The 72,089-nt window shown below is 30.7% G+C and overlaps 7 protein-coding genes across 9 annotated transcripts; 3 read left to right on the forward strand and 4 right to left on the reverse strand.

Annotated features, from left to right (window-relative positions):
- Positions 1–13,537: 13,537 nt before the first annotated feature.
- On the forward strand, positions 13,538–16,702 carry LOC124922621 (kinesin-like protein KIN-10A). The gene is made up of 6 exons (XM_047463346.1): positions 13,538–14,304; positions 14,377–14,532; positions 14,622–14,729; positions 14,814–14,924; positions 14,997–16,283; positions 16,357–16,702. Exons 1-6 carry the CDS (start codon positions 13,690–13,692, stop codon positions 16,525–16,527), a joined length of 2,448 nt encoding a protein of 815 aa, XP_047319302.1. The 5' UTR covers positions 13,538–13,689; the 3' UTR covers positions 16,528–16,702.
- A 1,564-nt stretch (positions 16,703–18,266) lies between these two features.
- LOC124921779 (putative protein phosphatase 2C-like protein 44) lies at positions 18,267–19,417 on the forward strand. Of its 3 annotated transcripts, none has more exons than XM_047462482.1 (4): positions 18,267–18,402; positions 18,471–18,674; positions 18,741–19,046; positions 19,127–19,417. In XM_047462482.1, the coding sequence occupies exons 1-4, from the start codon at positions 18,370–18,372 to the stop codon at positions 19,271–19,273; spliced, it is 690 nt and encodes a 229-aa protein (XP_047318438.1). In that variant the 5' UTR covers positions 18,267–18,369; the 3' UTR covers positions 19,274–19,417. The 3 variants fall into 3 exon arrangements, with proteins under 3 accessions (XP_047318438.1, XP_047318440.1, XP_047318439.1); XM_047462484.1 differs by having other exon boundaries at positions 18,744–19,046; XM_047462483.1 differs by having other exon boundaries at positions 18,335–18,402; positions 18,474–18,674.
- Positions 19,418–19,528: 111 nt separating this feature from the next.
- LOC124926003 (PH, RCC1 and FYVE domains-containing protein 1-like) lies at positions 19,529–24,244 on the reverse strand. The gene is made up of 9 exons (XM_047466161.1): positions 24,112–24,244; positions 23,813–23,902; positions 23,629–23,715; positions 23,419–23,526; positions 21,075–23,193; positions 20,859–20,971; positions 20,751–20,808; positions 20,007–20,367; positions 19,529–19,736 (listed from the first exon to the last, which is right to left on the reverse strand). Exons 1-9 carry the CDS (start codon positions 24,217–24,219, stop codon positions 19,571–19,573), a joined length of 3,210 nt encoding a protein of 1,069 aa, XP_047322117.1. The 5' UTR covers positions 24,220–24,244; the 3' UTR covers positions 19,529–19,570.
- A 15,933-nt stretch (positions 24,245–40,177) lies between these two features.
- LOC124922624 (malate dehydrogenase) lies at positions 40,178–42,832 on the forward strand. The gene is made up of 7 exons (XM_047463349.1): positions 40,178–40,334; positions 40,785–40,943; positions 41,022–41,197; positions 41,685–41,962; positions 42,072–42,207; positions 42,326–42,437; positions 42,543–42,832. The coding sequence occupies exons 1-7, from the start codon at positions 40,292–40,294 to the stop codon at positions 42,635–42,637; spliced, it is 999 nt and encodes a 332-aa protein (XP_047319305.1). The 5' UTR covers positions 40,178–40,291; the 3' UTR covers positions 42,638–42,832.
- On the reverse strand, positions 42,724–44,489 carry LOC124922623 (low affinity inorganic phosphate transporter 1-like). Its single transcript, XM_047463348.1, has one exon. The coding sequence runs from the start codon at positions 44,417–44,419 to the stop codon at positions 42,809–42,811; it is 1,611 nt and encodes a 536-aa protein (XP_047319304.1). The 5' UTR covers positions 44,420–44,489; the 3' UTR covers positions 42,724–42,808.
- A 22,054-nt stretch (positions 44,490–66,543) lies between these two features.
- LOC124922142 (ethylene-responsive transcription factor ERF096-like) lies at positions 66,544–67,077 on the reverse strand. The gene has a single exon (XM_047462869.1). It carries the CDS (start codon positions 67,075–67,077, stop codon positions 66,742–66,744), a length of 336 nt encoding a protein of 111 aa, XP_047318825.1. The 3' UTR covers positions 66,544–66,741.
- A 3,195-nt stretch (positions 67,078–70,272) lies between these two features.
- Positions 70,273–70,722, reverse strand: LOC124926014 (2S sulfur-rich seed storage protein 2-like). The gene has a single exon (XM_047466172.1). It carries the CDS (start codon positions 70,720–70,722, stop codon positions 70,273–70,275), a length of 450 nt encoding a protein of 149 aa, XP_047322128.1.
- Positions 70,723–72,089: the final 1,367 nt, after the last annotated feature.

Genomic DNA, 72,089 nt, shown 5'->3' on the forward strand with positions numbered 1-72,089 from the left:
CCTATAGACGGTGTCCGGAATATAACTCCATATAAATACATATCGACGGTGGTTGCTCCGGAGAACCCTATCGACGGTGGTCAGGTAACTCCATATAACTATTGTGTTTTGATATTGTGTTTCTTTCATCATTATCTTCTACTCGGCGTAGTTATCTTCTAATCAATACAACTTTATATTGACATGGTTATATTGAGCTAAATATAAGGATATATTGAGCTCAATACATCCTCATATTGAGCTCAATACACGGATATATTGAGCTCAATACACGGATATATTGAGCTCAATACACCTTCATATTGAGCTCAATACACGGATATATTGAGCTCAATACACCTTTATATTGAGCTCAATACACAGATATATTGAGCTAAATACACTGTTATATTGAGGTCAATACACGGATATATTAAGCTTAATATTGAGCTCAATACACAGATATATTGAGTTCAACACACGGATATATTGAGCTCAATACACATATATATTGAGCTAAATACACAGTTATATTAAGCTCAATGCACTTTTATATTGAACTCAATACACAGATATATTAAATTCAATACACATTTATATTGAGCTCAATGCACATATATATTTAGCTCAATACACAGATATATTGAGTTCAATACACGGATATATTGAACTAAATACACAGATATATTGAGCTCAATACACTTTTTATTGATCCCAGTACATAAATATATTGAGCTCAATACACTTGATCATGAAATTTACTATCAATCAATGGAAAATGAATGGAGGTTATTCGGCATGACAAGTGAAGACATCGATCAAGATGAAATGGTGGGTTATCTTGACATGTTATTTTGTATTTATATGGATAAGTAATTGGTAGTTATATGTTTAAGTGATAGATATATAGAGTTTAAGTACTAGATATATGTAATGTAATTGGTAGATATATAAAAAATGAGTGGTAGATATATTGAATGTATTACTTAGTTATATGGAGCGTAATTGGTAGATATATGAAGCGTAAGTGGTAGATATATGGAGCGTATAACTTAGTTATATAGAACTTAAGTGGTAGATATATGATGCTTATCTTGAGTGTATTACTTAGTTATATTTTTTTGTTTGCGTGCAAATTTTTCTTCCGATTGGTAGACATCACCATTTTTACGTCGTTGTTTTCAACCTCATTCGAGGTAATAGGAAATATAAATACAAAGTGGATGTCATAGACAATCGGTGTCTCCCAAAAGGTATAAAATTTGAAGATAAATACGAAAAACTTAACCTCATTATCAAGCGGCTTGTCCACTTTCTTCGTTCAAAGGGGTGTACCATTGACAACATTCTCCCCACATTAAAGCCTGCATTGCTAAAATTGAAGTGGCATGATACTATAAACGCAACTGATTGTGGAACTTTTACCGTGAGGCACATGGAGACTTACAATGGCGAATTGAAAGATTGGAATTTATGGGCGAATCCAAAAGATGTCGTCAATAATATGCATTGGTTGAGGATTCATTACAGCACCAAATGGTTAAAATCCCCCCTAAACACCCACGTCAATGAACGAGCCATTTTGAATTTATACCTTCCAAGTTCTAGTTAAAATATTTAGAATGTTTATCCATTTGTTTATAATATTTAATTAATATTTAGAATGTTTATAACCATGTATTTATCCAATATAACCGTGTATTGAGCTCAATATAACGTTGAAATAAGTTCAATATAACGCTGAAATAAACTCAATATAATTACTATAACATAAACACGTGATAACATAACTACAATAATATGGTAAAAGAGAATTGAGTGGAGACTATTGTTTATGGTATCATAGTCGAATCATTTATTTGAGTAGAGATGATTGTTTGTGTGGTATAGTAGCTGGGTCATTGAATTGTTGCGCATCTGCTGGTTCATCCCACATTTTTACTATAATAAAATTTAACGAGGCAATTAGCTAAATATAACGAGGTAATACACTCAATATAACTAGACAATGAGCTCTATATAACGAGGCAATCAACTCAATATAACGAAACAACAAGCACAATATAACGAGTCAATTAACTAAATATAATGAAATAATACACTCAATGTAACTAGGCAATGAGTTCTATATAACGAGGCAATGAGCTCAATATAACGAAGCAACTAGCACATATAACGAGTCAATGAGGCAAAACTAACCTTTGCTGAATGTTTGAACTTGTTAATTACTTTTTCTACAATAGATAATTTCCGTTTTATGGGTGGCCTACCTCGAGCCCTCACTCTAACCGGAGAGTGGATCACTTTCTCGGTCGGAGCTTATTGTATAAGTTAGAATCGTTGTTTTCGGCAATCTTCTCTTTGAAAACTTCGAACTAAAAAAATGACAAAGGTGAACGCTCCATATAATTACTTATTACGCTTCATATATCTATCTACCTATTATGCTCCATATAACTACATATTATACTTCATATAACTACATTTTACGCTCAATATAACTACTTATTACGAAATATAACTACTAACATGCAAATGATAACTTACCTTCCAAAATATTGGTCGTCAACACCGTTGGTCTTCCTCTTTCGTGCGTTTAGGATCGTTACAACGTTGGTGTCGAGGTTTCCATCGAATAGAACAATGTTGGAAGGGGGCAGAAGAGGGACAATAGAGGGGATGTAGATATCGGTGGAAGAATCCATTAATGGTGATGTTAGGCGGCGAGAGAATAGACAACAAGAAGAGATTTGATATTGGAGAATACGTACGGCGATAATACAATAGGAGGCGAGGCGGGGGAAAGAATAGACGTTGAGGGGCTTTCTTGGCAAGACAGAGAACAACTGACGATAAGAAGAGATTTGAGTTGAGCACTTCTACGGCGAGACAGAGAAGAACTCACGCCGAGGACTAGGTTTTAAACAGGAGGGAGAAGAGTGAGTAATGAGAGAGAAACAATGTGGTTAGTGATTGATTGGGATTAAGTCTAAGGCAGGCGAAGAGTCGCGCATTAATGCTAGTGAGAGAAAGGGGCATGCTAAGAGTATTAATGCACGCTTGTTTGAATTTAATTTTTATTTTTCAATTGAAAATTTACAGCATGACAATACAACGTGTCAATGTCACAAAGTTTCTCTCTACGATCGGAGCCCCACTTCCGGCCTCTAAATCATTATTCATATATATAATGCTTAAAGTCAACAAACCACAATAATCCACTGTATATAATCCACGTCATCATGTATTTTCTCTCCCTTCTCTCATCTCTCATATTCTCTTTTTTTTAATTAAATTTTAAATTTTAAATACTATAAATATATTTTATTTTATATTTTTTTCTTTTCTAATTATTTTCTTCCTCATTAATTATATATATATATATATAATATTTTCTTCGTTAGCATAAATATTTTTTTGATTAATATAAAAATTAAATCATTGGTAATAAATATTAATTACAAAATATGTATATACATACACAAAATAATAAAATTATTAAAACAATCTACAGTGGTACTCTAGTGGTTAAAGTGTTCAAATTCCATGTTTAAGACTAATATATAGTGACACAATTTTTAAACAAATGATACGAGGCATCTGAAAGTGTGAGGTCGAAATTAGTGGTTGGTTTAGCAATTATTTGAAAATGTGAGGTTACGAGATGGAGATCGGATAGTGGGTGGTTTGTCGAGTGTGATGTCAGAATTATTGGTTGGTTTGGCAAAACATTTGAAAGTGTGAGGTCACGAGATGGAGGTCGGGTGGTGGGTAGTTTGTCAAGTGTGAAGTCAGAATTAGTGGTTTGTTTGGCGGACATTTGAAAGTGTGAGGTCACGAGATGGAGGTTGAGTGGTGGGTGATTTATCGAGTATAAGGTTAGAATTAGTTGTTGATTTGACGAGCATTTGAAAGTGTGAGGTCACGAGATGGAAGTTGGGTGGTGAGTGGTTTGTCGAGTGTGAGGTCGGAATTAGTTATTGGTTTGGCGAGCATTTAAAAGTGTGAGGCCATGAGGTGGAGGTCGGGTGGTGGGTGGTTTGTCTAGTGTGAGGTCAGAATTATTGGTTGGTTTGACGAGCATTTGAAAGTGTGAGGTTACGAGATTAAGTATGGAAACGAGTACCCTACCCGACGGGTAGTGAAGTACTCCTCCCCGAACCCGATTTTAATTTCACTACCCAACTCCGAACCCGACGGGTATCACTACTCTTATCCCCATCCCCGATTCATCGGGTACCCAATCCCCGACGGGTACCCCATTACTCGATTAAAAAACTTATAAGATTATAAATATTGAAGAAAAAAACACAACTTTTATAAACAATTTTAAAATAGTAATATCGAATTATTAAAAATATAAATAAAAACATTACTTGCCTACCTACATACTTATTTTTGTAAATCTTGAAGATAAATTAGTGTAGAGAAAAAAATAGAATGAAAAAAATAGAGATTAAATATGAAGAATGATGAGAGAGAAATAATATTTTGTTATTAAATAAAAATTGGAATTGAAGATTTATGCAGATAAATAATTTTGGGGAATATAAAAAATTTAATGTTGGAGTGTAGTGTATTTATGACAATGTTTAGAGTGAAGTGTGGATAAAATCAAATTAAATGTTGTATATGTAATGATAAAATATTTGAAAATTCAAACATTAAACTTTAATTAAAAGAATTAATTTTAATATTAATATAATCGAGTATTGAGTATCGGGTTTGGATTTCACACACTCCCCATCCCTGACCCCGTACCTGATCGGGTACCTTCTCCCCCTCCCCATGCCCGATCCTGGCCCTGAACCTGATTTAAAATATCTGAACCCGACTATCGGGTACCCATGGGTATCGGGCATACGGAGACCTATTGTCATCCCTACACGAGATGGAGGTCGGGTGGTGGGTGGTTTGTCGAGTGTGAGGTCAGAATTATTGGTTGGTTTTAGAGCATTTGAAAGTGTGAAGTCACGAGATAGAGGTCGCGTGGTGGGTGGTTTGTCGAGTGTGAGGTCGGAATTAGTTGTTAGTTTGGCGAGCATTTGAAAGTGTGAGGTCACGAGATGGAGGTCGGGTGGTGGGTGGTTTGTCGAGTGTGAGGTTGGAATTAGTGGTTAGTTTAGCGAGCATTTGAAAGTGTGAGGTCACGAGATGGAGGTCAGGTGGGTGGTGGGTGGTTTGTCGAGTGTGAGATCGGAATTAAGATTGGTGATTGAGTTTGACGAGAGATCAGAGATGTGTCATCAATTGAGGTCGACTAAGATTGTTGAGTGGTTTCTCGAGAGGATAAAAAAACACATAATAAAGTGTGAGTCATAAGATGATAGTCAATTGAGGGGTTAAGTGGGATGTCGAAAGGATAAAATATATGTTAGCATTAAGTTTGAGATTAATCTTAATTTTTACAAACTAAAACCAATTTTAAATTATTTAAATTTGAATAAATTAATTTATTTAAAATATTTATAAATAAATAATATTTTAAATATATTTTTATCCGAAATATATGGGATTCATGCTAGTTGTGATAATGAGTGCTATTTTATTTTAGTATTTTTCACCAAAATATTTGTTCGTTGAATTTTCTTAAATTTAATAATAATTATAGGTTCATTTTATTTGCTATCTTCATTTATCATTTATTCACTTCATTGATTAAAATACAATATATATATATATATATATATATATATATATATATATTTTAACATTATATATTATTTTTTAAAAAAATATCCAAAAAAAACTCTCTCCTTCAAAATTAATCAACCATTTTAAATAATTAAATTTGATCAAAATTTAAACCAATCAACATTATTTAACGAAAGTTTATTTAAATAAATGGTAACTGAACAAGCTAAGTAGTATATTGAAAGATTGACATAGATGTAAAAGACATGGGACAATTTGAATATATTATACAAATTTGAGAGTCAAATTGAGATTTTAGCCACGGTGATACTTTCTTTGTTATTAAATGCACCATTTCATTCAAACAAATTTAAAAGGGTGACATTATAATGGGAGAAAAACAATAACACATGGGATCATGATGATGGGAGAACCGGATGTAGAACAAATAATCATTATACATTAACCATCCAACTATAAAAAATAATGGTTAAACAAAACAACTTAAATCCATTGCCAATAAAACAAAAACAACTTCATGATAAAACTTTATCAACTTAAATCCGTTGCCAATAAAACAAAAACAACTTCATGATAAAACTTTATCAAAAAGTTCTTATAAATTGATGTCCACAACCATAATCCTAACACAAGGCATCTTGTTGTTATTAGAACTTCAAATGAGCCAAATTGTTCTAACTGGTTCGAGTTCACTCATTTAATATTTAACTCAATGATTTTCAAATTTTTTTTAACCAATCAATATATAATGTATTATTTTTATTTATATTAATGTCAAAATTAAAAAGCTAATTAAACTTTAAAACAAACCTAACATAATAATAATAATAATAATAATAATAATAATAATAATAATAATAATAATAATAATAATAATACAAGGAAAATCAATCTCATTAGGTAGAGGCTCATACCCAATTGAACAGGTAAACCCACTTTTTTTATGGTCCCAAATTTCTAAATTTAAAAAATATATATATATAAATATTAGTTAATTAATTAATAAATATATATATATATATATATATATATATATATTATAAATCAATTAATATATTTTCTCTCAATTATATTGATATATTTTTTTATATACTATTAGATTTTGTATAGATTAGATATTATAATTATATATTTAATTTTGTTAATTTATGATTAGTATCATTTTTATTTAACTTTGTGGCAAAATTTATTATTTTTGAATGGAACCTCTAATTCTCGGGGTCATCCTTGCATCGTCAAAGTTAAATCCTAAATCCATTTCGTGGTCATTTTTATCTATAATCATTTATTTAAATCAAACTTTATTAGTCCTATCTCTTTTAATCATCACAATTATCATACAAAGCCGTCTCCCTTCTCTTTTATACTCATAAAAAGCTCAACGCTCATGATCATCACAGATTATAGCAAGAGATAAAGGGAGAGCGGTCAAACAAAGAAGGAAACTATTTTTTTTTTCTGTTTACGATTTCATAGTTTCATTTTTTGTTTTGATATTAATATGTCAGTTTTAGTTTATGATTTCATAGTTCTGTTTTTTTGTTCTGATATTAATATGCCAGTTTTTGTTTTTACAATTTTATAGTTTTATTTAAAAATTGGTTTTGGATTGAGTTCGAACTCGAACTTAAAAATTTAATTTTAATTCAAGTTTTTTGAGTCAACTCGAACTTGTGGGTAAATTGTCAAATCGAGTTCGAGCTTAAATTTACAAATTCGTTTGATCTCAAGTTCGAGCCGAACCAATAGAAAGTGCATCGAGCTAGGCTCAAACTTAGGACGACTTAGCTTAATTTGGCTCATTCGCGTGTCGCATAAAAGATCTATGATACTTACCCTAATTAAATTGTGGGAAAAAAAAATTAGATACCAATATTTAAACAATTTAATAGTCGAGGTATTACTACAAATTTCTCTTACAATTTTAGGGGCTGATTCAAGTGTCTTTGATTTTGAAGGAGACATATGTCCAGATGGATTGAATTTGATTTTTAAAGTGGGGATATAGATATTGCCCATTTAGGCCGTAAACAGTTGAGAATTGGTTGGAATATTTAATGTCCACATGAATCATGATGATACCAAATTATTGCAATATCAGATAAGGTAATTAACCACTAAAGATAATAATTAAGTAATTAATTAATTACATTTTAGTTGAAGCATTTTTTTTTACCATAACTATTGAAGATGGATAATTGATGCAATAATTCTATTTCAATTTTATGTATAAGTTAAAATAATAGCTTATTATTACTGTATAATTATTACAGTTTGAATAATAATGACCTATTTGTTTAATGGTCTAAATAACTATCATATTTTATAAACAAGAGAGGGGATGATAGAATTCTATTATGTTGCATAAGAAAAAACATGTTGATTTTTTATAAGTTTTGTTACAGACATCAAATTGTATTTGAAGTATATTGAAAGCCTAACATCCCCAAGTTATAGATTTTCATTAAATCATACTGATCTTGCTTTATGGATAAGTTTCACACAAACATTTAAAGGTTCTATTATTACAAATTTGAATGTCATTTAGTACATGATAAGTACAATGCTTCAAGATACTATAACATATATCTTCAAAACCTCAAGTTGCATATATATTCACCAAACCTCTTGAAGGTTAATAATTTGAAGAACTCAAACACAAGCTTAACTTGTCAGATTTTCACCTTGAGAGATATATAAAGAATTAAGTTTAAATAATAGCTTATTATTACAATAAATAAATAAAATTGTACATGCAATAATATTATGAAACATACATATATATATATATATAGAGGGATGATACAAGAAGCGAATGTGGGGGAACGAATTGGGGAGCGAAGCCACCTGGCATGCCAGGTAGGTCAAATTTTAATTAATTTTATTTTCTTTTTCCACGTAGGATAATACCCCTCAATTCAAACTCCTCTCATTTCCTCTCAACCCTTTCTCTTTCTTCAATCTGAAAACGCTCAAAATTCTTTACACAACCATCTCTTCAAAATCTCACTCCGATTTTTGATCAATCTTCAATTTATCTCCTCCGCTAAAATCACTCTCATTTCTGATTAACAACCTTCTCTTCAATCTTCATTCTATCTCCGCTAAACTCACTACCATTTCCGCTCAAACCCACTCTCAAATCCGTTTAAACCCTAACCTAAGTATCCGCTCAAACTCTAACCCTAAATATCCGCTCAAATGGAATCCGATCAAACAATGACAGAGAAGAACAAAAACACTTTAGGTAAAAGGAAAAAGCCAGATAGAGATACAATGTTAACTTCAGATAGAGATGAAAGGTAAGTTATCATTTTGCACTATTTTCATTTACTGTGTCCCCTGTTCATTGTGGATCTATTGCAGCGTTAACTGTCTCCTCTTGTTTAATCTTCATTGAATCAGTTCTTTATTTTATGGTATATGATTAACTGTCGATATATCTATATCATTTTATGAAGTAGAGGTATTAGGAAATGGAGAAGATAATAGAGTTATGATTAAAGCAGTTGTTATGAAATAAGACAGGAAGAAAGACAGTTGATAAATATTAAGCTTAAATTGTTAATATTGTGTTGTCTTGTGAGTTAGACTATGTTGTCCTGTATGTTAGACTATGTTGTCCTGTGTGTTAGACTATGTTGTCCTGTGTTTTTAGTTATGTTGTCATGTGTTTTTAGTTATGTTGTCCTATGTTGATTACAGTACTAATGTCTTCTTTATTATTGTGCTGTGATATTTGGATGCAGATTTTTCTACCCATAGGTTATGATTCTCATTTTTATTTGGTCGTTTACAATACGAAGTCGAACACAATGAATATCATTGACAATAGGCCACTCCCGAAGGGTATAGATATGGGTTCAAAGTACGCAGTATTGAAGACTATTGGATGCAAGTTTTTGAACTTTGTTGCGGATATGAAGTTGAGCATTTTTGACACACTCATCAAATGCGTTGCAAGACTATTGAAAATGACCTGGCAAGACGCAGAGAACTATAAGGATTGTGGAGTATTCTGTATGCTGCACATGGAGACATACAAGGGAGATCCTAAGTGGACTTGTGGCATAACCCGAGCAAATGCGAGCAAGAATATTCATTGTCTACGAATCCAATACCTATCGAGGATTCTACAATCCGATTCTAACATTTATCGGATGAACTTAAAATACAAGACCAGAAAGTTGTACAAAACCAAATTATCCGAAACAGTAATGTAATGGTTTTATGTTACTTTTTGAATAGTATTGTTAGCTGATCATCATCTTTCTCTTCAATCCAAAACTATTATTATATTATCTAAGAATGGTTAATTCAATTCAATGTAATGGTTTATATTTATAATTGAATAGTATTGTTAGTTGATCTCTTAAGAATGGTTTGTCAAAGTTGATGAGAAACATTTCATTTCAAAGTAGCAGTATATGTTGTAGAAATATAACATTTATGTACTCAGGACAACATAATAATAAACACAGGACAACATAGTACAAAATACAGGACAACATAGTATAAGACACAGGACAACACCGTTATGAATATGGGACAACATAACAACATAGTATTGGTTTCTAGAACCGTTATAATTTTTGACACTAACGCTATTTCTAGAACCTGGTTTCTTCTTTTCTTTCTAAATGTAAAGTAATGATTTATTAAATTTCATTCATAAAGTAATGAATATAACATTTCTGTAATCGTTTTATTTTTCAATTAAATCGAAGTTAAAAAACAATTAAAACGAGAAATATATTATCCAAAACAAAGTTATCACTGGGAAACATATTATTAAGCAAAGTTATCTTCTGATGTTGTCCCCACATGAATTATCTTTGGGAAACATATAATCAGATACATGATGTAATTGACCCGACAACAATGAAGTAAATGATAGCTGAGTCGAGACTGGATGGGCGGTGAAATGTTGATTCCATTCCTCTTGTGTTGATATTAGAGAAGGATTACTTGCTGTAGTAGTATCCTAAAACAAAATAACAAACGAAGTATTAAAACATAGTGTAAAAAATAGGACAAGATAATGTAATACATAGTGTAAACAAAATAACAAACGAAGATAATTTCTGTTTGCCATCTGGTCCATTCCTTGTTCCCAACTTTCGGACTCCAAAACCCATTGATTGTGCATACAATCTATAAAATTCTCGAAGGTCATTTTCAGAAACAAACGACATCCCAAACTTAGGAATTTTGTCTTCGGTACATTGAGATGATGGTTCATCCATAGGGCTACATAAGAATACAAAAAACAGAAATCAACACATGAACAATCGCAAAACAACAGAAAAACGTGAATCTCTTGAAACAAACAAAAGAACAATAAAACGCATTAAAATATAGTTTAAAACACAGAACAACATATTACAATAATACAAATGACAATAGAATATTAACATTTCGAGTAACTTAAATATTTACAACACATGACAACAACGTATACAAATACAGGACATCATAGTTTAGGACACGGGACAACATAAAACAAAACAGAGGACAACACAAGCCAACAAAAATATTAACAGTTTTACACAGGTTTTTAAAAACAACATAATATTAACCGTCTAACTACATAAACAACAAAAAGATATACCTATTTATGTCCCCAATTGTTGGTAGGTTATTTTCATAAATGAACGACATCCCAACATTGGGAATTTTGTCTTCGGTATATGGTGATGATGGTTCATCCATAGGGCTACATAAGACAAAAAAGAGAAATCAGCACAAAGAATACATGACAACACATGAACAACATATTACAGTAATACATGACAACATATTTAATAAAATGCAGGAAAACATATTGGATAAAACGCATTAAAACGAAAAAAATATAGTTTAAAACACAGAACAATATATTACAATAACACAAATGACATCAGAATATTAATATTTAGAGCAACTTCAATATTTACACGGGACAACATAGTTTAAGACACGGGACATCATAGTTTAAGACACGGGACAACATAGAAAAAAACAGAGGACAACACAAGCCAACAAAAATATTAACAGTTTTATACAGGTTCTGGAAAATAACAAAAATATTAACAATTTTATACAAGTTCTAGCTACATATTGGTTCCTACACATAACAATCACATAACGACAGAAAAACGTGAATCCAAGAAACAAACAGAAGAACAATAAAACAAAGAAAAAAGTAAGCTATGATGGCAGAGAAGATATACCATTAGAAGAAGAAGCTAATCGGACAGTCGGACAGTGACGAAGACGAATCTAAATAAAACGCAAGGAGAAGACGACGAGGATGAAGACGAAACTAAAGAACGGAAGAACGACGAGGATGAAGACGCAAGAACAGTAAGAAGTTAAACGACGAGGATGAAGACGAATCTAAAGATTGTAAGGAGAAGAAACTAGACGGCGCGGATGAAGACGAATCTAAAGAATGGAAGGAGAAGATGATAAACAGCTTGCCGAGGGTGAAGAAAATGGAAGAAGAAGAATAAGGAGGGTTTTGTTTGATTAGCGGGAAATGATATGAGAGTTTGCTAAAGAGGAGATATAATTTTTTTCTCTTTCCTCCGTAGCATGTCAGGTGGCTTCGCTCACCATTTCGTTCCCCCAGTTCGTTCCCTATATCATTTCCCATATATATATAATAGTTTAAAACAAGTAATTAAAAAAAAAATAGTGTGCGAAGTTCTAAAAGACACTAAGATCCAACTAAATCTTGGAGACCCGGTTTAATGTGGAATGTTGGAAAGTGTATCAATGAACATTTAAAAAATGTCAATCCCAAACTTGAATTTTTCATGTTTTTATGACCAGACTTTAGCTGTGGAATGGGAATGGTCGGAAAACATTCTCTTTAGGTATGAATTGAACATGAATAAAAAATGACTTGACGACCAATCAGAACAAAACTTAATAATGAGAAATAAAGATTGGAATACAATCTCAAATAGATTGGAAAAGAAAAAAAAAACTAGGTCTCCAACATGAGCGTCGACACAAAATCTATGGACAAGGAATTAATTTTTATTTTATTTTGAATTAAGTATTGAAAGAACTAATGTCCATGTCTTTACACTTTATTAACTAATGATAATTAACAGCTCTTTTTAGTGCATGTATTATGCATTGTATTGTTTTTGCTTGTCTTATGAATTATTTGGGGCTCATTATATTGATAATGTTTTTAGTTCTCTTTACCTTACCCGATCTTGTTGCTATAAGTTATGAAATTATACATATATTTTGTATCATTTAATCTAAACGACTATAATAATAAACACACAAACATGTCTCAAGATAGGTTAATTGGCTTTTGACGACTTTCTCTACTTTCAGTTAGGATGATTTTAGTGTCGTTGAATTTGTCTGGTGGAGTTCAATTGAATGTTTTTATGTTTTTGAATAATGTGTTTTAACTATAAATCTTAATAATGTTTTAAATGTAAAATATAAAGTTTATTTAAAATTAAAATTATTTTGTATTTATTTATTACCCTCAAATATAAATATTTTTGAAATACATGAGCTGATTTTGAGAAATAAGTTTTGATTTTTTAAAAGGCAAAAATTATGTTATTATTCAATTCTAGTCAACAAAATAAACACTACTATATATGATTAATAATTGAATAATAGCATATAAAGTTTATTAGATATGCATTTATTTGAGATTTTAAATTATGTTGACTAAGACCAATTAGTGTTTGATAATTAGTTTAAGCTCATTTATAAGGTTTTTGAATTAGTTATTAATTGAAATCATTTAGAATTGGGATAATTTGAATAAATAGTCAAAAAAAAAATGTGGGTTTTAAAGTAACGTTAGGACTTGTAACGGACATATTTTTGAAAATCAAAATCCTTTAGATTTCCTTCCTCCTGTGTCGTCCATCTTTCTTTTCTCATTTCCCTCTTCTCTCTTCTTAACTCGCTTTTTCATTCTCAGCTCTTCATCTTCTTCGTCTTCGTCTCCATTCTTGATTTTTCTTGCTAAGTTCAGGTAAACCTTTCAACTCTCTTCAAAGGTGTACATTTCATAATAATCTCTTTGAAATGGCCCCAACACCATCAGCGAAATCAAATCAAAATCATTCAAATCACACCAAGACACCCCAGACAAGGCATCGTCTTAACTTCAATCTGACCAAACCCTTGCCGAATCCCCATTCGGCTCCGGCAGAACACCCAGTTGAAGTAATCGGCCGAATACGCGATTACCCAGATAGGAAAGAGAAGCCCGTCTCTGCTTTACAGATCAACCCTGATCGCCAGTCTTTACGTGTCAGAACAGAAATAGGGTATCGAGATTTCAGCCTCGATGGGATCTCGGTATCAGAAGAAGAAGATTTGGATTCCTTTTACAAGAAGTTCATCGAATCTAGGATCTTAGACGTGAAAATGGGAGCGAAATGTACTATAATGATGTATGGGCCTACCGGATCGGGGAAGAGCCATACGATGTTTGGTTGTGCGAAGCAACCTGGGATTGTGTATAAATCGTTGAAGGACATATTGGGTAATGGGGAAGAAGAAGAAGATGTTGAATCATCTACATTCGTTCAAGTTGCAGTCATGGAAATTTACAATGAAGAGATTTATGATCTTCTTTCTACCAACAACAGTGGAGGAGGATTCAGTCTAGGCTGGTCTAAAGGCTGTTCTTCCAAGGTAGTGCTCTGTCTGCTGAATCCTAATTTTCTTGAGTTGAATTTCCCATCTGAATCTATCTCATGTATGCAGGTGAGACTTGAAGTCATGGGAAAGAAGGCTAAGAATGCTACTTATATCTCCGGAACAGAAGCTGGAAAGATTTCAAAAGAGATCCAAAAGGTTGAGAAAAGAAGGATTGTCAAGAGCACATTCTGCAATGACAGAAGTTCTAGAAGCCACTGCATGGTAAATCACCATCATTCAATTCATTTCAATTTCGATGCATATTTTGGTATTGGAAAAGATTTTGAAATTGAATTTTCGTTTCTGCCCAGATAATTCTTGATGTCCCAACTGTTGGGGGTCGGCTTATGCTAGTAGACATGGCTGGATCTGAAAACATTGAACAAGCTGGTCAAGTTGGTTTGGAAGCAAAAATGCAGGTATGTTTTTGATTTCTATACCCATTTTGAGTTTACAGAACTAGATGAAATTAAGAAATGATCCAAATTTAAATGTTATTACAGACTGGAAAGATCAACCAAGGGAATATAGCATTGAAAAGGGTGGTTGAATCCATAGCTAATGGAGATTCTCATGTTCCATTCAGAGATAGTAAATTGACCATGCTATTGCAGGTAAGAGTTTCTTTTTCTGTCGGTTTTGGGATGATTTCACTTCAGCAAAATTGATGTTATTCTATGATCCAGGACTCTTTCGAGGACGATAAGTCGAAGATTCTGATGATACTATGCGCTAGCCCAGATCCAAAGGAGATGCACAAGACAATCACCACTTTGGAATACGGGGCAAAAGCAAAATGCATTGTTCGTGGTCCAGTAACTCCGGAGAAAGACAAGAACGAGGATGGTGAATCAAATGGTATTTTGGGATCAAGAATTGCAGCCATGGATCAATTCATTCTCAAGCTGCAGATGGAAAACAAGCTTAAGGAGAAAGAGAGAAACGAAGCTCGAAAACAGCTCATGAAAAAGGATGAAGAGATTTCATCTCTTAAGTTGATGAGCGAAGATATAATCAAGATGAAAGTTAGTGAAAGAACAGAGATTCTCAAACACGAACTGGAGAAGAAAATGGAAGAATGTCAAAAAACAGCAAACGAGTTAGTTGAAATCGAGAGAAGGAAGATGGAAGAGAGAATGATCCTTCAACAACAGGAAGTCGAAGTGATGAAGCGTCGTTTGGAAACTTTGGAGCTCGAACTTGCCTTACGTGGTGGCGGTTCTTCAACTACGCCGCCGCCTAAAGACGAAACCAGTGGCTTTGCCAAACGTTTACTAGAGATTTGTGGTTCCAACGACGACCCTATGGAGAAATCAATGGACCTGAGTAAGTCTATGGATATGGACTCTGTTATTGTTGTTCCTCATTCCCCTGTTTCTTCTATGTGGGTTAATCCTGAAGATGACCATGAAGTCTGTTCTTCGATGTTATTCACCAAGAAAGTGTCTTTGAGCACTGTATTTGAGGAAGAAGGAGAGGATGTAGAAGAGGATGATAAATTTGTAGACGAAGTTCAGAAGGAAGTTATAGAGGAGAAGATAATGTATAATTCACCAGCTGCTGTTCTTCGTGTAGACAGCAGCCATGATGACGAAAAGGAAAACGAGAAAGGTGGTTTGGATTGTAGAAAGTTGACAATTCAAAACATCTTCACCCTATGCGGAAACTACAGAGAGCTACCCACCACCCAACAACAACAGAGCATCACCGAGGATGGTGTGTTATTGACATCTGAAAACCCCATTTCAGAAGAAGAGAAGGAGAACTGCTACAAGAAATGCGGTCTGGATTTGGACTTGGATTTGGATTTTGTGGATGTATACGTGAAATGGGAAGCGTCGAAAGAGCAGAATGCTGGAAAATTCATAACCACTCTTAAAGTTAGGACAAATGCAACTCTAGCTGATTTGAGGAAGCAGATCGAGATGAAGCTTGATGACAATAAGCAATCATTCACTTTTCTTGCACTTGGGGTGTGGAATTTCTCCCAATTTTTCATTATGGTGTTTATGTTTGTTCTTAATCTAATGTTTTTCGTTTTGTTAGGATCCAACTGGAGCACCTGTTGGTCGGGAGAAGGAAGGATCAGTTCAAGCAATCAAACTGCCAGTTTGTAATGAAGGATATTTGGCTTGCTTGCGTCCAGCTAAAGGAAATCATGTTGTTCCTTTTAGCAACATTGATAACATACTTGCAGCTGCTGCAGTAGCCAGATAGATTGATAAGATAAATAGATCTTCTAGATGAATTTGTTGATTCGTTTTTCATAATCCTATGTTGATTTGTGTTGAAATATGATAATGTCGTGTTTGTTTAGTTAGTAGGTGAGATTTCATAACTCAATTCTAGTTTGTTTAATTGCAAGTTTATGTCAATGTTTACCTTGATCTCTCTTTTGATTGTTTCATATAAAGACCAACTCTATCATTGTAATCATGCTTTCTAGGATGCTAATTTTGGGTGTTAATCATTTTTTAATTTAATTTTGGGATACTTTAATATGGGATCTTCTTTTATTTTAATGATTTTATACTTTATAATAGTTGAACTTGATATTCTTTGAATTAATTAATGAGATGTTGATTTAGTACTTGTTTGATGTTATATTATAAGAAATTTTCATTATTGTGTAGTTTATATAAGTAAATGACCGATTAACATTAACAAATATATTTTAAAATGATATCTTAGCTTATTGTATTTCATATATATTTAATTTGTTACCTTGTATAAGTTGTATTTCACAAATATATTAACTAAATCCTGACAAGATATAATTAATAACTATAAATTACTAAATTTGTTTGCTTTGCTTTTTATGCTAGAAATAAAAATATAATTAATAAAATCTGAGTTGTATATTTTGTAGGGTACTTAGTGACCGGGGTGTAAATGAGTCGAGCCGCTCACGAGTCACTCGTAAGTCGCTCGGTCAAAGCTCGATTCGAGTTCGATTAAAATCGAATTCAAGCCGAGCTCGAGCCAGCTCGTTTAAGATTCGAGTTGAATTCGAGCTTAGGTAAGACTCGCTTGATGGCTCGTCGAACATTTTCGAGCCTAATTATATAATTTTTTTATTTTTTATATTTTACATTTTTAATCAAAATTTGAAACACTTATAAAACTATTTATTGACTTATTACTTATGATACCGATATCAAAATTATTGGTACGAGAATATTTTGGTATATCAAGATATATTATAATAATATTTATAAATTATATATAATACTTATAAATAAATAAATAAATTTAATATTAATTTAATTACATAAACATAATTTTTGAAAATTAAATAAAAAAAATATAATTATATTGTAATATTATTTAATATATACCATCTCAATATATTATATTTTATATGATATAAAAATATTTTTATTTCACTGTAAAATATTTTATTTTTCAAAATAAACATAATAAAGTCTAATGTATTTTCAAAAATCCATTTTGCAAAAAGACTCAAGAGACTTCTCATTGATACTTTTTCAACAAACTTATATTTCGTTTCGAAGTCTTAAATCTTGTTCAGGTAAAATCCTAAATCTTATTCACTTATTTTTTTTAATATAAGAAATTAACATATAAATATATTTAAATTCGAGTCTTTTGAGCCGAACTCGAGTCTATGATTATATGATCGAGCCGAGTTTGAGCTTAATATTAAAAGCTCGATCGAGCTCGAGTTCGAGCCGAACCAATAAAAAACGAGTCGAGTCGAACTCGAGCCAGGGCTAGTTCGAGCTCGGCTTAACTCGATTATACTCCTAATAGAAAGTCAAAGTATCATTAACATGTTTTAACCTAACATGACAAACAGGCCTGTTTCTTATCAAACCAAAGTTGACCCAACATCAATTCAATTACTTTGTATTGGTCAAAAGTCTTACCATTCTTTAAATTATATTTTTTTAGAAAATTTTATGAATTCATTTTTGAAAATTCAACCCCATCCTCATTCATTATCATAATTATCATCCCACAAAGGCGTTATGCATATTTTCCATTGGGAAACATAGGACTTTTCTTTGCTTTCTTCTTGCTCATGGTATTAGGAGGATGAGTTTCAACAATTCCCAATTCAAACTCAAGGTAAATTAAACAATTTTCTACATAAAAAACCCATATCATACAAAATATGTATAATTAATAAATATCAGGAGATGCCGCCGCCGGTTTCACATGGATACCATGCCGTCGAGTGGAATCGCGACCCAGCAAACTCTTCACCCGACGACGACATAATCACGGTTCAAAGAGAACAAATTGGGGAGGAAGAGGTTTGGTTTTTCGGAATTGTCGATGATCGAGTTGGAAACAGAGTGTCCAAGCATATGCAATCCAATCTCTTCGATAATAAAAAGGTACATACATAAATAACATCATTTTTGTTTGTTTGTTATATGATCAAACAAACTTGTTATGGGCAGAAGTTGAGAAGTCGAAATAGCAAAGAGGCTCTGAGGAAGGCTCATAAAAGTTCGAGAATGGGCTCAGCAGCCTCGGCTATTGTTATAAACGGGAAAAAGCTTGTGATGGCTAACATGGATGGCTACAGATGTTTGGTTTGTAGAGATGGCAAGGCTTATCAATTGGGTACTACTAAAACAAGCTGGTTATGTTTTAACTTTCGATGTTCTGTATCGGAGGAGTTGGAGGAGGAGGTGATGGTTGGAGATTCAAGAATAGATTCAAGAACAGAGTTTGTCATATTGGCAAGTGATGGCATATGGGAGGTAAATTATTATTATTTATTAATGAAATTGAACAATATAAACCAAATCTAATCATAATCCTCTTGTATGTTGTTAATAAGGTGATGAAGAGTCAAGAGGCAGTTAATCTGATCAGTCATTTGGAAGACCCACAAGAAGCAGCTGAGTGTTTGGCTAAGGAGGCTTTGAAAAGGATGAGCAAAATCAACATTTCTTGCATTGTTATCCGTTTTAACTACCATAACTGATGATTGTGTTAAGTGTTCATCAGGATTCAGATGAGAAACAACCAATAAATTTTTGAATGTATCGAGAAATAGAGATTCTATATATATAGCTTTACAAATATAACAAGAAGTTTTGTTGCAGTGAAAGAAGAGTTAATCACTGTACTATCTATACATTTGAAGCTACCAATTATAAAAAGAAGCTTTATGCATGAAGCAGCAGCAGCTAACAGGAACAAATTCTTCAAACATTATATAGAGAGAGCAAGTACTTTTTCAAAGTAAAAAAATTCTTAACAATCGATTCTAGACCTAAAACTAGGAAGATGGCGCTGTCTCAGAACTATCTCCTTCTGTGCTAGTTTGGGTTGTGGATGATTCGTTCGGAGAAGTATAGGGTAATGTGGGATTGTACCTTTTTAGCAGCCTCCCTTTATTTTCTTTCCACCATTGTTCTGCCTGCTGTTCTGCAAATCTTCTCTTGCTGTCGAATTCACAATCAAATTTTAAGCAGACTACTTAGACAAAATGTCTTGGAGTATTTGGATCAAACATCCCCATCAAATCATAATCAAAATACTATTTTGATCATTTGATCCAAATAATCCACTTTCTCAAACTAGTCCAATGGATGAACTCTTCATCAAACAATGCCAGTGGAATTTGAAAATGGAAATCATGCCATGTTTGAAGAATTAATTTAAATAGACTGGAAGGTTAAAGAAGATAACAGAGAATGGTTGATGTGGATTACCTGAATTTTACTCGCTTGAAGATCTTGGTGCCATTTTGAAGCTTCAATAGAGTTACATAAACACCAGGTTCAAATTGTTCAATTACTTCTTTGAGCCCTCCACTTCCTGAATTCTCATGATTTTCTTGAGATGCATGCTCTCTATCATCTCCATCGTGTCTTATACCTTCATTATTCTGCCTATTGGCAGAATCACCATCTTTGTGAATTTGTTGGTCACTCATTCTGGGCTCATCTGTGTTCAGGATTGCTTCAATTTGAGCATTCATATCCTTGAATGTTTCACTATTTAGTACCTCATCAGGCAGCTTCTCTCTTATTTCTTTGAACTGAAATACATATAATGGTAGAAAAAAATTCACTTCTTAGTAGCTGTTATACTAAACATGAATAAGAATAGACCAATATCACAATCCCTCTCCAGTGTCTTATTGCAGCAAATTCTGCTCCCCAATTCCCCCCTAAAAAGAGAAAACTCTCGAGTTTGATAATACAATTTATCACTTAAATCTAAATAGTTAAGTGCTTGCACGAGTTAAGTTAATTCCATAATTGTTCTTTAAAACCATCTAATTACTTATAGATTCAACTCAAATTGTCATTTGATAATAGAATAAGATGGTACAAAACACAACTTTAACCCTTCACATTTTATAAGGACAAAATATTCTTTAAATATTTTTTTGACATTTTATTCAACTTACATAGCAAGTACTTAGAATTGAAAAACTTATTAGTGCTTACACTGGTCTAATGTGTTCATTAAACTAGATCCCGAAAGCATCATGAAGCTAATCTGACCCTACCAGCAATCTCAAAAGATCAAACTAAAGAGTAAGATAATGAAAGAACCTCGGTTGCAACAGATGCAATTATGTCCCTTGCAACCACGAATTTGGAAGACACTTTGGAAGCCAAGTTATTTGTCTCTTGAGCATCTCTTTGCATTTTTGTAACCTCCTTTTCTTGGATTTCAGATTTCTGTTTCATGTTTTTTATCTAAAATAAGAGAGTAAATAAAGTTAACTCATGAGGGACTTGGATTGAAAATAAGGAGAGAACACAAACTTAATCCTTTGTACAGATAAGCATCTAGTAATATCATATCAGGGCAGGGGAAAATATAAACCTGGTTATGTAACTTTGTTACTTCTTGGTTCAGAACTTCATTTGTCTTTTTTAGGCTATCAATAACACCCCTAGAGAATATCGGAGTGGTTGAGCGTGTAGGGCTTGGTTTCCTTGCATATACAGAAGATGGCCTTGAGTTTAGTGATGATCGTGGCTGGGAATTTGAGGAGGATGTTAGAATAGGATTGCAACCATGTTGCAGGGCGGTCAGTGAGCTTGGAAACGCAATATCTTTCAATTGAACATTTGATGGAACCTGGGAAGTTCGCACAATTGAATAAGAATCATTCATTGTCCCATGATTCCCAGTTCTAACCTGTCTATACTTGACAGGCTCTGTTCTGGGAGAAAGCAAAATCCTCGAGGTTCGAGGATCTCCCATTCCCACCTCTAAACGAGGAGGAGTTGGAGCTCTCTTGTTTATATTATTATTGTTATTAGTACCAATCCCAATCCCAGACTCAGCAGCTTTTAGTTTATTATAGCAAGAGTCGCAGACTCGGTGTGGCTTTCCTGGAGTGGGAGCCAACGCAGCTTTCAGAGCTTTTTTTGAACTGCAAGAATGACAATGCGCTAGTCCACAGTTATAACAGTTATGTCTCTTTCTCGTGAAACCAAATGCTTGTCTACAACCGCTACAAACCGACTGATCGGCACCAGACACCCACTTATGGATGCATACGCTTGCTGTGTAGTTCGACCCGCAAGCTATGTTCTTCACATGCCTGTCTTTTAAGGCTTCCACTAATGTGGGAGATTTTCGATCTTCCGTATCCCCATGTCCCAATCTTCCGTTCTCTCCTCTCCCCCATGTAAACACTTCGTTCCGTGAAGTCAAAACAGCAACATGATACGCACCGCAGGATATTTCTTCCACAAATTCCCCCACCAATTTATCTTGTACCAAGCAAGGTAGTTTTCCGTCGGAGGTTGGATTTCCCAGCTGACCGTATGAAGTGCTGCCGACTGTGAACACATGACCGGATGTGGTAAGTGCAGTGGTAATACAATGCCCGCAAGCTAACTGGTGGAAGTTATAGTCCACGAGTGCAGAAACAACAGTCGGCACTAAATGCATGTCTTTATTCCCATGCCCCAGCCTGTATTTATCGCCATCACCCCAAGTGAACAGCTTTCTAGACAAAACATTCGAACCCGGCTGTCCCATTAATTCCACGATGGCTGCAGTATGCCAAACGCCACATGCAACCTTCATCGTCTTTAACCCACTTAGAAGATTAACTTCCTTCGGGTAAGGCACACTTTCTCTATCCCCATGTCCTAAGGCAGCATATGTACCATCGCCGAATGTAAACAGCTTGCCGTTAGAAGTTATTAAAGCGGAGTGCCATGAACCGCATGCAACCGATAGAACTTGAAGTCCTTCTAAAGGACCGGAAATCCTTTTGGGTATCCAGTGGCTAACATCGGTACCATGACCGAGAAGTCCTACGTTATGTGAACCGTCACCCCATGAATACAAATCACCCAATCCAGATATAGCACACGTATGGAATTCGCCACATGCGGCGAATTCAACATTCGCAATCGCTAGGAACTCGACAAGTTGAGGCCGGTTGACGTCCTTTTCGACCCCATGACCAAGCCTGCCTCCGGATTCTTCTCCCCAAGTGAAAAGCTCGCCTTGCCTTGTGACAAGACCGATATGCCTGATACCACAAGCGATTTGGTGAACATCTAGGACAACGTTTGACTCCAATGGCTTAGGAGTTAGCACGTCTTTTTGTGCAGATCCGTCAGTTGTGTCGAACCAGACATCTCCCCAGATGTAAAGATCACCCAACGATTCGATATCGTCCTGTCCAGAAGCATGACTTGACCAACTAGGATTACTACTTGAAACACTAATTCGGAAACCTTCTCCAGTGCTTGCTCTTCCTTGCATATTTCCACCTTCATACCCAACATCTGATTTGGGAGAATTGAAAGTGCTTGAGTCAGTGGACAATCTTCCACGGGAGATACTGGAATTAGTAAACTTTAGTGTTGCACCAAAACGGCGACTACTTTGGGATAGCTCACTACTGAGTTTTAACTGCAGAAAATTTGCACCACAGTGACAATGGCAATAAAATCAAATCAGGTTCTTGATTCGATTCTTGGAAAACAATGGCCTAATATTCAACAGCCATAAATAAGAATTTTATGGGACTGGAAGGTCTGTTTTGTGATGAATTTAAGTACTTTTTGTTGTCTGAGATCAAGCAGTGTCAGCATACTGCATTGGCTCAATATTCTTTTTGTGGGACTGGAAACTTACATCAGGGATTTCACTTCTTGTACGTTTAAACGGAGTTGTTTGACCAGAAGAGGTTAAAGCGTTCAAGCCTGCAAGCCACACTTCTGTTTCAGAGATGTCCTTGCAAATCTACAGGCATAAATTCATCAGAAATAATTTGCACAACAGAGCACTGTCAAAGGAAAGGAAAGGAAAGGGGTTTCAAGTCAAATAAATTGTTTTTACACATACCAGATCAAGTGATCTTTCCCCGTTGTTATAAATGAGTGAAAATGATAAATATTCCTTTTCAGGCCGCAAATACCTTCGAAAAACGGCCTGTAGCAATAGTGTCACAAGGATGTTTAGTACTGTAAAGTAATATCTATGGAATAAAATAAATTTTATTCATCCTGAAAGGAATGTGCTAACTCACGGTTCTTTGACCAGGGATAATCTTGATGACAGCAGATAAACTCAAATTACGTTCTCTTCCACGGGAGTACCATATCAATGAAGTCTCATCCTGCAAAGATAATAAAAACCATGGAATGTTGACAGTATCATCTTTGATTCATGTCTACCTGTCCAAGGAGTAACATAAAGTTGATAAAACTTTACTTGAAAAACTGACAATTTTTGTAAACAGACAACAATATTTTGTTGTTCTTAAGTTTTTGTCATTTAGAAGTAGTGGTAGAATTGAAAGGATAAAATGTAACTACGTGAACTTACAGAAGAAACTCTGAATGGACAGAACTTGGGCTTCCCTTTCCGGCTGTACTTGATTAACGGAGTACCTTTCTTCAAAGCAATGAGTGCCTGTATTGTCAATGCAAGCATAAGATTGTGAACAAAATCAACTGGAAATAGCATATAGCCTTGATACACTATCAGAATTTCGAATTGGAAAATGGGTTGCTCTGGGAAGCCAGATATATATAGCATATATCACCAAAAGATAATTATGTGTGATATTATGCTACCAAACAACTGGAACTCGCTAAGTTTCTGGAATTTTCCATGGATATATTATATATATGCATTAACTTTTTTAAAGTGGACAAATATATACATGGAACTCTTAAACATCATCAAAATAAAAGGCACAAACAACAAGCTCGGCCTGTAATGCTTTTTTGTTTTGTTTGAGAAAAGTGACTTATAGGTGAGAATGTGAGATTTTGTCAACCAAAGTTAGAATGTTGAGAAACAAGGTCTTCAGGATTCTGATAAGTCTTTCATTACTGACAAAAGATCCTATGTTTCTTTCAGTCCAAGTTCTCCATCTATCAGATGATGATTAGAATGGTCAACCAAGTCTTGCTATTGGTGTAGTCTTTTCCCCAATCAATCCAAGAGTCCAAGAGCTCCGTGTTGACTTGGACATAACCCAACAAAAGTTGAGTACTCCCCATAACAAGACCCACAAGTTCATGACAAAAGGCAATGTAGGAACAAATGAGGACTCAGATTCCGCCTATGTAAGACAAAGGCAACACCTCTTGGCAATGGTGAAACCTCTCTTCTTTAGAAGTTAAGGATGTCACTATGGATAACATTCCATCCAAAAAATGTTTGTACAAAGAAAGGGTTCTAGACATCGTTATGATCAAGAATAAGAGTAACAGAAGAAAATGATGTGCATGTGTGTTTGGAAAGCTGACAAAATTTATATTGGAAAGAGAGGAATTTTTTTGATAAATAAAGATGGAAATAGATTTGTGAGAAACATAAAAGTCAAATGACCGAGACAAGCATAACATATTCTCGACATCTTATTGACACTAGAACTGAAAATAGCAAGATGATTCACAAATGTTCGCAATGAGGGCCACTACAACAACATCACGGTAGAGAATGGAGCACAATGGAGAAGATGATCTGGATTTAATTTGTGCAAAACAAAATCAATGGGATTTTGAGTGTTTTAGATGTACCACAGCATGTATCGGATGGAAGAAAAATAAGGTGATGGGGTTAATGAAAGAATGTGAATCCATGAGAATTGACAAACCACTGAGAAAACACAACAAAAAGAAATAAATCAAAGCTTGAATGTGAAGAATGTAGTTTTCAATGTGATGTGACTGAAAACTTTATAATCGAGTAGGAGGAGAAGAATGATAAGAAGTAATAGGCTTAGTGACCAGGATTCTCATGTTAATTAGAGAAAGTGGATGAAGAAGTTTTAGATTCAATTGAGGAAGTTTGAGATATGACGATTTTAATCCAATTTGCTTTATCAAAATGGAAATACTTGAATGTATTCTTGGAGTTGAGTGAAATTAGACTATATTGCATTCACGAACACTTTAGCAATACAAATATAGGATTCAGTTCAAACAAAAGAATTGGGTAGCAACATATTCATATAGAAACTAGTTCCTTCATCCATAGAGCACAATTTCTCCTAGTAAGACTAGGATTCGATCGACTGACTAACTTTTTGATACTGCAGTTCACCATAACTAGTAAATAAAATTGATATCTCCAAAGGTTTCATGGTCAACATTAATGAGGATAAGAATCATGATTATGTAATATATATGCTAAAGATTAAGACAAACTTAATCTAACACGCACATAGAGAGAAAAGAGTGTGACCTGTTCTATATTGCGTTCAGAATTTCCAAAACTAACAAGATTTGCCATTCCATCTGAAACGGAGCTTAAGAAACCGCCGAGTGAAGGTCCCCGCGGTCTTCTTCATATATGCGGTTCCATCCGCGAGATTTGCCATTCCATCTGCTTTGTTCGCCTACATCAAATTTCCTAGAGAGGAAAACATTGGAAGATTTAACAACAACGGTGTTGGCAAACAGCTTCAAGCCTTCAACGAATGTCTTCTTTCTTCCAAAATGCGATGTCAACAGAATTGGGGGCAAAAGAGGTGAAAATTAGAGATTTGATAAGAAATTGATTCGGGGAATGAAATGGGATCACGCCGAAGTGGTGAAGAAGATCTCAGGAGAGAAGAGATGATCATCAGTATGTTTAGGAGGAAATTTGCAGCTTAAACCAAAAGGGCGCGACATTGGCGCGCTTGCATGCCCGTGTCCATATTCCATACCACCTTTGTAATAATTATTTGTTTTTTATGAAGAATTTAATTTTTCTTTAATAAAAAATTATCTAGTAATTTTCACATGATTTTAAATTATACAAATTAATTATGATAGAGTTATTTAAATAATTTTATTAAGATTGGAATTATAATAAAAATAAATTACTTGATAAAAAAAACTCAAAAAGTGTTAATATATGATGAAAAAGTATATATATTTTTCTTCTAAAATAAATAAAAAATAGAAACAAATGAAATATTGTGAATTATTTAAATTGAACCAGAGGCAATTGTAATAATTAACAAGTTATTTATATATCATTAAAAATAAATTAGATGCTTAATTTAAAATAAAAGTATATTATTTAAAATTAATTATATAATTATTTAAATAGTAATCTTAAATTGATACTAGGAGCTATGATTATAGAATGGACATAAACTCATAATTTGTTTTAAAAATATTTAAATAATATTGATAATAAGCACATATAAACATTTAGTATATTATAATTAAATTAAATTTTAGATTTTATTGTATTAATTTTTTATTGAAATTAAATTATTATTTGTTATGAATTTTGTGATATATTGAATATTTTGTTAAGAATTTGAAAAAAAAAATTAATTAGTAATAATTGTTTATAGATCAAACAAATTTGCTTAATAATAGTTTTAACATATTTTTTTTAATAATAGTTTTTTTTCAAATGTTAATTAATATGATATAAATGTGAGTAGTTTAAACAGTTAAAAACAAAACAAAAATACGAATGTTCAACTTGTCATCAAAGATACACGAAACACAATGAGATTAACCATTTTGGAGCAACAATGAAAATATATGTCAAAAATGTTTATCAACGAACAAAAATAACATAAAATTTAGCGTAATTTAACATTAATGAATTCAGAGATTCTCAATCAAATCAATGAGTTAATATTTTGTTTTTGAAAAAAGTCCATGCAATATAATATAAATGATAATCATTTGAGCATAACGACACAAACTTTATAAAAACACTAGTCTTCATCTAGTCACCAAACACACCCAAAATACAACGAGATTAACTATTTAGAACAACAATGAAAAATAAAATAAAAATGTTCACTAACAACACACAAAATATAAAATCTAACAACGAAAAGTTCGAAGATCCTCAAGAAGATCAATAAGTTCATTAATCGCCTCTATCGGTTTTCAAAAGAGATCTACTTATATCGTCATAATAATAGTGTTGTGGAGTCAACGCATTGGTCGATCACGATCACTGAATGTCCTACGGTTCCTTTTGAGCCAAATAGTTCACCAAAAAATAATCGAGATCGGGACCCATCGACTCAATCCAACCGAGCTCATGATTTCTATCCAAATATACTAACAATTGACGATTGACGATTGACTCAGACATCACTTATTCAATGTCAATCATGTTTGAAAGTATGCTCCAAATTGTACCCACTCATTTATAATGCAAAAACAAGTGAGATATCGTCTCTACCTCTTCGTAACACATTCTGTAATGACTAACCATAATGTACTATTTTTTCATTCATTTATCATCGATTAAGATCTCTCCATACATGACACTCCATCTAAAAAATAAGATTTTTGAAGGGAACTTAGAATCCCACAACGTCTCCCATAGGAAGTCATATGGGGCAATCTCCAAATAATGTGTAACCAAGAGCGGAGCTAGAATTTATAATCTACCTGGGATAGAAACTTTTCATAAAATATATTTGGACTAGAATGATAATAATATCAAGCAAACAAACAAAATATATCTAGTTTACTGTCGCTAATTCCTTTTAGCGACAAATAAATATCAATGACGACGGTATTTTTTTGTCGTTATTGTCATTTACATACAAAATATTTTGAGCTACACGGCTACAGCTCTGGTAAGCTTGTACATAGATCATCCCTTGTGTGTAACAATTACCAATCTTAAAATATCCATATATTGTCAATGTAAGGTATCACAAAGAAAAATCACCACCTTGCAACCCACTAAGAGCAACGTTCTTTCATGTAAGATTACCTCTTTATCATGAAGTCTTCTATTGTACTTGATTTTACTCGTGAAACTATTCGAACGCTAATCGAACATATCATTGACCTAATTATTTTTAAATATCGCGGTCGAAACGAGAGTTGAGAATGACAATACAAAACTTTTGACACTACACTAAATATCGATGAGCTATCGTCTACCGAGAATTTGCATTGCCCATGAAAAGACTTCTACAAAGTAGATATATATCTCAAAACGCTACAATTAGCTGGTCGTGGCTAGCTTTGATGAATCATCATCAAGACCAATCATTTTCATATTTACATATGATCATATATCAACTCATGAATCTAGTGGTTTGAGGGTTTTACCCAAATTTTATCCAAAATCTCAACTATCATTTCAACCATCACTTCATCCATCTTATCACCTTTTTTATCTATTAAATACCAAAGTTATCCAAATTATTTAATTATTTTTTAAATAAAGAGAAAAAATTTAGGGTATTTTTGTCTTTTAACAAGAAAAAACTAGTTTTTTTAAAATTTTATCAAAATAGGTTTTTTAGGATAAAACAGTAAAAATTCAAAAAATCAAGATCAAACTAGCTCTTAGGCTCCAAAGAGAATTTATTGCACCATTTTTTAAAGAAAAAAACTTTTAAATAAATCAAAATTCCTATTTCGTAAAATCCTTGATCCTTAACCTTAATAATAGTTATTACTCCCTAATTACTAATATGGTTTGAAAATATCAGTGGTGGTTAAATCATTAACATGCAAATAAGCATAAATTTGATCTCCTTCAAATGTATATCTCTTTAGATAATTTGTCATTTTATCAAGTAATGCTCAATAAAATCTACCATTCCAAAAAAAGTATTTAAGTAAATATTGAATATTTTACAAATATATAGTATTTAAGTAAGGAGAGCGATAGAGGCAATAAAATGAAAATCATAACAAGGTCTAATCTCTCACTTGTGTATGAGAGAGAAATAAATAAATATTCTGAATATGCCAATTTTTTATCTCAATTAATTTTTGTTCTCTCTCATGTTACCACAAAAATCACTACAAAAATCTCCCGAACATTGTTATGTTCGAAGCAATGTTCGAAAAATATTCTCCCGAACATGGTATTTTTTCTAAATTTATTTTTCTTCTCTCTCCTTCACATGGCTACAAAAGTCTCCCGAATATTGTCATGTTCAAGACAAAAATCTTTCTAAAATTATTATTTTTCTCTATTTTACACATGGCTACAAAATCTCCCCAAATGACCATTTTTCCTAAAAAAATATTATTTTTGTTTCTTTCTACTGCATATGGTCACAAAAATCTCTGAAACATGCACATTTTTTAAAAAAAAAGTTCTCACACTTGAACATGATCATTTTCTCGAAAAAGAATTATTTTATTTTTTTGTATCTTACACATGTGAAAGACCACGTTGAATATGTAACCTTACTCTTGTTATAACACTATTGAATATGTTACAAATATATAATAATATAATACGAGAATATGTCTATACATACAAGTAAAGTGGAAAGATATTGTTTAGAAGAATTTGAAATGCAAATGTCAATCAATCAAAGAAATCTTGAAAACTTTTTTTTTTGGAAAATAAAATGGGGGCAAAGGATTAAGTATGTAGCCCGCAAACACACTTAATCATTTAACCAGACGCAGAACTTGTCGCCTGACGGACTCAAACCCAGAAACTTAGGGTTGGTATCCACCTCTTTTTGCCGCTAGACTAGAAGAGGGGATGAAATCTTGGAAACTTATTAAATATAAGTTTCAATTCTTGGAATTAATTGCAAGATAAAGCTAAATACAAATATAGTGATGGTTGATTCTATTTTATGGGTTTCTTTTATAATTTTAAAATACGGCACTACTATATCGATATATTTATTACCATTCTATATCTTACTGTTTGAATACATCATATATTTGTTTATCTGGTCATATACCTTTAATAATTCATATTGGTGAGGTATGTAAACTAATTTTAATCAATTTTATCATAAATCAAATAAAATTAACTCTAATTCATAATATAACAATTTTAAACAATTTTTCTTATTAAACAAACATAAATAGATCAGGTTGGTATATCCTACAAATTTAAGTCTCCAAATATTGAATATTCAGAATATTATCTTATCTTTGTTATTAATTAATTTCTCTCACTCCCTCATTAGTTAATTAATTTATCTCTCTTCCCTTTTATTAATGTCACCTAATCTATTGTCTTGTGCATAGAGTATATTTAGGGTTTAGGGTTTAAGTTGAAAGAAAGAAAAAATAATAATTAATTAGTAAATATTTAATATGAGATATTATTTTTAATTATTTTTTTCCAATCATAAACCTTAAACCCTAAATCATAAATCCTAAACTCTAAACTCTAAATAAGTCGAGACAATAAATTAATTAGTCATAAAACGAAAAGAGAAAGAAAATAATTAATTGATCATAAAAAGAAAAGTATATTAATTAGTAAGAGAAAGAAAATAATTAATAAAAGAGACTGAGATAAATTAATTAATTAATGAGGAAATTGAGAAAAATTAATTAACAGCAGGGAGAATATAATATTTTGTGATTAAACCGAATATCCAACATTCGCGTCCCCCTGCCATTACTCATCGTTTAAATATGAACTAATTAGGTTCAATTATTTGAAAATTCAGATTATATTTATTAAAATTAGGATTTGAACTAGCCATCATAGATTAATTATGTTGTCTACTTGAATGATAAACGAAAGAACGAGTTATAAAGATAATTTTATTTTTAATTGGGTTTGCTATGGAATTATTATTTTCTTAAAAATATGTTATATTTTTATTCAGTATAGATAAGGTTGTTTGAAATCAAATTCTCATTTGACAAAGAATGTGGACATCATCCACCTATATTGTCCCTTTTCTCTATGGTTACAAACTTACAAAGAATTATTAAATAAGAATATGAGTCAGTATCAACTATAACAATCTACGTATTTAATTTGAATGGACAACTAACAAATACAATCTCTCCTAGATACATCCTTGAATAACATTTTTTTATGTAGAAAAGTACTTTGTTATTACTTTGTTTTGTGTAAACCAAAGCAAAAAAAACTATCCAATACTAAGCATGATCGCAAATTGAATTGAAGATTTATTTTTTTTGATAATCGATCATACTAAATCAGTTATATATTATTAAGACTTTACATATATATATATATATATATATATATATATATATATATATATATATATATATATATATATAATAAATTTGATGCATAAGATATTGAGTCAATATAATAAATTTCTGATTGGACCTTATACATTCAATCATTGATCTTATTTCACAAATTTGTAAACTATTCTTAATCAATTTTAATATTTATCAAATAAAATAATTAAAAATTAAAATCACCCACATAATAACAATTAACATGTATTCTGTGCATTTGTACGAGTAATAATATAAAAAATCATGAAAAAATATTACGGTAAAAATGTGATAGCATTTTTAATTTTATTTTTAATCGTTTTAAGTTTATGGGCGGGTCAACCCACGATCCGACCCAAGCTATTTACTCTCACATATATATCCAAATTAACCACAGCTCTCAACCCGACAATCCGGATATTTTAAAAATTAAGCATCATTATATATATATATATATATATATATATATATATATATATATATATATATATATATATATATATATATATTAGTTAGTTAAAAAGTTAAAATTATATTGTTAAAATATCTCGCGTTAATCAAATTTTGTGTTGAATTTAAAATATAAATTTTTATTAGCCTAGTTGGTTAAAGGGTTTTACTTGTTTTTGTTAGATTGCAAAGTCAAATCATACTTATAGCTTTTTAAATTTTATTTTTAACCGTTTTAAGTTTATTGACGGGTCAACCCATAATCCGACCCAAATATCTATTTACTCTCACATATATATTCAAATTAACCACAACTCTCGACCCGGTAATCCGGACATTTTAAAAATTAAGCATCATTATATATATATATTAATTAGTTAAAAAGTTGAACTTATATTATTAAAATATCCCGCGTTCATCAAATTTGGTGTTGAATTTAAAATATAAAGTGTTATTAACCTAGTTGGTTAAAGAGTTACATTTATTTTGTTAGGTTGCAAGTTCAAACTAAACTTATAGTTTTTTTAATTTTATTTTAACCGTTTTAAATTTATGGACGGGTCAACCCACAATCCGACCCAATTATCCATTTACTCTCACATATATATCCAAATTAATCACAGCTCTCGACCCGATAATCTGGACACTTTAAAAATTAAGCATACAAAAATATTGAGTTGGTATATAAGTAAATTTATTCATTAATGATTGTGTATTATATATTTTGAATGCAAGTAAAATTCATTCGATTATTTTAATAAACAATATATTTAGGTTTATATATATATATATATTTTAAATGATAAATGTATATTAAAAATAAAAATCGTTTAAGCATCACGTAAAATAAAAAATAGAAAAACAAAAAATAGAAAAGAAAAAACGATACTTAATAAGTTATCGAGCTCGTAAATCTTCGAGAAGAATGATTAACTCAATGACAAACTCTATTACATTTACTGTATTTACTATTTACTGAAAGAGTCTCAGAAAACGTTATAATAATATTATTATTATAAATACGCATCAAACGACTACGATCATTGAAAGTTCGACGATTTCTCTCAAACTAGTTAGTCCACTGAAAAAATAATTGGGATGATAATGTTAGTTTCTTTAATCTAAATTTTTAATCCTTAAGTCTATAATCTATATACTCTATGTCGATAAATTGAGATAAACTGTAATTCCGAAAACATACCTGGATTTTGAATGAAGAACGGTCCATTAAGTCCATTAAGTCGTTCTTCGTTATTCTCTTCTTCTTGATCTTCTCTAGATCTTGGATCTTCTTGTTCTGAATCTGGACCTGGATCGGAATGTGGATCTTCTTGTTCTATATCTAAACCTGGATCGGAATGTCTGATGTGGGTGGGGTTTAAGTCTTCCAACCCTATATCGATAGCCCTTTAGTGTTCTTGAGAGATAAACCTAAAACCTTATTGTTCGATGAGAGAAAAAAAATTAGGTAGGCTATCTATATGGGTTGGGGACCTAACCCTAATATACCCATTTATTATTCGGCTCATCAACAAAATAATAAATGATATTTCTGCTTCTACACAAATATGTCTCCATATTTATTATAGATGTCTAAATAAGCTCATAACTTTTATACTTTAATAGATCACTTTATTTGGGCTTTAATCTTTATTATGGTAACAACTAATATACAATTATTAAATAATATATGTACCCAAATATTGGAAATAATTCCAACAATCTCCCACTTGGGTCATATAATATTTCCTTCAATTGTATATTATAACCTTAAGAGCTCAAAATATTGTTATCATTTCCAAATACATCTATATCAATCTCGTCCATCAATTATATCAACATAGGATTAAAGCGATTTTTGTTACATTAGTTCGTAACTAAACCCTCAATAGTCACATATGTCAATACAATCAAATGACATAGATTAAACATGGGTGTATAGTGTGGATTAACATGTAGTGTGATCTTTAACATGTCTAATACCAACTGGTCATCCTTTATTCCTTATAGAGATCAATCTGAATAACTTTATAATCTTGATTTCTTTAAAAACTAAATATTTAATTTATTTAGAAACTGATTCTTTAATGTGCACATAAATTCCAAATTTTATCTATACAAGCATCACAATACAAACTCCCACTAAAACTGTATATCTTCTAAATATGCAATATCTATATGAACAATATGTTCATGAAAGACCTCGGATAGCAAATATTTAGAGAACTGATCCGTAATTTTAGAGTTTGTCCAATTATGCTCAATAGATAAGTAAACATTCTGAATTCTTTATTTTCTAAATAGTTCGACTTAGTCGAATTCATATTACTCTTAAAGTAAAAGAATTGCAAATTATTGTCACGTAATATCTTTAGTGGTCTTTCTATATCATTCATAATTTGCAACCCCGTGACAAAATTTTGTATTCAGATTCTTTAATTGGATGCCACAAAACACCTAATAAATTCTGCCATCAACTTGAAATAATTCGAGTGTCTACTTAACACTCTTCCAAAAATTAATTCTTTAAACTAAAATGATGTGGCACGAATTTTCGACTATTTTAGTATCCAACAAAATTCGAATCAATATACCAAATGATCTCTATCCGATTCGATTTCACTATATGAGTATGTAATGTTTTGTTATTAAAATATCACACTACTTGTTTGGTTGCTTTCTCAATGATCCAACCCAGGATCCTTCAAGTATTTGTCAAACATCATAATTATACTTAATTTCTTGATTCACATAATCTTGAGCATACACTATACTCTTGTTTAAGGAGTCTTCTGTATATATTTTTTTAAGCCTAACATTGAAATACTTATGAGACTAATTTTGTCTCTAAACCTTTTAGAATGTCCAACAATTAACAATTCTTTAGTCCAATTTATTTTCTTTAGGCCTGTAAAGCCTAACCTTAACTAGACAACCCCAAAATAATTTATTAGTTATTTTAATTGAAACGTATTCCATATATAAGTTGTAGTTATTTAATTATTCTCTCCAAATAAATTTATTATATGGAGATATGTCATAAATGTTTGTTTCTAAATAAAGAGTTTCTGAAATTGTTCCTTAATTCTTTATCTTTAATTTGAATTGTCATTGTTCACGTTATGTTTCTTTCACCATCAATTGATTTTTAACAACTAACTCAACCATACATTAACACACTCACTTTAGATAGTAACACCTAAGTTCCAATCAAATGTGTCTGAGTATTATAGTTAAATTACTCTTAGAACAAACAAAAACAAACTTATAATATGTATTCTTTTATGCACCACTTCCTTTAGTAATTTTCTTTTAAGTGCAATATCTGCAATTCTTACATCCTCATTTCTTTATTATCGTTTAAGGTATTTACTAAGTGAACACTATTTATGTTTTTTTTTCAATCTTTTATTTTCTTATACACACTTGATGTGAGTTCATATAAAGACTAAGTCTCCCTTTAGACAACTACAATTCACATCAATTAACTTAAGTGTGAATAAGAAAATCCAAATTAGATGCATGAGAATACATTAGTGCAATTCTAACTTTAATGCATTTAATTTTGAAACAAAATAAAACATATATTATGGTGTATTTCTTATGATATCTTTAGTCTAAAAATACCCTTAGCAATTTTAACCTTTTTAAATATAATTCTTAAAATTAACAATTCAGATACGCCTTAAAACTTTATCATATAAAATGAACTTAAGATGTTGACAAGAAAAATTCATATAAGTAGAAGTGTTAACTTAATTAGATAACAAAACAAATGAAAAACCATACTCACAAAATTTTAATAATCACGTAAATTCAAAATACTGGTACGTCTCATCATAAGATACCAAACACAACATTAATATTTAAGTTTTTGGACATTAAATATTAACTTGCAAACGGTACTCTTTTGTAGTAATCAAATATTAACAATAAGTCCTGTCAAACAATTGGTTATCTTTGGATAGTCCAATTATTCACATAGCACACCGAATAATTGTTACATATTTATTACTACATGTGTATAACGTTATTCTGACCAATTATTTATCTTCCTTTGGGCCGATTAAATAACTGCATGAATTACATATACACTACCTTCTTAATTTATAAAACATATTAACCTACACAAGAGAGTCTACTTTGGTAGGATGTTGCTTTAATTAATTGATTTAATAAAGTAATAACTTATATACATACTTTAAGTGTGTAACTCGACCAATTATTAAACTTCCTTTTGTCCGATTAATAATCGCATAGTTACAAACATAACCGTCTTAATCTTATAAAACAAATATGTTCTATAAATTAATAATTTGTACATTCTTTAAATTTGCAATACGGTCAATTATTAACCTTCCTTTTGGGCCGATTAACAACTGCATAATTACAAATTTAAGTGGGCATAAAATTGTACCAAATTTTGAATGTGTTATTAATACTGAAAATCCGAATATTGTTTTATGTATCAAAATCGTATAAATTCCATATGCGTGTAACATAAAACAAATAATTGTGATTTTACTTATCACCCAAATACTTTTGAAATATGTAAATATATATACAAATATGTAATATAACATGATTGATTATTCATTCAAATATAATAATAAAATAAAATAATGAAATAATCAATTATATACGGATAAAATAATGAAATAATCTAAAATTCTAAATTTATCAATTATTTAATTGATTTCCTTAATTCTTGATAAATAACTTAATTCTTCTAAATAAGTTATTGATATTCTTTATTTATTAAATTATTATTAATAATAAAATAATAATATTACTTTATACATTCATAAACATAAACAGTCATTTGAATCATAAATAAATGTATGTATTCATCATAAATGTATGTATTCATCCGTTTTTATATTAATTTATTGAATATATTTTAATATATAATTTTTAATATGTTAATAAATATTTATAAAATATTATAAATATGCTAAGTAAATATAAAAATGTATATTTTTCTTTACTTAATTCTCAAATCAATATATTAAAATTTTAAAATTCTAGAATTCCATAATATATTTTACATTATTCTTAATTGTATATAAATGTATTAATACATTAACAATTATTTTAGGAATAAATATTACTTCAATCTTTAACTAATTAAAATAATAATATTATTATTTTAATTCCTTAAATTAATTATAATAATTAACTATTATTCCAAAACTGAATTCTTAATTTCTTACATAATTATATAATTAGAATAATAATAAATTATTGTTCTAAAATTCAAATTTCCTTAATTAATTCGCTTAATTATAATTAATTCGGTTACAATTATTATTAAATTCATACACAAAATATATATCAATAAATATATATATATATAACCGAAATATATATAATATATTAATTAATATCTCCTTAATTATCTAATTAATAATAAAGAGATATTAATTTGAACGATTCTTAAAAAAAAAGTTTCAACATCTTTATCAATAAATTTCTCTCAATATATAATTAATTAATTCTTTAATTAATAATAATTAATTATTATTCTAAAATCTAAAATTCTTTAATTAATTATAATTACTAAAAATTCTATATATATATATTTAATTATTGTTTACCATAAATTTCTTTCATTTTATAATTAATTATTTAAATCATAAATAATATAAATATATAACTGTATAATAAAATATAAATTCTCCTTACTTATCTGACTTTATGACTTATTAATTTGAATTATTCTTTTCAAATTAATAATAAAACTTTTCATCTTCCATGTTTTAATAATTCTTTATTTTAACTTATTTATTTATCTTTCTAATTAATATTCATATATTATATCTAATTAGAGGATGTGAGCCATTCTTTAATCATAATTCTTTAAACAAAATATGTTCATTAGAGAATAGAGAATGAATATTTAAAATTATTTAGGTACTTGATGTTTTTTCTTTATTTTAATCTAATCCAAAACTTTAGATCAATATATACATCAAATAATCAAATCAAATATTGGTTGTTAGTATTCATTAATTCATTCTCGTTCTAGCTAAATTAAATCAAGAATATATATATATATATATATATATAAATAAATGTCTACTCATATTCTAAAAAAATTCTTATAAACTTAAATCTCAATAAATGTGTGATCTAGAGAAGAGACACTTGTTAGTTTCTTTAATCTAAATTTTTAATCCTTAAGTCTATAATCTATATACTCTATGTCGATAAATTGAGATAAACTGTAATTGCAGAAACATACCTGAATTTTGAATGAACAACGGTCCATTAAGTCCATTAAGTCGTTCTTCGTTATTCTCTTATTCTTGATCTTCTCTAGATCTTGGATCTTCTTGTTCTGAATCTGGACCTGGATCGGAATGTGGATCTTCTTGTTCTATATCTGGACCTGAATCGAAATGTCTGATGTGGGTGGGGTTTAAGTCTTCCAACCCTATATCGAAAAAAATTAGGTAGGCTATTGGGTTGGGACCTAGCCCTAATATACATATTTATTATTCGGCCCATCAACGAAATAATAAATGATATTTCTGCTTCTACACAAATATGTCCCCATATTTATTATAAATGTCTAAATAAGCTCATAACTTTTATACTTTAATATAGCACTTTATTTGGGCTTTAATCTTTATTATGGTAACAACTAATATACAATTATTAAATAATATATAGTACCCAAATAATATTGGAAATAATTACAACAAATAATTCAAATATATAGACCTGTCATATCAGGCGTATCAATCTAAATTTCTTAGCAATTATCCAAAGATTCGGGTATCACCTAATAAATCCTAATAATATTACTTCACAAAATACTCCAAATACTAATCAATCCTCGATAAGGTGAAAATAACATTTAGTTGTATATCTTATAGATTATAGATGAAATATTTATTTTTTTATTAATTTCTTTTTTCAGACCTAAATTGTGCTTTCAGAAGGCACAACACACACCTTAAAAGTGGTTAAACTTAAATTTATTGCAAAATAATAATAAGGGCAAATTACCTGGGTGGCCCTCGAACTATCTTGATCGCTCACTTTTGGCCCTCAAATTAATTTTTGAAACAAATAGCCCCTTCAACTTTTATAAAGGTCACCAATGGCCCTTCCGTCAACTTTTTAGTTAAACTTAACGGTTTAAGTTTAAAATATTATTTTTTTATATATTATCTTTAAACTTATATTTTATATTTATATATATAATTATTAAATCGCTTATATATAATATTATATATATAAATATATATATTATTAAATTTTATATAATTATTAAATCTTTTATATAATAAATAAATAATATATATTATTTATTTTTATCTATCTATATATAATTTATATATATTATCTTTAACTAATTTATATATAATATTTATATAATATATATTTTAAAAAATAATTTAAATATTAAAATAATACTACTCAAATACTTTTTAACACTTAAATTATTTTAAAAAATATATATTATATAAATATTATATATAAATTAGTTAAAAATAATATATATATATATAAATAATATATATATTGATAAAAATAAATAATATATATTATTTATTTATTATATAAAAGATTTAATAATTATATAAAATTTAATAATTATATAAAATTTAATAATAATAATATATATATATATATAATCGATTTAATAATTATATATATAAATATAAAATATAAGTTTAAAGATAATATATTTAAAAATAATATTTTAAACTTAAACCGTTAAGTTTAACTAAAAAGTTGACGGAAGGGCCATTGGTTACCTTTATAAAAGTTGAAGTGGCGATTTGTTTTAAAAATTAATTTGAGGGCTAAAAGTGAGCGATCGTGATAGTTTAAGGGCCGCCCAGGTAATTTGCCCTAATAATAATAATAATAATAATAATAATAATAATAATAATAATAATAATAATAATAATAATATAGTGGACTAAAAGTGTATTTCACAAAAATAATATCGCTTGGCTTGCTGAAGAGAGACAGTTGAAAGCGACGCCATGCCTGCTGCAGTGCTACGCATGCTCTCTGACTTGGAAGAATCAAGAATCTACAGCTATAAATGAAGACCCTCGCATCACATCCTCACCACACATTTCAGCGTCCAACTCCAAGCTCACTTCACTTCTCTCTAGGCGATGGCGAAGGAACCAGTTCGCGTACTCGTTACCGGCGCTGCAGGTATGCTTCTCACTATTCCATCTTGGATCGCCTTTGGATTTGCGCGATCCTTGATTCTGGATGTATATATGCTAGTAATTATCATTTTGTCTGATCGATTCCGTTATCTTACATAATTAAGATGCCCCATGGCTAGATTCTTTCGTCTTACCTTACTTTTTTTCTTGTTGAGAAATTTTGTGCACGAGAACTGAAAGGCACTCTAAATTCAGGATCATCTAAACTTTCGTCTTCATTGAAAAATGTTTTATAAAATAGAATAGGGAGCATAAACGGTATAGTTATAGGTCACTCTTAGCCCCAAAAGAATCCAAATGCAAAAACATCAATTATATCTGTACTAGCCAATAATTTTGAACTATGTATGCTTATAATTCTTGATGTAGTAGTAGGGATGACCTTATAAGAAATTGACCTGTAATCTAACTGTCAATGAAATATGTTATGCAGGACAAATTGGATATGCTCTCGTTCCCATGATTGCAAGAGGAATTATGTTGGGTCCTGACCAGCCAGTCATTCTTCACATGCTTGATATTCCACCAGCTGCAGAAGCTTTGAATGGAGTTAAAATGGAATTGGTGGATGCTGCATTTCCACTCCTCAAAGGTACAGTAGATTACCTCACGTTATCATTGAGTGGATACTAAACTAAGCTGAATGATTGGCATTTCATTTTTGTATCAGGAGTTGTTGCTACAACCGATGCTGTTGAGGCATGCACTGGAGTTAGTATTGCAGTCATGGTAGGTGGGTTCCCCAGGAAAGAAGGCATGGAAAGAAAAGATGTGATGACAAAGAATGTGTCTATCTACAAATCTCAAGCTTCTGCATTGGAGCAACATGCTGCTCCAAACTGCAAGGTATATATGATGTTTTAAAACCAAGCTAGCTAGGTAGCAAAAAACAAGCCATGAATAATTAGAAAATCAAAAGAGAACCTGGAAATCTGGAATGCCCCCTTTATCAGGTTGCAAATTCTTTCACTTTTCATGTATAGAGATGTAAGATTGCTTTAACTCCACGTATTTCTTTTGGGATGGATAACATTTGAACTTTCAACATTCCATTTTGGTTATATATATATGGTTTTAAGAAGAAGAAAGGAAATATATAATAGGTATAAGAAATAGAGACTGTCTTCAACATTCAACAATATGATGATTATTAGAACCTAACTTCTATACTATTCATATACTAATTCGATTCCCAGTAAGATTATCCTAAATGAAGTGGGATTATGTGCTAGCCTACTCCATGGAAAAAGCCCTAGTCTAAAAAACAAAACAAAAAAGAAGAGAAAATTAATCATGTTCTATATATTACCAATTCATTTTCTTATTTTTCCAGGTCCTGGTTGTTGCTAACCCAGCTAACACCAATGCATTGATTCTTAAAGAATTTGCGCCATCAATTCCTGCCAAAAATGTAACTTGCTTAACAAGGTTAGATCACAACAGGGCTCTTGGCCAAATTTCTGAGAGATTGAATGTTCCGGTTAGTGATGTGAAGAATGCCATCATCTGGGGTAATCACTCATCAAGTCAATATCCTGATGTGAACCATGCAACTGTTAACACGGCAGCTGGAGAGAAGCCTGTCCGTGAACTTGTTGCTGATGATGAGTGGTAAGGCCCGTAAGGGTAACAAATCAGGAGTTAACCATTTTCTATTAACTAACACCTTGCAAGTGTTACCAAGTCTCAACTGTTATTTTTTCTCCCCTTCCTTTTCTAGGTTGAATGGAGAATTTATATCTACTGTCCAGCAACGGGGTGCTGCAATTATCAAGGCTAGAAAGTTCTCAAGTGCCTTGTCTGCTGCTAGTTCTGCTTGTGACCACATTCGTGACTGGGTTCTTGGAACTCCCGAGGTTAACATTCTTTACTTGTTCATCCTCATATTTTGTTTTAGCCTGAGATCTAGGGGTGAGCATTGGGCAAAACACAAACATATTACTCAATCCATACAAAACAATCTATATTTTACAGGGCACATGGGTCTCCATGGGTGTGTACTCTGATGGGTCATATGATGTTCCAGCTGGTCTCATATATTCTTTTCCTGTTAGCTGTAAGAATGGAGAGTGGTCTATTGTTCAAGGTATGAGATACATTACCTTATTTCAGTGCAACAAAAAGACTGCCATACATAGTTTGACATATTAACAACATTTGAATTAATTCTTTCATCCGTTTATTGATCTAGGTCTTCCCATTGATGAGTTTTCAAGGAAGAAATTAGACTTGACAGCTGAAGAACTCTCCGAGGAGAAGGCTCTTGCCTACTCATGCCTCTCTTGAACTTTTCCGGTACCTCTTAACTTTTGAATAATGTCATTGTTTGATTCTCGGCAATGCGATTTCCATGTTTCTTTGTTGTCACTCTCTTTTGTTATAAAATGAGAAGGAAATGTTAATTAACAAGGTGAAAATGTACGTATTACCAAACCTACAATATTAGATATTACACATTTACACTTGAACGGTCTTGTTGTCCGTCTTAGACTCCATTTCTATGTCGTCGTCTTCGTTCTCCTGAGCAACTTCCTCTAATGACCTTCCCTTTGCTTCCGGCACAAGAAACGTGAACAAGAATCCCAAGAAGTTGATGCAACCTAGAATGATGAGTGCGTTCTTAACTCCAATCCCCGGAGGGTACCCTTTGTCTGTCTTTGTTGGGTCCTTGTTCTGTGCAAGGTACAAGAATCCAAATGCACCAACAATGGCACCTGCCTTGCCCGAAGCAGCCGATATCCCATGACAAGTGGATCTCAGCCTAGCCGGGAAAATCTCAGCAGGCACAATGAATGTGGTGGCATTCGGACCAAAGTTTGCGAAGAAGAATGTGAACGAGTACATCACTACAAAACCGATCCTGTTGTCCTTATGTGTCCAGTGATCGTAAGGAATGGCCAAAACGAACATGAACACGGTCATAAAGAAGAAACCCATCAATTGAATAGTAAATCTCCCGATCCTATCGATAAGAGCCACCGTGAACCAGTACCCGGGGACTGTACTGCATAGTGCAATAAGGGTTTGAGCCCTTGCGATAAGGAAAACCTCTTCTAAAGCATTCATTGTTTTAGCATCCGGGATCCATCCGATCGCAGTGAAAATATCCTTTTGGAATAAGTTTTGGCTGTAGAACGCGATGTCCAATAGGAACCAAGTAGTCGCAGTCCCAAGCAAATGAAGTCCGTGGCGACGAAGGAATTCTTTCGAAAACAAACCAAAACTGTTCTTATTGTCCCGACCCTTATGTACATCTCTAGCCGAATCCTCTTCCAATTCCACTTGCAAAACCTTAGACATATCAGAAGCGGCTTGCTTAGCGTTATTCGCAACCAAAGCCGTGTAACGTGCAGTTTCAGGCATTTTCATTCGCCAATAGAAAGTCATCGCAGCCGGGATAGCACCAAACATAAGAATGATACGCCAGACATAATCAGCCTCGTGGACAACGGATGCAACAGGATTGACATCATAAGCCGGGGCAGGATAAGCCGCTTTAAACGAAGACGAAACAATACAAGCAACCGCACCACCTGCCAAGATACCAAATCCCTGCATAGCAAACACTGCAGCAATGAATGCACCTCGAGTCTTCTTATTCGCATATTCCGACATAATCGTGGCGGAAAGTGGATAATCGCCGCCAATCCCAAACCCCAACCAAAACCGGAAGAAACATAGGGTGGCGATTACTCCTTTGGAACTATGTCCGAAAGATAAGCCGGAAGCGATGGAGCAAACGACCATAATCATCAATGTCATACCATAGACCTTTTTCCTACCCATTTTATCTCCAAGCCAGCCGAAGAAGAGCTGACCGGTTAAAGTTCCAAAGAAGGCAACACCATTGACGGCGGCTGATACGTTAGGAGGAAGAGTCCCGGGCATAAGATCGCCTTGACGGTGATAGTAGAGTCGGCCGAGTAACTTGGTGACAAGAGAAATGCAGAACAAATCATATGCATCGGTGAAGAACCCCATACCTGCAATGATAATGGCGGTGAAGTGGTACCATTGTGTTTTGGCAACGTCCAGAGCATTCAAAACTTTCAAATTTTCTCTAGCCATGGCTGGCTGCTATCCTTGATTCCTTTAACCCTGAATATATACATACAGTTCTCTAAGAAGAAGAGAAAAGAGCTGGATATGGTTGGAATTTGTTGGAAGATGGAGATCCACACGAATATTTGGGATATACAGAGAGAAGGAATATCCCAATTCCCATCTTTCCTTCCTGAATTGTATTAATCTCTTCCCATATATTTTGACACGTAATTAATGAAACTAATCTAACTTATCCACATGTCAATATCTCTTCTGGTCTCCTACTTCATCGCTTATGTGGTCGTGGTATTTTCTTTTTCTAATTAATATATTATTTTCTTTTGTTTGACCGACTTCATATATTTCTTTTGAAAAAAATTTCATATGTATTAATTTTTTTTTTTTTAAATACAACTTACATGAAAATAAAAAAGAAATAAGAAAAAATGGTACTCAATAAATTATCAACTCTTAAATTCTCGAAAAAAATGATTAATTCCCCCGACAAACTCTATCGGTTTTCCTAAATGAATATCAGAAAACGTCGTAACAATAACATTATAAATGATACATCGGACGACTAACATCAATGAAAGTTTGACCATTGAAGGTTCGACCGTTGAAAGTTTGATGATTTTTATCAAACTATATAGTTCACTAAAAAATAATTGGGATGATAACCCAAGTATGTAAGTTTGTTATATTAACCGCATCAATTCAAATTTCTCAGCAACTATCCAAAGACTCGGACATCACCAGCAACTATCCAAAGACTTGGACATCACCCAATGAATCATAATAATACTCCACAAACGACTCCAAATACTAGTCACCCCTCGATAATGCAAAAGTAAGTGAATCGTTGATTCAATTTTTTTTGTGACACATACGACTAGTCATAATATAATTTTTTTTATGCACATATCATTCGTAAAAATTTAATCGTGAATAACGCTTCAACCAAAGAACGAGATCTTGGATGAAATCTTTGACCCCCAAAGTTTTTTCCAACAAAATTATATGGAATTATTTTAGCGAACAAATTGTAGCAAATTATCGATATCTTGTCAACACAAAATATTTTGTTCAGACGGGGACACTTGCTTGTGTACTACCAAAAAGAAAACTCTATTATGGGACGAAGTTTCCATAATGTTTAATCTCCTTCTATATCTAATTCGACCAGTAAAACCACAAGACCGAGGATCAAACATGTCATTAACCGTGTCATTTCTACATATATCAATTGGAAGCAAGATCACGATACGTCATAGCTAGACTTTTGACACTACATCAAATGTCGTCCCAAAAATTAATCAAAAAACCATCTCCACAATGAATCTAGACTGCTCATGAAAACTTTTTCCACATGAAATAAATTTCCTTCCAAATGCTACACCTCCGCTGGATAATTAAACATTTTGATGAACCAACCAGACCAATCATAGCCATACTTACATCTAATTATCTATATTCAATGACTATTCGACTGCGTTGTAAATCCACCACACCATTTTGATAGTAGAGCCTTAATAAAAGAAATAAGATCTCAAATATCCAGACCTCTTTGATCATTTAACATTATACCAACTAACTAGATAATAAAATTATGAGTTAGAAATCTCCATATAAATTTACACATTATTTTTTTTTTTCATTTTCACCGCCACACTCTTGAGGAGAATGAATAACGACATCATATATGTGGGCATATATGACAATATACTCTTAATGAGGATTATTCGACTCTTTTCGAGCTTATTTTATTTTTCTAGACAATTTACATTCAATTTTAGTGATAATCGGATCCCAAAAGACTTTAGATCGTAATTTAGTACCTAATGACATACCAAGATATGTTGACGGAATACCATAAATTCTGAACCCCAACACATTTGTCAATCTCATCATTTTTCTATTCGAAACAGAATCTAATAAAAAGATGTCTAGCTTATTAAGATTAACTCGAAGACCGGAACATTCACCGAATAATCATAAAATATCCCGAAGTTGTTTAAAATTCTTATAGGTAGTATGAACCACGCAAAGCGTGTCATCAGTGAAAACAAATGTGATATGGAAAAATGATATATTTTTGACCCACAACTCACTCCAAAGATGAGTCCCGAATTTTCTACAAAAACCATCATTTTCAAGAGAGCTTCAATAACAATGCACATTTTTCATCTTTTGAATTAGCTGAGTCAATGCACTCATTGACTATTAATACGACATCATGATTAAACTATATGATTATTTAATTTTTGAGTTATTTTTATTTATTTTATATGAGGAATAAAAGTGAGATAAGATAAAAAAAAAAATATACACGAAGGAATATTTTTTTTAGGGAAAGTAAAAATAAAAATATTAATAAAATTTAGTGTTTATGAAAAATATAAATATTAATAAATTTTAATATTTAATAAGAATAAAAAAATACTATTAAAAAGGAGAAATTAAAATTTAAGATTTAAAAAAAAAAAATTAATAAGTGGAGAGATTAGAGAGAAACTAGGAAAAATATATAATCATATATTTTAATAATTAATTATAGGAATTATATATATATATATATATATATAATATAAATATTAAATAATAATAATAATAATAAGTAAAAAAACTAAAATTTTATGACAATATATTTTAAATTTAAAAACATAATATAATTTTATATTTTATGGAATAAAATAAATATATATATATATATATAATTAAATTTGAAATATTCATATTTATTTAATAAAATATACCTATAAAATATTTAAATTTTAATTTTTTTTTATATAAATTAATTTAATTTGCTATTTAATCGAGTAAATATATATAATATTACCATTTTAAAAATAGTTGATATTAAATATTTTTTAATATTTTGAATTTAATAATTTATATTTATATATAATATTTAATAGTTAATATATATATATATATATATATATATATATAATATTTAAGTAATTAAATTTGTTAAATATAATATATATATATATATATAATTAAAATAAATAAATAAAATATCATTAAAATCGTGGGTTGTTATACAAAATAATTAATTAATTAATTCTCCAATCTGATAACTTCTCATCAACCTCGATAACTTCTTCTCTCCTCAATCACCTCTCTTCCCACAACCTTTATTTTTATGACCTCTATTACTTACTTATTCTCTCCTCAATCTCTCTCATCCCTCAACCCAATAACTCTCCTCATTCAAATCAATGCTCTTAATTCCTTTCTCATTTGCCTTATAGGTAAAATTATCATTGTATAATGAAGTTTTTGAGGTAAACTAAGAAGTTGTTAAATAGATTAAACAGATTCCTCCAACAATGTTTATATTATTAACTTTAATTTTAATTATTTATGTTGTAAATGTCTTTATATGTAGGTATACTAAATTTGGACGGAATTAATTATAAAAAAGAGGAGGTAGTTAATTACGAAGAAAAGGAGGTTTATGCTGAAAGAAGAAGAAATAGATGATAGAAGATAAAGATCAAGAAGAAGAAATAGATGATAGAAGATGAAGATCAAGGAAGAATAAATAGATGATAGAAGAAATAGATGATAGAAGATGAAGATCAAGGAAGAATAAATAGATGATAGAAGATGAAGATCGAATTATTATTTTTTATTTTTTGTATTATGAATTTTTTTTATTTAAATGTAGTATTTGTATGTAATGGAATTAAATTATTTTAATGTTAATTTTGGAATTATATTTAAAAATTATCTTGTAATTTGAAATTTTGTATAAATTAATTAAATTTATTTTAAAGTGATTTTTAATTAAATAATTGAAATATTTTTTTTTATAAATTCGAAATAAAAAATGTCAACTACCATTATAATTAAGAAATTACAACCACTTTTATAGTTCTTAATAACAACTGCCTACAAAATGGTTAATATTGAGTAATGACAATATTTTTTAAAACGGTTGATGTTGCTTAATAACAATTGCATGTAAAACGGTTGATATTTCTTAATAACAACCGCTCACAAAACGGTTGTTATTGAGTAATAACAACTGCCCCAAAATGGTTGATATTTCATGTTTGAGCAATGCCTACGGAGGCTCTAGTAACGGATGTCAACCGCTTTTTGAGCTGTTGTTATTACTCAATACTAACCATTTTTTGTTTAATAACAACAGTAAAAACCGTTGATATTGACCTATTTTTTACTAGTTATCTCTAACACCCTCCACAAACTTTTGGCCAAATATTTTGCAACAATCTTATAAAAAGATGAAACGAGACCGATATGCCTAAAGGTCTTCACATTAATAGTTTCTAGAGCTTTATGAATGAGATATAAATGTAGAGTTCTAACTTTTATCAAATGATGAAAATCGATAAAAATGATCAATTGCTTCCAAAATTCTAGTCTTAAGGAAAAGTCACGCCTTCTTAAAAAAAACCAAACCCAAAGTAACACGTCGCATCTTGACGCTTTATCACTTCCACACCCTTAATGGTCTCATCAACCTCCTCCAACGTAAAACGGGTGTCCAATATTTTTTTTGCGTTGTATTAATTAAATCAAAAGTTATACCATTCAATTTAGGTATGACCTTAAATAACTTCTTAAACAAATTTTTATAAAATTTGACAATACTCGTAGAGAATTTAGGTTCACTATCATGAACGTCCACTTCGATTGAGATCAAATTAATCACAATATTTATTGTTTGCGCGTTAGAAATCCTATGAAAAAACTTGGTGTTTCTATCTACGACTCTTAACCATGTAGCTCTATTTTGCTGATGTGGATGAATTTCTTTATCCTTATACATATTGAGTAATTTGCTAAGAATGTGAATTCGAGAACTAACCTACTTAGTAGAGAGTTCACGAATCTCCTCATTCCCATCAAAGACATTAATTTTATTAAACATGTCATTGATTTTAACACAACATAAATCACAATCTCTCACAAACCAACTTTTGAGAAGCTTATGCAAATTCCTTAAGTTCACAAAGAGGTTGCTCGACGAAGAACCAACTGATGTCTAATTCACCCACCATGATTGCACACACGATATAAAGTCTTCTTTGATCAACCATTTATTTTCGAATCTAAATGGTCAACATGTTTTCTCCATCTTTCGGTGTTCCATCAAGATCGGTCGGTGATTTGAACAACTCCATAGAAGGACATTTTGAATTATATTAGAAAACCCTCGAAAGATTGATTCACTAATTAGAAATATGTCGATACAAGAATGAATGTGACCTCATTGCCATTACATCTTCTAAAGGTGAATTAACCACCTTCTAAATGCAAATCGATAAGTTCAAGTTTTTCAACTGTCTTTGAGAAATTGCGCATTAGTCTATTATGCTTATTGGTCCATTTTCTTTTAGACATGAGTCTAACTTTGTTCATTTCACCCTCAAAAATAATTTAAAGTCTCCGACTAGCCACATTCTTCATCTCATTAAAAAACTATATTTTAAATTGTGAAAGAATTAGTCCATAGACCGCATATTATTCATTGGAGATTATCCTCATTAATTCTTAATTGAATGTTAACCGAGTATTTACCCAAATTAACATCCATTTTCTCATACAATTCTTCATTCCATGCAACAAGAATTCCATTTGACGCCCTATAGAATTAAAAATCTCTCAGTCACACAATCGTCAATTACATAAATCTCTATCTTCCGAATTTTAGTCTCATTAAAACAATATATGCCACAACCAATGGTTCCCATTAGTGACTTAATGGCACATCTTCTCACACCATAATTTAACCATAAACGTTCAAAGCAATAATCTTTCTAATCATTGATAAAATCTATTCGGAATAATCTTTTCTCGGTTTCGAGACACACTTTTCTATTTGCATATAACCCAACCGTTTATCATTTAGTTTCTTCAACTAACAATGTTGGTAGTTTTTCAATGAAGAAGGATTTTGGTGGAAAGTATACGGGAGGGGTTGAATCTCGTGCACATCGGGCCACACTTCAATCTCTAATTCAAGGACCTCCTTCATGGGGATTTATTTTCGTCCATTGTCATATTATCTGTCGAGTACTTGGATATTCTCGTTGACATCATAATATGGCTCAGAAAACCACCGATTCCTCATCAGACACATTATGAATGAAAATTGGTGATTCAATAACATTAATATCAAGATAAAGTGTTCTAATATGATTGACTTGGATTATATCTTCTATAGAAGACCATAATTTATTTTCTACCCCGTCAATCGTTTCTTTCTCGGACAACACATCTAGAATAGGATGATGAGTTGATGAACTACCTATTGATATACCAACACCTGCTTATTCTCTATTTTTTTAACATTCATGGAATCATCGCAACCCGAGGTGTGTGAAGACAGATGCTCCATCTCAGCCTCACGAGAAACTATTAACTCATTTAATCCATCCTCGTCCTGCTCAACCACTTTCCCGGCCATATCAAATTCTCCCGAATTTGTGATCTCAACAACTAGTCTTTCAACATCAGCAATGCTAGCCATACAAATCCAATCGACGTAAAATGGTGTAATTACTGACTCTCTCGTTAATCTAAACGAAGTCGACGCCTCCAACATAGACAGATTTGACAATGAAAAGGATCCGGGTGAAGGAGACACGACATAAGACGTTCAGGCCACACCATCACTTTATATACATGTGTCTCGTTATCAACACAAATAGATTCAAGATAACAACTATGTGGATCAAAATGATGAACCTTAATTCTAGCACAATTATTCTCCTATGCTAATTGAGTTTCCTCATCGAGCTCAATAAATCACCCAAGATCATTACCGACCGGACTAAGAAGATCATGATTTCAAATATCAATTTACATCCTAAACAATCGAATCCATGTACCCTTCCTATATATGGGCCTTCTTATGTTGTGTTCCATCACAACAACATGTGTGTTTTCAATATTAACTAACCAACCATTAATGAGTCATCGGATTTCTTCATCGACTAAATGTCTAATACGCTTATCAATTGGCATAATAAATGTTGTTTTAATTTTTTTTCCATAGAGCAACATATCTTCTGCGAGAATTGAATCCATATCAAAAGACTCTCTCATTAGTTTCGATCCCAAGACGTCATCGATTCCACGTCGACGTCTAAAGGGTTCGACGTAACAACTTTAATTGAATCAAATCAACCTTGATCGCTCTTTTTTTCGTTCTTAATTTTGATATAGCCACAACTCCAGGGCGCCTTCAACGTTTGAAATTCACAAGATTTAGATCTGACTTGAACCGCTTTCATCCCGTCAACCCAAACAGACTGTTTCATAGCGCCTACCACTGTTGTATATGTCTAAACTTTAGCCTTACGAGGATCTGGTTGCACACCTCTGAGTCTAGTTTGCTCCATAAGTTGTGTGTTAACTAGAGACATCTTCTTCCTTTGATTGTTAACACGAAGTCTAGTCGATGGTCAACCCCTTTCTAGAATCCTCCCTCTACCACCAGTGACAATGGTACAACGCATAGCCTCTTCGGACCCAAATTCGAGAAACGTCTTTAAGGGTTGCTGAGAAAGCCGATGAGGATCGATGTCCGATTTGACCATTTGACTTCTCCTTACCCTCTCATGATATTCTGTTTCGCTTTACCTTAAACACTCATCTGAGGTTGTCCGTCCACCAAACGGACCGCACATACTCACCCAGAACCATTATTCATGAGGGACATTAACATTAAATGCACGAGAGCTAGACTTTTTAGTCCTTACTTTTTAACTATATTTTCTTAGTAAATAATCAAATAATAGAAGAAAAATTAAAAACATAAGTTTGACTTTTAATATATATATAACTCGTTTTCTTCCCATTAATATTCCATGCTACGAGGGATGGATTCAAATTCATCTCCTAACCGAAATTCAATGATTTCAAAATAAATTAACGATGTGATGTATAGAATTTCAGTAAGTATAAAGAACTTGAAATATCAAATTGAAGTTTGTAACTTTTGTTGAGTTTATTAAATATTTGATCAAACTTCTTATATAGATGAATATTAATTATTATTACAATTATTTATTTATATATAATTTTTTTATATGTTTATGAATTAAAAGAAGTAATTTTTTTTATTTGTCTTATATTATTATTGTGATATTATCATTGTCACGTTTTGAAAAAATATTTTTATTAATTATTATTTACTACTATTACTGATAAAGTTGATTTTTATTTTTTTTAGTTAGTAATAAAATTTATTTAAAATTGTTAGTATGTTAATTTCTTACTTAATTTTATTTTAAGTTATTAAATATGAAGGAATATATATATATATATATGACTAATTAAGTTTTATTTTCACAATATGATTTTATCTAAAATATATAAACATTTTGTGATATATATTTTTTTTAAATGTTTTCAAAAATATTATTCACATTTTATTGTTTAACCTAGAAATTGATTGCAAGGCTTCAAATATTTTATCAATTTATTTCCACGTTCAATATTAATTTTAATCTTATAAAAATTTCTATTAATTTAATCAACCGGGTGGAAAGTTAGGTAGTCTGCCAAATTATTGTTTTGGATCAATATTTAAACATTTTAGGTCAGGTGGTATATTGTTCTGGCTATGGGCGGTCCTAAATTGGGTTTATTAGTTTATTTTAGTTAAAGTGAAAAAAAAAAAAATCTTTATGAAATATGGATAAGTTTATTTAGGTAGAATGAGTTTTGAGACATTTAAGTCTCCACCGTTGTTAAAAATTACGGAACCGTGTCACTGAATAATAGTGTTTAATAATTTAAAATTTAGAAAATTTGGTAAGGGTAAAATGATATTTTAAATAAATGAATGAAATAATTGAAAAGATTGAAATGATAAAAAAAGAAGAGAGGGAAAAAACCAATTTAATCTAAAATAAACTAAATAGGACCAAAATATCTTTGCGTGTAATGATTAAAAAAAATTAAACCTTTAACACTCCGGTGAGAGGGTATAGATGCATTTTGATCACATAGGACCCTGATCATATATGAATTAAGGTCTACTTTATCGACCTAATTTGGTTAGAGGTTTTTTAGAAGAGGTTTTGTCTGATTCATTTTGGTTTTAAGCTTGTTATAATTTATTTATTTAAAAAAAAAGTGGATTGAATTGGGAAAATTCTTAAATTTATAATTAAACTACTCCATAAGTCTGATAGTAGTAGTTTATATAAAAAAACGTTAAGTTATATATTATTATTATTTATTTATAAAAAAAAGAAATAAGAGTTTATTTTAAAAAATATTAGTATATATTATTATTATTTATATATATATATGATTAAAATTAATCTAAAAATAATAAATAAATGATACTATATATAAATTTTGTTTATAGACAATTAAATAAATGATTTTTTAAAAATAAGTTTGACTTTGTATACAAAAATTACTTTATTTTATAAAATCATAAAACTTATCTAAATCAAATTCGTCAGAACTATTCTTCTGCATTTTCTTTTTTTACCACGTGAAATGTGATCAGTGTTGTAATATTAAATTAAAATTGAAATGTTAAGGACTAGATTTTCCTGCCAAGAAAGTTATTAGGGAAACTATCTACTTTCTTTTCCCATAAAAACTCATTAGCTAATAAGCTACTGAGGAATTGATCTAACCTTTCCTTTTGATGCAAGGCTAAACCAATTAACCTAGTAACTCAAAACTGTTTTCTTCTTCAGTCTAGGGATTCAAATTCCCGAAACGCCTCCTCTCTATCGCTCCATGTAAGCTCTATTAAAAGATGAAGTACTCGACCGATAGAGAAGAGGGACATCAAAGTACTGAAATGGAGATGTTTTGATTTACAATAGAAACGTAACTGAGTTATTACAGTCTAGAGAAAGAGCGAATTGACACAGCTTATTCGAGAGTAACTATAAAAAGAAACAGGGAACTCTTTAGCATGAGAGAATCTTAAAATAGTAAATTTCATATTCTATTGTCAACTTATAAAATACATTATGTATTTGAGAATTGGATTGGAACTCTATTGGTTATTGGGTAAATAGACTTGAGACTGATAATGAAAAATCCAAATATTTTACAATGCTCCTTTCTTGAAAATAATAAGATGTGTAATTTTATAATTTTCTTAAAATTTTTATTAGGCTAGTTTAATTCAGCTTAACTTATTAACGCCAGTTTATTCGGTGTACGTTTGATAGGATCTTAGCTTATTTAATTGTTCTTTAATCCAATCTTTTCATTTCACTTTTTTCGTATTATTATTCATTTTAATTTTAATTGATATTTTAAAATAATTAAGATTAATTTAATTTTTAAAGCTATAATTATAAATAAAAAAATCACAATGTATTTATTTTATATTAATTATTTTATATATTAAGATATATATTATATCCCCTTTCAATGCAATAGGAAGGGGAAGGGGAAGGGGAAGGGGAAGGGGAAGAGGAAGAGGAAGGACAAAGGGAAAATGAAGACAACATGTTGAAACATAGGTTATGGAAATAAAAATCCTGATTGAGATAATTATGATTTGATACCGTTTGTAATCTTTGTTTTTTTTTGTGTGTGTTTGATTGCTACTAATCAAGTTCTTTAGGTCGTTTGATTGTCATCATTTAATCATAGATAAAAAATTTATAATTTTGATTCTTGACCCTCCCACTTTTGGGATTTTAATGAAATTGTTTTAACAGTTTCTTAAAAAATATATATATATATATTATAAATAATAAATAAAAATAAATTTAAATGTATGTTTTTTATTATAATAATTTTATATAAATATATTATAAATATATGGAATAGATGAGAGAGAATAAATAAAATAATTAGAAAGAGATTAAATAAACTAGAGAGAATGAATAAAATAATTAAAAATGAATGAAATAGTTAAGAGAGAATGAATAAAAAAATATTTAAAAATTATGATATCGAAAAATGCTGAGATTATAATCTTAAATGAAAGTGTGTTTAATTATAATTTTTTTCATAAACTTATTACGCAAAGTTACTGTAACAACTTATTACACAAACGCACATACGCGGCTTATTAACGCCAAATCAAACCAAACCTTAATCTGAAATAGTGGAGAGATTATAAGAAACTCAATGTCAATATTCTTTTGTAGGATAGTGTGAAGGTTTGTAAATTTAAAAAAGAAAAAGTGTAAAATTAAGGATTATTAATCTGGGAAATTACTCTATAAATAAATTAAGGAAATTAATTAACAAGACTATTTAAAATTTGGGATTTTATCACAATTTTTCGCATTAATCATATATGTAAAACTATTAAATTAAACTTAAGTATTTTTTTAATGTTTGATATATATAATACTGTTTTATGAGTCATGATCCAAACATTTTCAAGATTTTAATCCACATATATATATATATATATATATATATAAATATAATTATAATTATAATAATGTGATTGTTGACTATATAAATTTTATTTTCTTATTAAATTTTTGTGATTTGAATTTACTTCTTATAAATTTGAACAATAATTGTAGACTATGATTATAATTAGACAAAATCTGTAAGATGGACATGACTTGCTAATTTGATTTTAGGGGAAGAAATAATTATTAAGTTTTTGATTTGCTTAGCCTTGCTCATTTTGTCTTTATTGTTAAGATATAGTCAAAAACATATGTATGGTCAATAAAGAAAAAACTATCATTGAATTTTTCAACAAAAAGTTATTATCTTTAGTGTGGCCAACAAAAGAAGAGATGTCTACATTGAATAAGAATGACATGCAATGGAGGATTATAGATTAATTTTACGTGAAGACACTATTATTCTCTCTCTTTTTTTTTTTTTTTTTTTTCTTTTGATAAAATCATTCCGATTATGTTTTGTTAGGAGAAACTACGAGAGCTCTTATTAAAATCTTTATAAAGTGCGATCCAAGGTTAGATTCTAACTAATGATAAATGTATGCGATTGAAAGTCTTTTTAAAGCATTCTTAGTATGCATAATATTATGTCCGGGAATAGTGGTGAGAAATATGAATGGAGATGACTTAGACTTGTAAGTATCAGATAAAAACACTATATTCATATTAACTTAGTTTTTTACATGTCCGTTTTAATGTGTTTTTGGTGAGTATATATTCAATTTTTATTATCATATATAACGTTTATAGATTTTATTTAATGTCAAACTTTAATATGAGGTAATGTTCAAAATTGTAGGAGCTCGAACAATATTTTTTTCTTGCTAAGAAAATGGTCAAAGATTTGTACAAGTGGATGCATAAAGTTTAAAAAAAATATATATTATTGTAGGTTGTAAAGATCTTTTTTATTATTAAATATAAATTGAAGTGACACATCGATCACGCCACAAAATGTCAAACACTGACCCACTTCATTTATCTGCATTATTATTATTATTATTATTATTATATATTTAACTTTTAAAGGAAAGAAGTAATAATTTTGAGAGCCATGAAAGAATGATAGAAATAAATAAATAATATAATCAAGTGGAGTTAATAATTGTTTGAAAATGACGTAATTATTAATTTCATGGTTGGACCTTATTGTTCATTGAATGCATACCAACTTTATAGAAAATAAAATATATTATTAAAAAATGGTTAGAAGCTTGTCGAGGATGCCAACTTCATATGACCCAGTGTCAAATGCAAGTAGCTAACGTATTTAATTTAGTAAAATATCACATGTTCATGTCACGTTTTGGAGTATTTTATTATTATTAAATATATATATATATAAGTATTTTAATTGTTAAAATACCACAAAACAATCCATTATGCACTCGGTAATTTATAAATTATCACCACCAATAAAAAAAAAAAACAGTTTCTTGAATTTTATCAATAGTAGACATACTTAAGAGAATAATTCTTTTTTAAATGTATGATGATATAATTAGTTTCTTTCTTAAATATACTACACTAGTTCAAATGTCAAAAGTTTTAGATTATGATTTGATCAGGAGATTTTTACAAAAAAATGTCTTAATCTAGAGTTGATGCCAGTTTTATAGAAAAAACAATAATATTAATAATGTATAAAGGGGAAAAAAATAAAAAGGATTTGTTTGAAGTAAAAATATTATTTAATAAAATAATTAAATGACTTTTATTATTATCAACGCTCATTCGACCATCTAAAAATGCGGTACATTAATTGTTGTACTTCTAACCTTCGATTGAATAAATAATTCATTTTTGTTATAAAATTGGATTAATTTCATTTTAGTTTTGGAGACACCTTTTGAATTATTGGTACCATTTCCGTTAAACGTGGGAGGCGGGGACAATAATATCTAACAATTTGATATTTTGGTTCGTTAGAGCATCCCCATCCTTGTACCCATACATAGGTACAAATATGTGCCACATCAGCAGTCACATCAAAAATAAATTATACCTCTCAATTTATACCTTTATTTCCCAACCATCTCAAGTACAATTGTGGTCCCACCATCCACATCATCTAATTCATACAATATTTTTTAATTCAATAATTCAAGTAATCTTGTTTTATTTTTTATTATATTAATTTGTTATTATATTAATTTGTTTAAATTAATAAAACTAATATTTATAAATTATATTAAAAAATTAAAAAAAATCAATAATTTTTAACCTCTGTTTATAGATTTTATTTAAATAATAAAAAAAATAATCATATGTACAAAAAAAAATAATATAACGGTCATATTTTGAAAAAACGGTCATATTTTAAAAAACGGTCAATTTTTTAAATAAAAAATTAAATAAAACGGTTTATTTTTAAAAAATTTTAAATGTTTATTTTTTTTTCATAATAAAGTGGGGTGGGGATCACTTTTTTTTTTTGACTTTTTCTTATTTGTACCTAGTAGCAAAACTTTGCTACTCAATTTTCTCTCTCCTGATTTGTACCCATCTCTTCATTAGTGTACCAGGTACAAATTTTATCCACATCAGATTTGTACCTACCGATGGGGATGCTCTTAGGAACTATATTAATTGACTTTTTACTATAATTTTAAAAAATAATAGTATGTTTCTCCCCTTATATTAGTTATCACTAAAAAATAAAGATAAAACTATAAATAAAATAAATTTAATAAAAACAAAATAATAATAATATGTATTTAATATTTAAAATTCTTAATAATATATTAAATAAATAATAAAACACTCTCATTTTATATTTTATTTACTTCGGTAAAACAATTTATCTTCTCACATATTTCATCACATATTTTTTTCTGAATGACCTATCATCTCGTGACCTTATATTTTCACTTTAGTCAATCAAATATTTGATTAATATTTTTTAATATTTAGTATCGTGACCTCACACTTTGGCCAATCAAATATTCTTATTTTTTAATCATTTTCAATTGATACAAACTTATTATCTCTCAGCAAACCACATCCCAATCACACTTAGTTAAAGGGTTGTACTTGTTTTTGTTAGGTTGCAAGTTCGAAACATACATATAACATTTTTAATTTTATTTTTAACCGTTTTAAGTTTATGGACGGGTCAACCCACAATCCGATCAAAGTATCCATTTACTCTCACATATATATCCAAATTAACCACAACTCTCGACCCAGCAATCCAGACACTTTGAAATAATGCATCATTATATATATATAGAATAATTAGTTAAAAAATTAAACTTATATTGTTAAAATGTTCTGTGTTCATCAAATTTGGTGTGAATTTAAAATATAAAGTCTTATTAGCCTATTTGGTTAAAGAGTTGTACTTGTTTTTGTTAGGTTACAAGTTCAAAACATACATATATCATTTTTAATTTTATTTTTAACTTTTTAAGTTTATGGGCGGGTCAACCCACAATCCGACTCAAATATTTATTTACTCTCACATATATATCTAAATTAATCACAACTCTCGACTCGGCAATTCAGACACTATGAAATTAAGCACCATTATATATATATATATATATAGATAGATAGATTAGTTAGTTAAAAAGTTTACTTATATTGTTAATATGTCACGCGTTTATCAAACTTCATGTTGAATTTAAAATATAAAGTCTTATTATCCTAGTTTGGTAAAGGGTTGCATTTGTTTTGTTAACACTAGTAGAAAAAGGGTCTTCTGTAAGGGCTAATGCCGTTATTGAAAGCCTAAAATGTTGTTACTGATAACTTTCAATAACGACTTATAATTCCATTACCATTCGTTACCGAAACGAGCGTTACTAATACTTATTTAGTATTAGTAACGACTCTATAAAGCCGTTACTAATAACGACGATACTACCATTACTGATATGAGTATCAGTAAGGGCTCTGTCAATGGCATTGCAGTTACATATATAAGTATTAGTAAGGGCTTTGCCAATAGTATTGTCGTTACTGATACTCATATCAATAATGATTCTACCAATGTTATTGCCATTACTAATATGAGTATCAGTAAGGGCTTTGCTAAAAGTATTGTCGTTACTGATATTTATATCTGTAACAGTTCTGCCAATGGTATTGTCGTTATTAGTATTAGTAAGGGCTTTGTCGGTATTGTCGTTACTGATACTTATATTAGTAACGACTCTTCCTTTGCCAATGTCGTAACTGATATTTAAATATAGTTCGTTTTTATTATTTGAATTATTAATATTTGTCTATGTAAACAATATTAAATAGTTGTTTTGCCAAAACATTTATATAAATAAAAATACTAATCCAAAAAAATTAACCCAAAATGAATCAATCAACTCAACACACTAGTGAAATCAAGTAGGAGAGGCAGGGGGAGAGAGATCGCCAGCAAACATAGATAATATCATGGCCTATGAGGCTGATTAAGGCTCAGATCTGCTGTTTCAGATTTGGTGTTCCAACCTACACCACGTTCACAAAAAATAGTTATTTTATAGGATAAATCAAAATTAATGAAGAGAGAGAATGAAAAGTCAACATATATTGTGAAGGTGGTGTAGGGTGGAGCACCAAATCTGCAACAACAGATCTGGGGTGGGTTGATTGGTGTTGTGTACTTCTTTAGTTGTTGTTGTTACTCCTTGGCGGCTAGATATATCATCTAATCGGTTTTATTCCTCCAAGGGAGTGGAGTGATGTAATTGGAGTTTTCCATTGATCGATTGGAAGAAGATAAAGAGACTGCGGTTGGAATTGATCGAATTAAGGACGACCTACTGTGACCTACTCTCATTGTTTGAAGAGTTGCAAAGGATTCCCTCATCGATGAAGTGACTTCAAAGAATCGGGTACAAGATGTTAAATCTACATGAATTGGTCGAAGCATTTCCTGCACAACAAACAATTTACCAAATGCAACCAATTTATGTACAAATAATCAATAGGGTTTGTTTGTTTCTTTAACCCCACACACTGAAGGTGGTTCTTTGAAGTTTTGGCTCCACTGAAAATATGCAACTAATACTGTCAAGCACCATAATCACTTACTTCCTTCATTAGTAATTCTGAAAATTGTTTCTGTTCATATCCAGCAGAAGAAATGAGAATGATTCTGAATCTACATCATGTTCTTCAAATAGTCAAAATAGAACATTCAAGAAATATAAGTGTACCATTATAGACAAACAATCATGTTCGCACAAATCTTCTATCTATCGTGCAAAAAGAAACAAGAAATAAGACAAAATATAATTGTGTATAAGGTGTTGCAAATTCTGTAGCTAACCAAGTTAAATAATAATATTCAATAAGAATTCAAATATTAAATCATTTCTAAGAATATGACATGTCCTACCTCCTAAACCATTTTGACCTCAACAGAACAATAAGTCAGACAATTGAAAACAAAACATGTTTAACGATTAATATTTCTCAATCAACGAATCATAGATAATCACAATGACAACCACTTTAAGATTCGTTATGTGTCCTTCTTTGACTTGTTAAAAGAATCGTAGTGATTAAAAATTCAAGAACTAACTTCCAGCCAATTGATTGTCACCATATGAAGGTTGAGTGTAAAAATGTGTCTATTGAGATAACTTTTTAAGGCACACTTTTTACATTTTCAAGCAAGACTCATTGTTAGGATCGGTGTCGACAATAGAGACACGGGTCTGACTATTGTTAACTGACTTCAATTTGATTTTAACTCTGTTAGAAGTAAAAATTTGTTTCTATTCTTCGCAAATCTTCACAAACTCTTGAACAATTTCAAGTGCAGAACAGTTTGTTGGATTTGAAGCTTCAGACAGATGAATGTAATGTCAGAAAATAAAGAACACAAGGAGTTTTATGGATGTTCGAAGATAAAAATCCTACGTCACCCTTTCTTCCTCAACATGAAAGATATTCACTAGAACACTTTGATTTGTATAGAACACACTACACAAACCCATTCAGAAACCACATGACTTAACAAGTGTCTGTTTCTGAATTTCTAGCTAACTCTCTAATGAACAGAACACCCTCTATTCAACTAACAACATTGATATTTCATACAGAAAAGACAGTATGCTAATTAAAGAGTAATCATACAATGAGTAATTTGTGTTTGAGCCTGAGAGATTGGATAATCAAGAGAGAGAGAGAGCTTAAGCAACTTGTAAGACCGGTTTCTTAGAGTTAGAGTCATTACTTTGTCTGTTGTCTTTGAGCTTCAATTTATACTTGAAGTACATCAACGGTCGAATCTTTTGCTAGGACACGTGTCATGTGTCTGTTGGACGACCTCCAATAGTACAAAGGTACATTAGACTGAGCATTAGGATCGTGGCCGTACCAGACAGGTGGTGCGCCAAATATCCTCTGATATTGTCTTGTACTTGAGAGATACAACGTGAACAATTTGAATGATAAATGCGTACGTGGAAGTCTTTCATTTGTTGGGATGATCAGGCTTGTCGGACGGATGAAAACGATAACTACAGATGAGCTGAGTGAGAACGCAGTTAGACGCTCATTTGTACGTCTAAGGAGGTTAGACCGCGTCTAAGTGCGCTACCCTTTAGACCACGTCTAAAGGAGTTAGACCGCATCTAACTGCACTCTTCTTTAGACCACGTCCAAAGGAGTTAGACCGCATCTAGCTGCGCTTTCCCTTAGACCACGTCTAAAGGAGTTAGACCGCGTCTAACTGCGCTTTCCTTTAGACCGCGTCTAAAGGAGTTAGTCCGCGTCTAACTACGCTTTCCTTTAGACCGTGTCTAAAGGAGTTAGACCGCGTCTAACTGTGTTTTCCTTTAGATCGCGTCTAAAGGAGTTAGACCGCGTCTAATTGCGCTTTCCTTTGGACCGCGTCTAAAGAAGTTAGACCGTGTCTAATTGCGCTTTCCCTTTAGACCACGTCAAAAGGAGTTAGACCGTGTCTAACTACGCTTTCTTTTAGACCGCGTATAATTGCGCTCTCATTTTAGACGTGGTCTAAAGGAGTTAGACGACGTCCGAACAGACAGTCTTCTTTATATCTGTACCTGCACAACGAAAAATAATCCAACTTAGTTTTGTTCAAACCATATCATCAAAATTATGTTGTGCATATTCCTTTACATTAATTAATTATTTTCTTCTTAATTATTTTTCTTTTTTCTTTGTTTAATTTAACCCAGCACTCATTCATGATTATCATGAAAATTTCTCTATATTTAGTTAACTGATATCAAATGTACTCTTTTTTGTATAAGTTTCATCATCCAAGTTCAATATATGGTCTACAAAAGATCATGAAGGGTAGACGGAGACGTGAACAAAAGCAACTACAAGTAGAACACGAAATCTGAAGAATATAAACTTAATTATGAAATTACTAGCATTTCCATCTAATAATATAACATTCAAATAACCTAATAATTTAACATAATTTAACCTAAATTCCAATAATCTAATGATCCAAATAATCTAATAATTCAATAATCTAACGTTCAAATAATCAAACATAATTTAAAATCAATAATCTAACATAATAATCTAACCTACAACATATCATAATCTAACAAATTCAAATAAACTCAAATTTTGAAGGACTAACCTGTATATGGATGACGTTGAACGAAAGGGCTAAGCGGTAGCGGCAATCGGTAGGGTAGAGGCGGAGGAAACGAAAGCAGAACATGAGCGGAGAAGAAAGAAAGAAGAAATGAAGAAAATAGAATTTGCTCTCGGGTTATAATGAAGTATTAGTAACGGTTTTGTCGTGAGCCGTTATAGATGTTCATTTAATGAGAATTTATAATGATTTTTTAAAGAACTGTTACATATGCTTAAAACTATCTGTAAGGGCATTCAAAAAACTGTTATAGATGGTTATATAATATCTGTAGGGGCATTCAAAGAACCGTTACAAATAGCCTTTATTGGAAAATGAAACGACTGAAGTGGTATCTATAACGGTGTTTCAAAGAATCGTTACAAATGCTTAAAGACTATCTGTAAGGGCATTCAAAGAACCGTTGCAAATGGTTATATAATATCTGTAAGGGCATTCAAAGAACTGTTACAGATACATTTTCTTAAAAAATGAAACCACTGAAGTCGTATTTGTAACGATTTTTCAAAGAACCGTAACAGATACCGAGAAAAAACATGTTATTAGTAACAACTGTAATAAAGAGTTGTTACTAATAGATAATATCAATAACAGTTATATAAAGCCATTACTAATAAATATATTAGTAACGACACTATAGAGCCGTTACTAATAAAAATTTAAGTAACGACGCTATAGAGTCGTTACTGACATTCGTTACAGAAGACCCTTTTTCTACTAGTATAGGTTGCAAGTTTGAAATATACATAAAGTATTTTTAATTTTATTTTTAACCATTTTAAGTTTATGGGCGGGTCAACCCAGAATCTGACCCCAAGTATTAATTTACTCTCACATATATATCCAAAATTAACAATACCCGACATTCCAGACACTTTGAAATTGAGTATATATATATATATATTAGTTAGTTAAAAGTTGAACTTATATTATTAAAATGTCCCGTATTTATCAAAATTGATGTTGAATTTAAAATATAAAATTTTATTAGCCTAGTTGGTTAAAGGGTTTACTTGTTTTTGTTAGATTACAAGTTCAAAACCTATTTATAACATTTTTAATTTTAATTTTAACCGTTTTAAATTTATGGGCAGATTAACCTACAATCTGACTCAAGTATCCATTTACTCTCACATATATATAAATTAACCACAACTCTCGATCCGATAATCTGAATACTTTAAAATTAAGAATAATTATATATAGATAAGAAAATTATAATAATTTTAAAAGTAACTATGATCAGAAAATAATATGAACTACAATTCAAAATATATAATAATATTTTTTTGAAAAAAAATGAATGAAACATTAAACTATAAAATAAAAGATTAGAAAATTATCTAAATTACAATTAATAAAATAAAATTGACAATATAATTTGAGATATGAGATCCTAAAAATAATACTATATAAACTAAAAAAAATCACTTTAGATTGTTAATATTGACAAACATCAATGATCTTGTAATAAAATTATTAAAAACATTTTTATAAATAGACTCTCTTTTGTTATCAATTTATTTTTTCATGTGGATCTTGATATGAAAAACTTTTTATTTATTATTATGTTTGTAGAAATAATTAAATAATTTATAAACTAATCTGATTATGAATAAAAACAATTAGGTTAAATATTAGACTATAATTTTGATTATTAAAAATGAAAAATTATAAATCTAATAAAAAAATTACAATAAAAAATAATATAGTAAAAATAATCTTATTCCAATTGAATTAATTTAGTTTTGATAAATTTTAATAAAAAATATTTTACACAGTAGCCGTCATAAAATCTTGAACTACATATAGGTTTTATATTTAAATTACTATTGTATATTATGATATACGTTCTAGAAGTCTTAATTGTTGACTGCAAGTACATGTCTTTTAATATTTATTTTTATTGTCACTCATTCTGCAACTTATCTTGACCCTTAATTTTAAAGTAATTGGAAGGTTCCAAAAATTATGCAATTAATTAAGTCTTATTTGGTTTTGTTGTAATAATTCAAATCTAAAAAACATTATTTCACTAATAGATTATTTAATTAATTAATCAAAATACTAAAATATTATTTATTTTAAATTATTATTATTTATTTTATCCCTATTTTTATTTGTAAGGAAATTATAGTTAGTGAAATGTTTGATCTTTTTGCGAACTTTTATTTATTTGTAAGGAAGTTATAGTTGAGAAAATGTTTGATTGACTTGACTTTTTTAGGTTAAGAATTCTCATTACATATACTCGTTACGCAGACCCGAGACACTCTTAGATGAGTGAATAAAAATAACATAATATTGGACTATGTTACTTAGCATTTTAGAACCCAATGGATATTTATTGTTATGGAATAGATACGAGAAATAAAATAATGATCAAATTTTTTATTTTACTAATCTAGGGGATATAGGACGGATGGATAACGGGTATACGAAGAAAAAATGTGTTAGGACAAATATTTGCTGTATGTACTATAACAATGAAGAGACGATTACTTATTTTCTTTAACGCTATCATGATAAGATTAATATTTGAAATTTGTTATGAAGTTTTACAAATATTTATTCAGTTATTCCTTTTATTAGAGAATGTTGATGCTTGGATTGAACTGCTAGAGAATCATTACATAAAAAAACAATGGTTATCATACTAATGATTTTTTTTGGTAGCTCATTTAACTTTAATGAGATCGATTTAACTATGGTAATAAATCTATTAAATTCATACCTAACACGTACAATTTAATAATTTGTTGGTATATGAAGTTTGACTAACTTAATAGACATAATAACATAATAACTTAATGTTACAATTGAAATTCCGTACGTAGTGGATAAATTTTATATTTATTTTTTATTAGATTTTGTCTATAATCATTTTTTTTATTTATATTTTTACTTCTCTCCATTCTTTTTACATACTTTATTTAAACAAGCTCTTATTATTCTTTGTAATATATATTTAAAAATTAAATTATAATATAATTAAAGAAAAAAACATTTTCCATAATGTATAATGGCAATTCCCATTGGGATGTGGGTCCCCCACCCTTTAAGAAAAAAGTAAAACTGAAATTTTGTCTTTCAGCTTTGTGGCAAGGGATCAGGTTTAGATGTAGATTTGAGAAATTTTCTTTCATTACACTCTGCATTATCATATGGCGTTAAAGATTCTTAATCAAATTAAGAATACTTTGTACATTTTTTTAAGGATTTTGAAGATACCCAAAAATTATTGCAAACACCAATCATAATTATCAGAGAAGATCTATCGAAAGAGACGATAGAGAGCTATAATTCTTGAATTATCTTCTTCTACTATTCTTGTTTATCTTGCCTTCATCGGACTACTGATCAAGAAGGTCCTCCAGAATCTTGTCATCCAAATACTCAAATTCGAACACTTGCTTCCTAGTGGAACCGCCGCCGGCGCCGGCACCGCCCATAACCGACGTCGGATATTCTTGGGGGAAGTTTAGAACAGCCAAATGGCCTCTCATCCTGTAAGCTGCCCTGTCATAGGCTCGGGCAGCTTCCTGAGCATTGTCAAACGTTCCGAGCCAAATTCTAGCTCCGTGATTGTTTGAGTCGCGAATCTCAGCCGCATATTTTCCCCATGGCCGTTTTCTCACTCCTCTGTACTTCACTTCACTTCTCTCTCTTCCTCCTTGTTCTTCTTCCATTACGTGGATAGTTGAAATGATCGATGTGGCTTTATATAAAATCCACATATATAGGCTTGGACTAGGGAAATTGCCACGTGGAATTCAACTCAGACCGGCCAATTGCACACGTGGGAGGACAAGACTTCTAATTTTTGATCCAATGAACCTGTCCATGGTCAAACTGATGGCTTTTAGAAATTCTTTTTCTCAATTCTTTGGCTTTCTCTTCAAGAAAACGCTTTTTAAATATAATAATAACAATAGAGTAGAAATTTGGTCTGTTTCAGAAATAATTCGTTTTGACTTATGAATTTGAAAAATGAAATTTCTCATTCATATTGAAGTCCTATCAAATGGTGTCACACAATTCATTCTTGTTACTCTTTTAAATATTATGAATTGATCAAAGAATGTCATTATAATCTTTTTTTTTTTTTTTTTGTTTTCTTACTAGTTTCTATGACGGAGAGATTAACCTCCGATCTATATAATTTATACTATCACCAAAACATAAACTTTTTTTTTTTTTTAAATGAGTTTAATATCAAAGCAAAATGTGAATAAGTTTACATATTTATCTCAAGCTGGTTAAAAAGATGGTGTGTTATTTCACTTTTTATTTTATTTTATGAAAGGATAAAATTCTTTTTTCAATCATTTAATAACTAAGGGTACAATCATATAGTAAAATACATATAAAAACATTATTCAATACATAAATTTTTGATAGAAAATGATTCAAGAAGAAATGAAGAAAAGATGAAACATCACGTCTATTCAAGAACATCCACAAACATAAAAACCATTACAACATAGAAAACTAGAAAATCATGGAACCGGGAGTAAGTATTGTATGACGTCTTCTTTGTAAGGCCATCTTCCCACTTCATTTTGGGCGTAATTAACATCGTTACCAATTAAGTAAGTTTCCTTTCGGCTTACATTTTCTTTGGCTTCTCCCTTTTCTCAATTCGTTTGACTCAGGTCCTCGACGTTGGGCTATATTGAATGACGTGATCAAATCCCTCACACTAACAAGTTTTTCATCCTAGATATATATATATGTGTTATTCACGTCTCAACTTTCTCTTTCGAGGTTAATTAGCATCAATTGGGAAAAAGCCAAACACTAAGCACATAACCGTTATTAGTGTATATTATTCCTCCACCTTCATAGAATATTCTTTAATAAGATTCTCATGTGATTAATGTATTAATGACTGGCGACATGGTCACCCGGTGCTAAAGAGAATTCTTGGTTCAAAACAAAAACGTTAGAGTGTCATGGGTCTCGGTGACATCAAGACACATTACATCAAGCAATTATATCCATTCCCATCGGGTGGGTTTTGCCCTTGGGTCAAAGTGTCCCCCATGTCACAACCACAAAGGGAGTGGGGAATGGTACCCCGAGGCCAACCACAAAATTTGTTATATCAATAGAAAAAAAAATAGTTACATTCTTTATCAATAATTTGGGAATGCGGATAAAAAGTTAGGTATAATGGAAAATACAACTGAAATGGATCCAACCCAGTGGGTGTCTTTATTTGATTGGAAGTGAAATGGGGACGGCTAAGGTTTGGCGGTTGGAGTCAAAGGTCACACCATTACTAAACTATTCATAAATTGAAGATGGTTGGGGCTTGGGGGACCTCATCAGAAAATTCTAATTAAGGATATCTTTTTTTAATATTACTAATAATGTCATTTTCTTTGTCAAATGAATTTAATAATATCATTCATGTTGCTTTCTTTACAGGTAATTAAACTAAACAAAACCAAAACCGTGGGCAAACCAAATTGATCCGCTGCCCACTGTTTCACTCTTCCTTAATTAATTCTTAATAGTAGATCATAAAGTTGCTCTCTTCAAAAGATAGTCATGACAAAAAAAAAACTTTTTTAAACCTGTAATTCTAGTTAAAATATAATAATAAAAATTACCCAACTCAACAAATCCTGACTTTAAAATTACCCAACACAACTTTATCTAAACCTTAGTCATGATTTGTTATTTAAAAATACATGATATGATGTTGGCGGAGCCAGGATGAAAAATTACCTGGGGCTGACTCCAACTTGCATCTCAGATTTAACTTTCTATGTTCCGCTTTTTTTCAATAAAATTTCCACGATTATTAGAAGATAGAAACTCGGCATGCTCTCTCAATGCACACGCTTGCAAAGTGAGTCACCGAGTGCTTTCAATAGTTGTTGTAAGCCGTAATCTGTTATTTTGTTTTTCATTTGAAGACTGTGCATTTAGTACTTTGTCAATATGACAAGGATATTGATTAGATTATCAAGATACTCAACTGCCCTATTATGTGGTGAAATATTATATCCTATATGCATAACAAAAGAGCATTTATCTTCATCATTAACTCGTTTTCAATATTTGAATCCATCTATTGTAAATGTAGGTTTTAAGGTTGCTTATGTTAAAACAAGAAAATGGGAAACAAAAAGCAGCATCTTTCAAAGGAGAGTATTCTAACCAAGTAAATTTTTTAAACCAATGACTTTGGAACCGTTGATTTTGATTTCCAAATTTGGTCGGCGGGTACTCATCCGTAATAGGTTGATATGACCCCATCTTGATATAAGCTCGTCTAATTTCATCCCTTTGATTAAAAGAATATTTCCATATCGGAATACGTAATGTTGGATCAATTTTAAGAGAATTTATATCAGCATCAATTCTAGGAGATTTGTTAAGTTCTTGAATAGGGATATCAAATTTTTTATTTTAACTTGTTTATTAACATTAATTTATATTTTCTTATAAATTTTTGAAATAGTTTAAAATTAAAAAATATAAAACACTATTATTATTATATTTTTAAAATAAAATATATTAAAGGTGACCTCATATTCACATTTCAATAACTTAGCCAACTAGGCTAAGACTTACATGTCAAACAATATATAAAACATTTTCTTTTAGGATTTTAATTTAGGTGGGGCTAGAGCCCACCCTAGCCCATGGGTGGCTCCGCCCCATGATTTAAACTCTTACATATTAATGTGTTTTCTTATTTTCTTTATTCATATGATAAGATACATACCAAAGTAGATAAGGTCAAATAAAAAAGTGCACATGATAATGTGCTTCCTTATTAGTTCGTGTACATCTCATCTTGATAAACGACAAGACAAAGATGAACCTATATGATTATTTTGGGTTGATGCTGATCTCAACATCTGGATCTACGCACTACGACTCATATGGCAAGTGCGAGGGGATAAATTGCATTGAGAATACATTCTTTCAGCTTCGCGCATAATCTTCTCCTCTGTCATCTTAGATATATCTCTCTGTTCTCTCTGAATCGGCATGTGCACGGCCACTTTGAACGCATCACACCTGCATTCCTGGTCCATGCTCCTAAGTTGCTGGCAGCACATGTCCATGCACTCCTCTTCCTCTCCTCTCGTTGGGTTCATCAAACTCTTGTGCATCATCTTTTCTACGTACATCCGGCATTGAGACAACATTTGTTGACTCATCATCTGTTCCATGCACATAGCCTCCATTCTCATCGGGGTACTCCTAGCTGCCTCCTCCTCAATGATGCTAGTCCTAAAGGAGGTAGATGCCTCGCCCGTGGTGAGGACAACCACGAGGAGCAGAGCTGAAACAATTGTGAGCTTCATCATTTTGGTTGGTTAACAAATTTGGTCAGTATTTGTTTTTGCTTCTGCTGGTGGATATGTGGAAGGAGATGGTGTGATACTCATTTATATAGAAGGAATTTTGGTTGTGCATGGAGACCACGTTGAGAAAGATGACTTATAATCTCATTATTCTTCCACGTATTCATAAATACTTGATAGATGCAGCTGCATGCGGATGGAGCCATAAATAATGAACAGTTGTAATATTCTTGTTTTGTTGTCAAATATTCTGTCCATGGTTGATGACAACACAACAATGTTCTTGGCCTTTTAGTTAATTGCATGCATCAAATGCTTAATCATGAGCTAAATCGGATACCAAAGCATCACATAATCCATATTTTTTTCCTTCAAGTCTAATAATACTCTTGTAAAATGAAAAAAAGATATAAAAAAACAAATATTATGTATTTTTTTCCCAATGTTCTTTGATATTATTTGAGTTGTTGCAATTTCTATTTACACTTTGATAAATTTTCTTTTGAGTTAATTATAATTGATTTTGTCATAGTGAACTTATTACTGCATTAGGATGTTTTTATGAGAGAAAAGTGGAGATGTCTATTATTTTTTCAAGCTTGAGTCGTGAAAGAGATGACCAACGGCTTTTGACTGCTAGAGAATATATATGAGGTCTTACATAACAAGCAAAATTGTAAAACCGCAATTTGAGAAATTGAAGCTCTCTATGAGCTTCATTTAGTATATCAATCTTGGCTTACATCTTTTTTTCCTAAGACTTCAAGACTTGTTTGCTAAATATTATAGAGTAGGTTGGAGTGGAAAGGTGAAGTACTCAACCCATCTTACACTTTGAAAGTTTATATATATATATATATATATATATATATATATATATATATATATATATATATATATATATATATATATATATATATATATATATATATATATATATATATATCCATTTTAAAAATGTTCAACAATACATCTTATTAATAGTTTTTTAGTTTGACATTGAATGTTTGTTGATAGTGTTAGAATGATTATATTATTAAAATCTTTGAATAAAATATGTAAACTAAAATTTTATTATTCAAATAGTTATTAAACAATTACGTCTCAAATTCTCTCTTATAGCCTACGAAAATAAGAGGTGGATATTGCGCATAGTTAATTGGTTAAATGTGTTTACGGGCTACATATTTAATCCGTTATTCCATTTTATTTAAAAAAAAAACAATTACAGTCTCTTTTATATAGGAGTTTCGTAACAAAAGGAAATTAACAAACAAACTAATAAAATTAACGAGTAGTTTTTAAACTAACTAATTAACAATTAATTAAATTATTTATTACATCCTCTTTCAAGGATAAATGTAATAGAC

Source organism: Impatiens glandulifera, chromosome 1, assembly GCF_907164915.1.
Source record: "Impatiens glandulifera chromosome 1, dImpGla2.1, whole genome shotgun sequence".
NCBI lineage: Eukaryota > Viridiplantae > Streptophyta > Magnoliopsida > Ericales > Balsaminaceae > Impatiens > Impatiens glandulifera.

What these genes read in the sequence shown, in the direction of transcription:
- LOC124922142 (XM_047462869.1), bottom strand. Translation starts at nt 67,077, where the DNA reads ATGGAAGAAGAACAAGGAGGAAGAGAGAGAAGTGAAGTGAAGTACAGA.
- LOC124922621 (XM_047463346.1), top strand. Translation starts at nt 13,690, where the DNA reads ATGGCCCCAACACCATCAGCGAAATCAAATCAAAATCATTCAAATCAC. An exon ending in AATTGACCATGCTATTGCAG is followed by an intron (nt 14,925 to 14,996) that starts GTAAGAGTTTCT and finishes TCTATGATCCAG; the next exon opens with GACTCTTTCGAGGACGATAA. An exon ending in TCACTTTTCTTGCACTTGGG is followed by an intron (nt 16,284 to 16,356) that starts GTGTGGAATTTC and finishes TCGTTTTGTTAG; the next exon opens with GATCCAACTGGAGCACCTGT.
- LOC124921779 (XM_047462482.1), top strand. Translation starts at nt 18,370, where the DNA reads ATGAGTTTCAACAATTCCCAATTCAAACTCAAG. An exon ending in ATCTCTTCGATAATAAAAAG is followed by an intron (nt 18,675 to 18,740) that starts GTACATACATAA and finishes TGTTATGGGCAG; the next exon opens with AAGTTGAGAAGTCGAAATAG. An exon ending in CAAGTGATGGCATATGGGAG is followed by an intron (nt 19,047 to 19,126) that starts GTAAATTATTAT and finishes GTTGTTAATAAG; the next exon opens with GTGATGAAGAGTCAAGAGGC.
- LOC124926014 (XM_047466172.1), bottom strand. Translation starts at nt 70,722, where the DNA reads ATGATGAAGCTCACAATTGTTTCAGCTCTGCTCCTCGTGGTTGTCCTC.
- LOC124926003 (XM_047466161.1), bottom strand. Translation starts at nt 24,219, where the DNA reads ATGCTTGCATTGACAATACAGGCACTCATTGCTTTGAAGAAAGGTACT. An exon ending in GTCCATTCAGAGTTTCTTCT is followed by an intron (nt 23,903 to 24,111) that starts GTAAGTTCACGT and finishes TTATCTTTGCAG; the next exon opens with GATGAGACTTCATTGATATG. An exon ending in TTCAAGCGAGTAAAATTCAG is followed by an intron (nt 19,737 to 20,006) that starts GTAATCCACATC and finishes TGAATTCGACAG; the next exon opens with CAAGAGAAGATTTGCAGAAC.
- LOC124922624 (XM_047463349.1), top strand. Translation starts at nt 40,292, where the DNA reads ATGGCGAAGGAACCAGTTCGCGTACTCGTTACCGGCGCTGCAG. An exon ending in TGCATTTCCACTCCTCAAAG is followed by an intron (nt 40,944 to 41,021) that starts GTACAGTAGATT and finishes TTTTTGTATCAG; the next exon opens with GAGTTGTTGCTACAACCGAT. An exon ending in AGAGTGGTCTATTGTTCAAG is followed by an intron (nt 42,438 to 42,542) that starts GTATGAGATACA and finishes TTATTGATCTAG; the next exon opens with GTCTTCCCATTGATGAGTTT.
- LOC124922623 (XM_047463348.1), bottom strand. Translation starts at nt 44,419, where the DNA reads ATGGCTAGAGAAAATTTGAAAGTTTTGAATGCTCTGGACGTTGCCAAA.